A 72,089-nucleotide genomic window follows, 5' to 3' on the forward strand; every position below is an offset into this window, starting at 1 on the left:
AGAACACTTTCTGCCTGGGAAATACTCACGTAACTGTGGCTATCTGGAGCTGACTCCGCCTCCAGTCCATTGCTAAGCAACCCAGCTCCTCCTTCTTCATTCCAATCTTCAACGCAGTCGACAGCATCATCATCATCACATTGGCTGGGATGCAAGGGTTCCGCTGTCAGTCCGTTGCTAGGCAACCAATCCCCGTCCCCTTTGTTGTGTTCTTCATTGCGGTCTACATCCTCTGATTGGCTGGGACTCATGAGTGCACTGCTACCCTCCTCCTGTGTCCTCCTGATGTCCTCTTTCAGTTGGACTAACCAAGACATTCCCTGCTCCTCTGATTTCATTGACTCCGTATTGTCCCACATTTCCTCCATGACTTTACGCCTTAATAAGCGATGATTCATAACTTTAATTTCAGAGCCATCTAATCCACAACGTTCACACAGGTAACGTAAATTGTCCTCAGTTAAATTCCATAAACTCTTTTCGATTTCATCCATCAATGTTTCCTTCTCTGAACTGAGTGGATTCATATTGTTCTGCTCGTGTGGCAACAACGACAATGCAGTCAATGGCAGGACTTTAGAGTACCTGTAAAAAATATTTATACATCAAAACACTCATCTGTAATTTCATGTCATATTTAACTGATATTTAAAACATATAACCAGCCGTTTTGAGATCAGCCTGGAACGTGGCCATTGCTCTGTTAGCATGAGTTAGCTGGCTAGCTAGTTACTTAGCTATTCTATTCATCTTGTGTAGGGGACCCAAATCAATCCCAACATTGGAGCAAATCAGTCGGGACGTAACTAGCAAGCATAATAAATCCAATAGCTGTTATAATGTGGACTGTAATATTGGGTTTGTCTTACAGTCCACGCTACAACAACTACAGCTAGATAGCTAGCGGTGTACAAGGCAGCTAACGTTAGCGGAGCTAGCTAGATCAGCGTGGGCTAACTTTGCAGGCTATCCATGTGGACCTAGCTAGTTTACGACTACATGGTTATGGCTATACCTATCGACAAAGTGAATATAATTTCGCTATATGCGCATACGAAATACCTGATTACTCTAAATATATTTTATTATATAGTCTGTGACTTTCCTTCCGATGTGTCCTGATGTATACCTTTTTGACCTCCGGGAGCATGTCGATGGCGTCATTTCCGGTATGGTAATAAGAAATCCTTCTAAATAAAAGCCCTTATTTCAAGACTTGACAATTCTTCAAACCTTCCCACCCACTCCATCCCTTCTCTCTCTTCCGGTGAATGATAGGATAAGTTGTACCAGACAGTAGAAGCCAGCTCCTCATTAAATGACCGAACCATGTTATCAACAATCACCTGTTTATTAGGTGGACATGATAAAGACAACACAAGACATCATGTACCTAGGACCAGGGGTGAAATTCAATTCGTTACCGGTATGAGACCTACCATGTTTTTTTTTACTTGTCTATTCATAAAATGACATATAGATGCATAGATTACACATAGTGAAAACATGTTTTTAGGAAATGTGTTCAAATTTATTGAAAATTAAAATACTGAAATATTTTGTTTACATAAGTATTCATACCCCCGTGTCAATACTTTGTAGTCGCACCTTTCTGGGTAAGTCTCTAAGAGCGTTCCACACCTGGATTGTGCAACATTTGCCCATTATTCTTTTCAAAATTCTTCAAAATCTGTCAAATTGGTTGTTGATCATTGCAAGACAACCGTTTTCCGGTCTTGCCATAGATTTTCATATATGTTTAAGTCAAAACTGTAACTCAGCCACTCAGGAACATTCACTGTCTTCTTTGGTAAGCAACTACCGTGTAGATTTGGCCTTGTGTTTTAGGTTATTGTCCTGCTGAAAGGTGTATTCATCTCTCAGTGTCTGGTGAAAAGCAGACTGAACCAGGTTTTCCTCTAGGATTTTGCCTGTGCTTGGCTCCATTCTAAAACTCCAGTCCTTATCGATGACAAGCATACCCATAACATGATGCAGCCACCACGGTGCTTGAACATATGGAGAGTGGTACTCATTAATGTGTTGTATTGGATTTCCCCCAAACATAACAGCTTGTATTCAGGACCAAAGGTTCATACTGAGCCCTCCACTAATATTGACACCCTTGGTAAATATGAGCAAAACGGGCTGTGAAAAACATTTATTTGCTGTTTGTCCTCTTGGTCTTTCATTCAAACATTCACAAAAATCGAACCTTTAATTAAAGTAAAATTATTGAGAAAAAAAAAACGTGAAATAAATTAATTATATATTTTTCTCTAAAATATGTGTGCCACAATTATTGGCACCCCTAGAAATTCTTATGAGTAAAATCTAACTGAACTATGTTCCCATTCATATTTTACATTTTTAAGTTCACCTGAGTGATTAGGACCACTTAAGAGGTAAGCTTCCTGTTGACTTCCTGTTTCACTGGGGAATAAATATGAGGTGACACAGAGGCCAAGTTCCCATAGTCAACCATCACCATGGGAAAGACCTGAGAATACAGTAATGATGTGCAACAAAAGGTTGTCGAGCTGCACAAATCAGGAAATGGCTATAAGAAAATAGCTCAACGGTTGAAAATGCCATTTCCACTATCAAGGGCGATATAATTAAGAAGTTTAAAGCAACTGTAAATGTTAACAAATCGGGACAAATTGTTAGGATACATGGTATCATGGACTCCATCATGTACCAGCAGATATTAAATCAAAACCTGACTGCCTCTGCTAGGAAGCTTAAACTGGGCCTTGGTTGGATCTTCCAGCATGGTTCACTGACCACATAATCAAGGGTTTGCCATAGCCATCCAAGTCCCCTGACTTAAACCCCATAGAAACCCAGTGGGATGAGTTAAAGAGGAGAGTCCACGAGCGTGGACCTGGGAATCTGAAGGATCTGGAGAGATTCTGTATGGAGGAATGGTCTCAGATCCCTTGCCATGTGTTCTCTAACCTCCTTACCCATTATAGGAGAAGACTCAGAGCTGTTGCGCAAAGTATTGAATGAAGGGGTGCCAATAATTGTGTCACACATATTTGAGAAAATATTTGTTTTATGATTAGAATTTATTTTTTCTTTCAATTATTTTTTCTTTAATTAAAGGTTCGATTTTTGTGGATATTTTGAATGAAAGACCAAGAGGATAAACAATAAACTTTTTTCTCATGTCTACCAAGGGTGCCAATATTAGTGGAGGGCACTGGAGCTTTTCCAAATTATTCCATCCTCAGTTTTCTCCTATCACAAAGCTGTCGTCAAGGCAAAGGGTGGCTTCTTTGAAGAATCCAAAATCTAAAATATGTTTAGATTTGTTTTAACACTTGTTTTGGTTACTACATGATTCCATATGTGTTATTTCATAGTTTTGATGTCTTCACTATTTTTCTACATTGTAGAAAATAGTAAAAATAAAGAAACACCCCTTGAATGAGTAGGTGTTCTAAACCCTTGAATGAGGAGGTGTTCTAAACCCTTGAATGAGTAGGTGTTCTAAACCCTTGAATGAGTAGGTGTTCTAAACCCTTGAATGAGGAGGTGTTCTAAACCCTTGAATGAGGAGGTGTTCTAAACCCTTGAATGAGTAGGTGTTCTAAACCCTTGAATGAGGAGGTGTTCTAAACCCTTGAATGAGTAGGTGTTCTAAACCCTTGAGTGAGTAGGTGTTCTAAACCCTTGAATGAGTAGGTGTTCTAAACCCTTGAGTGAGTAGGTGTTCTAAACCCTTGAATGAGTAGGTGTTCTAAACCCTTGAATGAGTAGGTGTTCTAAACCTTTTGACTGGTACTGTATGTACACCATATTCACACTACACACTGCTGTTCTTTAATTTGGCAACATTTTAGTGTTCTCGCGGAATTACAATGCAACTTTGAGGGTTTACTGCCAGTTTTCAAGTCAAATCATTTTCATGCAGCTGACATGCGGTATTGTCAAATAATGGTGTAATTTTCTTGGTATTTCTTAGAAATGATTGTGATTGGTTCACATTTTACCGGTACGGTGTACCCCCACTATTTCTTTTCCGGGTCGCGGTACCAGAGCACACCGGCTAACTTTGACCCCTGCCTAGGACCCTTATTTATTCATAAAACGAATTACTCAAAGAATTAGAAAAAGAATTACCCCGACAACATATCGTTGTCACCATTTTATTTCCACCAGTTGAGGTTCGGCCATGAATTTTAAACACTTTTTAAAATGAACAACATATCAAATATCAACTGCGAATACAAAACTCTGGAGATAAAATATGAACTTTGAGCAAAATAATTATTTTGAGACAGATGGACAAAATACCATTCTATTCCAAGCTCTATATACAGCAAATCAACCCTCAATGACTGCAAACCTGCCTCAATAAAATCATAACAAATGAAAATAAAAGAAAATGGATCCTTCAATTCATTTCCATCTAGTTATCTACAAGGGACTGGACAGGTTTAATAAGCAAGCTTACCATTCACAGAGTGCATGGCAGGTTGGGTTTTTGGGACAGACTGAGTCTAGGTTCCTGTCCCAATACGTTAGAAATGCATCCTTCCTATCTGGGACAGGTAACAGATAGGTTACCAGGTAACAGATAGGTTACCAGGTAACAGATAGGTTACCAGGTAACAGATAGGTTACCAGGTAACAGAGTAACAGATAGGTTACCAGGTAACAGAGTAACAGATAGGTTACCAGGTAACAGATAGGTTACCAGGTAACAGATAGGTTACCAGGTAACAGATAGGTTACCAGGTAACAGGACACCGGACAACTTGGTAAGGTGTAAACAAGGTTACCATTGAATCTGTGATGGGTAGGGATAAGGGACATGCTGATTGTGTGGTGGGTAGGGATTAGGGAGTCTTGGGACAGAGACAGGCTGAGTTTGCCTGTGTGTCTCCTGATGTTTCTTCAGACTGCTCAACTGAGCAAAGGCTTTATCACACAAGCGGCACTGGAACGGTTTCTCTCCTGTGTGGGTCCTCCGGTGGTTTTTCAGGACATTCCCGTCAGCGAAACACCTCCCGCAGTCAGGGCATTGGTACGGCTTCTCTCCAGTGTGGATTCGCAGATGAAGATTGCAGTGACTCTTACTTGTGAATCTCTTGTCACAGTAAGTACAGCAGTAAGGTTTCTCACCCGCATGAATCCGGAGATGAAGTTTTAAACTCCCTGCCAGAGAAAAACTCTTTCCACACTGAGGGCAAAGGTAAGGCCTCTCTCCAGTGTGTATCCGCTGATGAACCAGTAAGTTACTTTTAGTGGAGAAGGTCTTGTCGCATCGGGAGCAGTGAACCCGGCTAGAGTGGGTCCGTAGATGATCCTTCAGAAGAGCCTTGGTAGAGAACTCCTCCCCGCAGTGGGGGCATGGAAGAGGGTCTTGGTGCCTGTGGATGGGACCCAGTGTCTCCCCCTTGTGGTTCTCCTGGTGATGCCGTTGTAACGTTTTTGTATGACGGAACTTCATCCCACACACCGAGCAGTGGTAAGGTTTTTCTTCTGTGTGAGTTCCTATGTGTTTCTTTAAATTTCCACGATCATTGTAACTGTTTCCACACTGAGGGCAGGAGTACGGTTTTTCCCCAGTATGGATTCTCAGGTGTCTTTTAAGACTGGCGGCCACAGGGAATCCCCTTCCACATTCAGAGCACACATGTGGGTTCTTCAGAGGATCACTTGGCGGGTGCCTTGTTTTTATGTGCGATTCCAATCTTGCTGCAGTTATGAAGCTCTTCTTACATTGACCACAGCGGTGAGGGTGATCTGTGTGAAAAACCTCCCGGTGATGTCCAAGGCTTTGTTTTCCAATGAATTGCTTCCCACAATCAGAGCAGAGGTAAGGTTTCACTGTGTGTTGTTTACCCATGTGACTTTTGATGTGTTTCTGTAAGTTTCCAGAATCACTGCAAGCCTTCCCACAATGATGGCAGACGTACGGTTTCTCCCCAGTATGAGTTCTCAGGTGTCTCTTAAGACTTCCAGCCTGATGGAAGCCCTTTCCACATTCAGAGCACACATGAGCTTTCTCTGCAGTCAAGTTCTCTCTCCTTCTCTGCAGGGACTGTATGTGTAGTTTTAGACTTCTTGCTGTGGTAAAATTCTTACCACAGTGATCACAGATATGAGAGCCATCTCCGGAGTGGGCTTGTTTGTATTCTTTAGCATTACGAACGCTCTTCTGATAGGCAAGTCTCTTCACAATGACCTCCTCTCCTGGGTGAGTTTTTCTGATGTGTCTCTTTAAGTTTCCAGAATCAGTACAAGCCTTCCCACAATGAGGACAGACGTACGGTTTCTCCCCCGTATGAGTTCTCAGGTGTCTCTTAAGACAGCCGGCCTGTGTGAAACTCTTTCCGCATTCAGAGCAGACGTGTGGTTTCTCTCCAGACAGACACGGTAAATGCGTTTTCAGATTGGTAGCAGTGGTAAAATTCTTCCCACAGTGATCACAGATATGGGAGCCAGGCCTGTCTCCTGAGAGGGTTTTGTGTTGTTCAGCATTAGACCAGCTGTGGGGTTTCTCTCCCGTCTGTGTTGTCTTGTGTATTATATGGCCACTCTGCCCCGGTGTCTTCCTGCAGTCGACAAGCCGCACGGACACCCTCTTCAGACCGCACATTAAGGCGCTACCGGGAGAGGCACCGGGGACCGCTACCGGGGACTCTGGGAGGGCAAAGGGGGGCGGGGGAGGTTTGTCCTAGAAAATCATAAGAAAATAGAGATGTAATGAATCAGGGCTGGAACTTTCCAGCCAGTCGAGTCATTTTTGCAGAGAAAATCAAAAGTCTTTCCTTGATTCCTCTCATCTGTCGATTACTCGGCATCCTTCTTAAAATACATTGGAGGATAAAGAGAAATAACCTAGAACCTTCTGTAATCGGCATCCTTCTTAAAATACATTGGAGGGTAAAGGGAAATAACCTAGAACCTTCTCCAATGCATTTACAGGAGGAGGTCCAGGAATCAACGATGAGAGGACTCAAGGAAAGAGAAACACACTTCAAGCAGAGGTCGCATTAACGCCGTTCTTTACACATAAAAGGAAAGATAAAAAATATGTTGCGTTTCTTTGTAAAACTTCAGTAGGTTTCACTCCAAATCATGAATTTAAAAAACGGACACATTTTTTTGTGCTTCAAGTTGCACTTCCGCAATCGGATGAAATATCTTCGCTCTCGTCTTGACCAATTACATTCCACCACTCTGACTGCTGTGTGCTTCAGTTCAGTTACAATGCTTAAAGATTAACTTCAAAGCAAAACATCAGGACATGTATCTGGCTCCATTCTTTCTATGATAAACATTATAAATATGTTGGCCGTGCATCGTTTTGGTAAAATATACCCTGTTTTTTAGTGTAAAAGCTCATTTACTTGTGTGGCTGCTAGCCAAATAGCTTCAGTTGGCATCTGATGAAATGCATGTGAATTAAAACTGTAGTTGCATGTCTATTGATCACTCTATTGAAGTAAAAAAAACACTTCACTTTCAATATAAAAATGCAGGGGAAATGGTTTAAAAAACGGTTGACTTTCAATATAAAAAGCAGGGGAAATGGTTTAAAACACTTTATGGTCTGTGTTTTAAAAGAATGCTGATTTCTAAAAGCTAATGTTTAACAGGAATTTAAGTACCTACTTCTCTCACTCTCTGCTCTGGTGTGTGTCTCTCTGGAGACAACTCCACCTCCAGCCCATCGCTAGCCATCCAATCCCTGTCCTCCTCGTCCCAGTCTACAGCGTCATCGGATTGGCTGGGACTCATGGGCTCCGCCTTCAGTCCGTTGCTTGGCAACCAATCCCTGTCCTTAACGTTGCAGTCTGCAGCATCGTCATCATCGTCATCATCGTCGTCATCAGCACCATCGTCATCGGATTGGCCGGGACTCATGGGTACAGCGCTACCATTCTCCTGTATCCCTTTGAGGTCCTCTTTCAGTTGGAGTGACCAAGATGTTCCCTGCTCCTCCGATTTAATTGAATCCGTATTGTCCTGCATTTCCTCCACATTCCCTGTAGGGATGCTCCTCTGAGTGGCGAAACGCTCCACAACCATCTCTTCTACTGGGTGAGTTCTTCTCATGTGTTTCCTCAAGTTTCCACAGTCACTGTAGTCCTTTCCACACTGGGGGCAGACGTACGGTTTCTCCCCAGTATGAGTTCTCAGGTGTCTCTTAAGACTGGCAGCCACAGCGAATGCCCTACCGCATTTAGAGCACACATGTGGGTTCTTCAGAGGATCACTTGGCGGGTGTCGTGTTTTTGTGTGTGATTCCAGCCTTCCTGCAGTTATGAAGCTCTTCTTACATTGACCACAGCGGTGAGGGTGGTCTGTGTGAAAAACTAGCCGGTGATGTTTAAGGCTTGATTTTACAATGAACTGTTTCCCACAATCCGAGCAGTGGTGAGGTTTCACTGAGGGATTCACTGTGTGTTGTTTAACAGTGTGCGATCTGATGTGCCTCTTTAATTTACTCTGGTCTGGTGTGTTGCTAAGCAACCCAGCTCCTCCCTCTTCATTCCATTCTTCATCACAGTCGACAGCATCATCATCATCACATTGGCTGGGATGCGAGGGCTCTGCTGTCAGTCCGTTGCTCGGCAACCAATCCCTGTCCCCCTTGTTGTGTTCTTCATCGCGGTCTACATCCTCTGATTGGCTGGGACTCATAAGTGCACTGCTACCCTCCTCCTGTGTCCTCCTGATGTCCTCTTTCAGTTGGACTAACCAAGACATTCCCTGCTCCTCTGATTTCATTGACTCCGTATTGTCCCACATTTCCTCCATGACTTTACGCCTTAATAAGCGATGATTCATCCCTTTAATTTCAGAGCCATCTAATCCACAACGTTCACACAGGTAGCGTAAATTGTCCTCAGTTAAATTCCATAAACTCTTTTCGATTTCATCCATCAACGCTTCCTTCTCAGAACTCATTTTGTCTCAGCAGAGTTAGAATGTTTTTTTTTTTTGTAAAAATAAAAATAACAACTTGCTATTGAATGGAGCTGTCACTAGTGTGAGGTGTGTCTATCTCCTGTGTATTCACAGGTCTCCTATATCTCCTGCCACACTGGGAGCCTCGGGAAGTGCTGCATTATGAGTCTCTGTCAAAGACAAGTTATTTCAGGGTCCGATCTTCTTCCTGTCACCAGAACAGTGGAATCCCTTGTGAGGTCACCTGTGGAATCCCTTGTGAGGTCATCTGTGGAATCCCTTGTGAGGTCACCTGTGGAATCCCTTGTGAGGTCACCTGTGGAATCCCTTGTGAGGTCACCTGTGGAATCCCTTGTGAGGTCATCTGTGGAATCCCTTGTGAGGTCACCTGTGGAATCCCTTGTGAGGTCACCTGTGGAATCTCTTGTGAGGTCATCTGTGGAATCCCTTGTGAGGTCACCTGTGGAAGCCCTTGTGAGGTCACCTGTGGAATCCCTTGTGAGGTCACCTGTGGAATCCCTTGTGAGGTCACCTGTGGAAGCCCTTGTGAGGTCACCTGTGTAAATAGGACATATGGTGTAAAACAAAAACATTTTATACAGGCGTGCATTATGTATAGTGACATTCTATATTTGTCAAGTCCGTGAAACATTGACTTTTAATTTACTGTCACTATTTAATTTTTACTTAATAGAACAATATAATAAAACAAATATTAATGGCAATAAAAATATTTTTGTAAGATATACATGAAATGTCAAGGTTCCCACGATGAGGGCTTGTATTTTGAAGCTAACTAACGTTAACTAGTGTAACACGAACATTAGGTACAACAGTAACTCATTGATTATATGTACAGTCACTCTGCCTTTATTTACAAAATAGAAATAGAAAACTATCGTCGTTTTACTCCTCCGTCGACTCTGTTTGAGCAGAGCTTCAAATTAGTTCGCAGGAGCTATTAGCTAGCCAACAGTACCACGCTAAAAATGTATCTGTCTGATGACGAAACGTTACTTAGCTAACAGTTATGTAACCGTAACGACTAGCTAACTACACCGTTTGGACAAAACCAATACCTAATGTTTTAGTAACCTGATTTATTTAAACATTTTCCCATTCTCCCCTCACCGTTAATGCGATCAAAGAATGGCCATATCCAAACTATGTGGAATGGCGTCCAGTGATGGCATCAACTTCCGGGTTAGCTGCTGCCCCGGAAGTAGTTCTAGGCGGTTCTGTCAACATTAGCTAGCCTACTTAGATAAACCTTACTCAAAAGCATTGTAGCTATAGTTATTTACAAATATATCTTCACTATAATTGGCGTAGATTATTTCCATCCTGTGATAACGTAGATATGGAACTATTAAACCAGCCAGACGTGAAGTTTCAAACGACAAGTTAAGCTAACATTATTAGCTAGCTAAGTACCGTTAGCTAGCTCAGTATGCTATGCTAACTTAGCCTGCTATCTATTTTTGCAAAACAGCTGTGATTTCTCTTAGCAAAGCAACATTTGATCTCATTTTTTGCTACAGCCAGAGAACCACATTTTCTCGGCTATTTTTTTGTTGTCGCTTCGGCTCACACAATGTATGAGGTGAGAAGTGAGCTTAAGCTAGCTAGTTGCCCTGAAACTAAAGCATGTTTTGCTTGAGCCCAAAGCCATATATACAGCAGGTAGATATATAGATATAGCTGGTTAGCTAGTTATGTAAATACATAGCTCTGCTTTAGTAAACTCCATTGTCAATGTCTTGTTCAAGGTTAGCTTGTCATTTGTAGAAGTTGATATACATTTGTCAAGTAGTAAGGACTATTTTATCAAGTCAGTTTGTTATTAAGACCAAAACCAATGACATGACATTATCTTCTAGGCCTATCTCTGACTGTACTTTTTAAAATTAGGATTTTGATGAACCCCAGGCAAACCTACTGGTTCCTGACTGTGTCCATGGTGACCAGAGAACCAGCGGTCCAGAGATGGTTCCTAGGAACCTTGACTACTTCAGTGACTTTCTAAGATTGAGAGGTAAGTCGGGTTGAGAGATTTCCGTTAACTTTAGTAGGTGGAGGATGAGGCAGACTGAATGTTTAAACGATCTGACTGTTGTTTAGGTACAGCGTTAACAAAACAGTGCAACACTTACACAAGCTGGGATGTCCGAAACAGGGAAAGGGACTATAAGAAACACTTATTTTTGTCTGCTTCAGTGTACACTAATGAATACACCCCTTTGGTTTCCACTCAAGCAATCCTGATCAGACTCTTCCTATATCCCCACAGGAGAGACAGGAGAGAGTTCCAGCCGTCACTCTGACAGTGAGGGGACAAGTTCTACCTCAGGAGAACCTGAACAACAGGAGGACAATCACACAGCCAAGAACACACACAGCTGCAGAGAGTGTGGAGAGGAGTTCCCTACCCAGCATTATCTAAGAAAACATCGTAACACAACACACACAGGAGAGAAGAAGACCAGTCCCAAACCCAGGAAGAGCTACAGCTGCCTGGACTGTGGGAAGGAGTTCCCATGTCCGTCTAAACTACAACGACACCTTCTGACTCACACAGGAGAGAAGCCCTGCTTCTGTTCTGACTGTGGGAAGAGTTTCACTCGGGAGGAACATCTGAAGACACACCAGCGGTTCCACTGTTCTAATGGGGAGGGCAGTCCCTCTATATCGGGAGATCCTGAACAGGCAAAGAACTGCTGCCTGGAGTGTGGAAGAGAGTTCTCTAGCGCTTACAAACTACGCAGACACCTGCTGACACACACGGGAGAAAAACCTCACTCTTGCTCCGTGTGTGGGAAGAGTTATACTTATCTACACACCTTGAAATCACATGAGCTGAAACACACCGGGGAGAAGTCTTACAAATGTTCCGTGTGTGAGAAGAGCTTCAACCAAAAGGGAAATTTGAACCAACACATGCTAGTGCACACTGGTGAGAAACCTTTCTCCTGCTCTGTTTGTGGCAAGTGCTTCACCCAGAAAGCCAACCTGACTGCCCACCAGCTCTCCCACACAGGAGAGAAGCCTTTCTCCTGTTCCGTCTGTAGGAAGGGCTTCACTCAGAAAGCATATCTTAAACAACACCAGAAACTGCACACTGGAGAGAAGCCGTACGCCTGCTCCGAGTGTGACAAGAGGTTCACCTTCTGTACATCCTTGAAAAGACACCAGCTGCAACACACAGGAGAGAAACCGGACTCGCTAAGTTTGAAAGAAATACACCAGCAATCGCACGGCAAAAAAGTCGAGGAGAGTCTCTCTGCATCAGCAGCAGAACCTGAACAACACCAGGATAATCACAAAACTAAGACGTTGTCTCACTGCTGCTCAGAATGTGGGAAACATTTAAAAAATGCATCGTCTCTACAGATCCACATGAGAATGCACACGGGAAAGAAGCCATACCCCTGCCCCGACTGTGGGAAGAATTTTGCTACAAAAGGAAGTTTGAACTTGCACCAGAGGTCACACACAACAGAAGCAGAGAAACCCATCCACTGTGAGAAGGAGAACACATCACAGGGGCAGGAGATGGTATCTGATAACCTACAGGACCTCTGTCAAACACTGGGGCTGAAGGCTAAAGTCGAAGAGGAGAAGGAAGAGGAGAAGGAAGAGGTGGAGGAAGAGGTGGAGGAGGATGGAGAAGGGGAGACGGATAATGCAGAGGAAGTTGGAGGGCTGATTAATTCTGATGGAGAAGAAGTTGACTGGGGTTCTGTTCAACATAGTAAGTGGAGGCAGAACACGGTTCTTTAGTTGACTGGGGTTCTGTTCAACATAGTAAGTGGAGGCAGAACTCTGTTCTTTAGTTGACTGGGGTTCTGTTCAACAAAGTAAGTGGAGGCAGAACACTGACTGTTCTTTAGTTGACTGGGATTCTGTTCAACATAGTAAGTGGAGGCAGAACACTTGACTGTCCTTCAGTTACACAGTAATAGTCTGACTCATTATCTAACCCGGTGGTTTTAAGGAACTCAGTCCGGCTACAAACGTACTCTTGAAAGTTGTAATAGTAGAATGCACAAGGTGCAATGTAGACATTGGGTAGTTCATCGTCAGTTCCTCTTATCATGTTAGTCATTACAGACCATAGAGAGATATTTATAACTGGTCTGAAATGTCCTGGTCAACTAGTCCATGTCAGCTAATGATTTTTAGTTCATAGATTTTGATGCATTGTTTGAGTCACTCAGATATCACATGAATAGACATTAGACATTACTTCAATACTGCAAAATGTTCCCTGCTCCCCAATGTTCCCTGCTCCCCAATGGGGGTCTGTGTTAGACTCAGGCCCCCTGGGGGGGGGGGGGGGGCATCTGTGTTAGACTCAAGCCCTCAGGGGGGGGGGGTCCCCTGAGTCTAACACAGACCCCTGGTCTAACCCATATTACCAACCTATCTCTACATGAGAGAGTTCTGTCCATGACTCTAGTAGTCTCATTATAACCCATAATACCAACCTATCTCTACAGGAGAGAGTCCTGGTAGTCTCATTATAACCCATAATACCAACCTATCTCTACAGGAGTCCTGGTAGTCTCATTATAACCCATAATACCAACCTCTCTCTACAGGAGTCCTGGTAGTCTCAATATAACCCATAATACCAACCTCTCTCTACAGGAGTCCTGGTAGTCTCATTATAACCCATAATACCAACCTCTCTCTACAGGTGAGAGTCCTGTCCGTGGCTCTGGTAGTGAAGGAAGAAGTCCCCCTACATCAAACATCAACAAGGTGGGAGACAATAATAACAAACATTTTAATAGGAGATATTGTTACCATTATAAACATTATTATCATATATTTCACTGTTCTATTGAACCCATTTTTGTTCCAACATGGTTTCCATGGTAACTTTACTAGAAACAGTCCCGTCTTTCTTCTAGGATCCTGGGGCTCAATCGGGGTCGACAGAGTCTCTGGGCCCTGACCAAAGACATGAAGAGGACATCACTCAAACAACTGGGATGAACATTCATATTGAACAAGAGGAGGAGGAGGATGGGGAAGAAGAAGAGGAGGAGGAAGAAGAAGAAGAGGAGGACGAGGAAGAGTGGGAGGTGGAAGAGGAAGAAGAGGGTGAAGATGAAGAAGAGGAGGAGGAAGGGGAGGAAGAGGAAGTTGGTGATCTGTTGAATTCTGTAGTAGAACAAGCTTCCTGGGATACTCCTCATCTTGGTAAATCAAAGTCAAATCACATGTTATTGGTCACATACACATGGTTAGCAGATGTTATTGGTCACATACACATGGTTAGCAGATGTTATTGGTCACATGCACATGGTTAGTAGATGTTATTGGTCACATACACATGGTTAGCAGATGTTATTGGTCACATACACATGGTTAACAGATGTTATTGGTCACATACACACAGTTAGCAGATGTTATTGGTCACATACACATGGTTAGCAGATGTTATTGGTCACATACACATGGTTAGCAGATGTTATTGGTCACATACACACGGTTAGCATATGTTATTGGTCACATGGTTAGCAGATGTTATTGGTCATATACACATGGTTAGCAGATGTTATTGGTCACATACACACGGTTAGCAGATGTTATTGGTCACATACACATGGTTAGCAGATGTTATTGGTCACATACACATGGTTAACAGATGTTATTGGTCACATACACACAGTTAGCAGATGTTATTGGTCACATACACATGGTTAGCAGATGTTATTGGTCACATACACATGGTTAGCAGATGTTATTGGTCACATACACACGGTTAGCATATGTTATTGGTCACATGGTTAGCAGATGTTATTGGTCATATACACATGGTTAGCAGATGTTATTGGTCACATACACACGGTTAGCAGATGTTATTGGTCACATACACATGGTTAGCAGATGTTATTGGTCACATACACACGGTTAGCAGATGTTACTGGTCACATACACACGGTTAGCAGATGTTATTGGTCACATACACGTGGTTAGTAGATGTTATTGGTCACATACACATGGTTAGTAGATGTTATTGGTCACATACACAGGGTTAGCAGATGTTATTGGTCACATACACATGGTTAGCAGATGTTATTGGTCACATACACGTTGTTAGTAGATGTTATTGGTCACATACACATGGTTAGCAGATGTTATTGGTCACATACACATGGTTAGCAGATGTTATTGGTCACATACACGTTGTTAGTAGATGTTATTGGTCACATACACATGGTTAGCAGATGTTATTGGTCACATACACATGGTTAGCAGATGTTATTGGTCACATACACGTTGTTAGTAGATGTTATTGGTCACATACACATGGTTAGCAGATGTTATTGCAGGTGTAGTGAAATGCTTGTGTTTCTAGCTCCAACAGTGCAGTAGTATATAACAAGTCATATCTAGCAATACACACAATCTAAAGGAATGGAATTAAGAATATATATTTGGACGAGCAATGTCAGAGCGGCATAGACTAAGATACAGTAGAATAGAATACAGTATATACATATGAGATGAGTAATGCATAGACTAAGATACAGTAGAATAGAATACAGTATATACATATGAGATGAGTAATGCATAGACTAAGATACAGTAGAATAGGATACAGTATATACATATGAGATGAGTAATGCATAGACTAAGATACAGTAGAATAGAATACAGTATATACATATGAGATGAGTAATGCATAGACTAAGATACAGTAGTATAGAATACAGTAGAATAGAATACAGTAGAATAGAATAGAATACAGTAGAATAGAATAGAATACAGTAGAATAGAATAGAATACAGTAGAATATAATAGAATACAGTTTATACATATGAGATGAGTAATGCATAGACTAAGATACAGTAGAATAGAATAGAATACAGTATATACATATGAGATGAGTAATACATAGACTAAGATACAGTAGAATAGAATACAGTTTATACATATGAGATGAGTAATGCATAGACTAATATACAGTAGAATAGAATACAGTATATACATATGAGATGAGTAATGCATAGACTAAGATACAGTAGAATAGAATACAGTATATACATATGAGATGAGTAATGCATAGACTAAGATACAGTAGAATAGAATACAGTATATACATATGAGATGAGTAATGCATAGACTAAGATACAGTAGAATAGAATACAGTATATACATATGAGATGAGTAATGCATAGACTAATATACAGTAGAATAGAATACAGTATATACATATGAGATGAGTAATGCATAGACTAAGATACAGTAGAATAGGATACAGTATATACATATGAGATGAGTAATGCATAGACTAAGATACAGTAGAATAGAATACAGTATATACATATGAGATGAGTAATGCATAGACTAAGATACAGTAGAATAGAATACAGTATATACATATGAGATGAGTAATGCATAGACTAAGATACAGTAGAATAGAATACAGTATATACAAATGAGATGAGTAATGCATAGACTAAGATACAGTAGTATAGAATACAGTAGAATAGAATACAGTAGAATAGAATAGAATACAGTAGAATAGAATAGAATACAGTATATACATATGAGATGAGTAATACATAGACTAAGATACAGTAGAATAGAATAGAATACAGTATATACATATGAGATGAGTAATGCATAGACTAAGATACAGTAGAATAGAATAGAATACAGTATATACATATGAGATGAGTAATGCATAGACTAAGATACAGTAGAATAGAATACAGTATATACATATGAGATGAGTAATGCATAGACTCAAATACAGTAGAATAGAATACAGTATATACATATGAGATGAGTAATGCATAGACTAAGATACAGTAGAATAGAATACAGTATATACATATGAGATGAGTAATGCATAGACTCAAATACAGTAGAATAGAATACAGTATATACATATGAGATGAGTAATGCATAGACTAAGATACAGTAGAATAGAATACAGTATATACATATGAGATGATTAATGCATAGACTAAGATACAGTAGAATAGAATACAGTATATACATATGAGATGAGTATTACATAGACTAATATACAGTAGAATAGAATACAGTATATACATATGAGATGAGTAATGCATAGACTAAGATACAGTAGAATAGAATACAGTATATACGTATGAGATGAGTAATGCATAGACCAAGATACAGTAGAATAGAATACAGTATATACATATGAGATGAGTAATGCATAGACTAAGATACAGTAGAATAGAATACAGTATATACATATGAGATGAGTAATGTAAGATATGTAAACATATCCTGTTTACAAGTGGTGACAGAAAGGGGAGTTAAAGAACGTGTTCGTCCCAAATGGCACCTTATTTCTTTTATAGGGAATGCGTGGCCACTGTTTTCACACAATAGCACGTACGCTACATGCCACGGTAGTTAGGGAACTCTACCCAGACTGATGAGTCCTGCCTCCTGCCACGGTAGTAAGGGAACTCTACCCATACTGATGAGTCCTACCTCCTGCCACAGTAGTTAGGGAACTCTATTCATACTGATTAGTCCTACCTCCTGCCACGGTAGTGAGGGAACTCTACTCATACTGATAAGTCCTACCTCCTGCCACGGTAGTGAGGGAACTCTACTCATACTGATTAGTCCTACCTCCTGCCACGGTAGTGAGGGAACTCTACTCATACTGATTAGTCCTACCTCCTGCCACGGTAGTGAGGGAACTCTACCCATACTGATGAGTACTACCTCCTGCCACGGTAGTGAGGGAACTCTACCCATACTGATGAGTCCTACCTCCTGCCACGGAGGTGAGGGAACTCTACCCATACTGATGAGTCTTACCTCCTGCCACGGTAGTGAGGGAACTCTACTCATACTGATGAGTCCTACCTCCTGCCATGGTAGTGAGGGAACTCTACCCATACTGATGAGTCCTACCTCCTGCCACGGTAGTTAGGGAACTCTACCCATACTGATGAGTCCTACCTCCTGCCACGGTAGTGAGGGAACTCTACCTGTACTGATGAGTCCTACCTCCTGCCACGGTAGTGAGGGAACTCTACCCATACTGATGAGTCCTACCTCCTGCCACGGTAGTGAGGGAACTCTACCTGTACTGATGAGTCCTACCTCCTGCCACGGTAGTGAGGGAACTCTACCTGTACTGATGAGTCCTACCTCCTGCCACGGTAGTGAGGGAACTCTACTCATACTGATGAGTCCTACCTCCTGCCACGGTAGTGAGGGAACTCTACCCATACTGATGAGTCCTACCTCCTGCCACGGTAGTGAGGGAACTCTACTCATACTGATGAGTCCTACCTCCTGCCACGGTAGTGAGGGAACTCTACCTGTACTGATGAGTCCTACCTCCTGCCACGGTAGTGAGGGAACTCTACCCATACTGATGAGTCCTACCTCCTGCCACGGTAGTGAGGGAACTCTACCTGTACTGATGAGTCCTACCTCCTGCCACGGTAGTGAGGGAACTCTACCTGTACTGATGAGTCCTACCTCCTGCCACGGTAGTGAGGGAACTCTACCCATACTGACCCACTGAACTCTCCTCTCTCCACAGGAATGAGTCCTAATTCCTGCCACGGTAGTGAGGGAACTCTACCCATACTGACCCACTGAACTCTCTTCTCTCCACAGGAATGAGTCCTAATTCCTGCCACGGTAGTGAGGGAACTCTACCCATACTGACCCACTGAACTCTCTTCTCTCCACAGGAATGAGTCCTAATTCCTGCCACGGTAGTGAGGGAACTCTACCCATACTGACCCACTGAACTCTCCTCTCTCCACAGGAATGAGTCCTAATTCCTGCCACGGTAGTGAGGGAACCACCTCAACACCAGGAGCTGTGGAACGACAACACCGGGAGAAAGAGAAGACACGGGCGACCAAACGGAAGAAGAGTCCAGGACAAAAGCAACCGAAGAAAAAAGAGACACCGAAGAAGGAAAAGAATCCGAAGCAGAAGAAAGCCAAGATGACCCACCGCTGCTTTAAATGTGGAGAGGGATTCTCCCGCGTCTACGACATGCTCTTACACCAGACCATTCATATAGATGGCACGACCATGTTCAAAACCAAGAAGGTTCACCGCTGTTTAACGTGTGGATACGAAGCATCCGATGCACATAAACTGATGATGCACGAGCGGATACACACGGGAGAGAAGCCTTTCCAGTGCTCTGTGTGCGGGAAGAGATTCGCTCAGAAAGGAAATCTGAAAATACACCAGAGTGTGCACAAAGGTGAGAAGTCGTACATCTGACCAGTTGACCCAACTCTGGAAATATCTTTGTCCTCTTTAAAAGGTGAGAAGTCGTACATCTGACCAGTTGACCCAACTCTGGAAATATCTTTGTCCTCTTTAAAGGTGGGAACTCGTACATCCGCCCAGTTGACCCAACTCTGGAAATATCTTTGTCCTCTTTAAAGGGATACTTTGGGATTTGGTATTGAGGCCCTTTATCTACATCCCCATGTTTATGTTTCTGCTTGCAGTTTGAAGGAAGTTGCTGACTAGCGGCAGCACAACTGACTTGCCTAGTGGAATAAAGGTTCAGTAAAACATTTAAAAATAATAATAATTGCTAACTAGCGTAGCGCTAACGTTAGTTGGCATTGGCTCACAAAACAACCTCTAACTTCCTTCATACTGGACACGGAGACAGAAAAATGGGATCCACAAGTTAATCTGACTGGTGAAGTAGATGAAAGACCTCGTTTCCAAAATCCCGAAGTATCCCTTTAAGCTTTTGTAAAAAACAAAACTTTAGGTATTTTATCCGGATAATGTCACTGTTGTAAAAACAAAATGTCAGATATTACACATCAATAAATGGTTTTAGTTCAGTTTAGTTAGGTGTGACTAAAGAGGTGTCAGGCAGAAGGTGTGACTAAAGAGGTGTCAGGCAGAAGGTGTGACTAAAGAGGTGTCAGGCAGAAGGTGTGACTAAAGAGGTGTCAGGCAGAAGGTGTGACTAAAGAGAAGAGGTGTCAGGCAGAAGGTGTGACTAAAGAGAAGAGGTGTCAGGCAGAAGGTGTGACTAAAGAGAAGAGGTGTCAGGCAGAAGGTGTGACTAAAGAGAAGAGGTGTCAGGCAGAAGGTGTGACTAAAGAGAAGTGTTAATTAATATTGTCCTGACCCCCAGTCATTATCTGAGTAGGGTGATACTGGTATTGTCCTGACCCCAGTCATTATCTGAGTAGGGTGATACTGTTATTGTCCTGACCCCAGTCATTATCTGAGTAGGGTGATACTGGTATTGTCCTGACCCCAGTCATTATCTGAGTAGGGTGATACTGGTATTGTCCTGACCCCAGTCATTATCTGAGTAGGGTGATACTGGTATCGTCCTGACCCCAGTCATTATCTGTTTAGACTTAACATGAACTAACACTATCTTCCCCCATGCAGGAGAAGTCAGAAATCCCAGTTTCTGGCCTGACATTGTGGAGAGGCTTCCTACCATAGGTGTCCCAGACCAATACCATGACAACCACACAGCTAAGCCAATAGGAGTTCTGGACCAATACCATGACAACCACACAGCTAAGCCAATAGGAGTTCTGGACCAATACCATGACAACCACACAGCTAAGCCAATAGGTGTCCCGGACCAATACCATGACAACCACACAGCTAAACCAATAGGCGTTCTGGACCAATACCATGACAACCACACAGCTAAGCCAATAGGAGTTCTGGACCAATACCATGAAAACCACACCGCTAAGCCAATAGGAGTCCTGGACCAATACCATGACAACCGCACAGCTAAACCAATAGGAGTCCCTGACCAATACCATGACAACCACACAGCTAAGCCAATAGGAGAGGAATGCCAAACTCCATCAACTCTACAGATACACATGAGAACTCACACTGTAGAGAACCAGTCTAATCTGCAGTGCCCTCTCTGCGGGGCAGAGTTCTCTCAGAAAGGCCTTCTGGATGATCACCTGATGATCGCCCACTCCCATGAGAAACCAGAGAAGCCTTACCCCTGTCCAGACTGTGGGAAGAGATTCTCCAGCAAGAGTTACATCAAGATCCACCGGAAGATCCACAGTGGGAAAATCTCTTACCGCTGCGCCCAGTGTGATAAGACTTTCCTGTCAGCGGAGGGGCTCAAGAAGCACGAGAGCGCTCACCGAGGAGAGAGACCGTACCGATGCCCTGCGTGTGGCAAGTGTTTCAAACAACAATCCCAGCTGACCTGTCACTTCAAGATCCACACCGGAGAGAGGAGCCATCTCTGCTTCCTGTGTGGGAAGAGTTTCGCCAGAGAGTTTGACCTCCGGGTGCATCTCAGAGTCCACTCTGGAGAGAAGCCCTACCAGTGTCACGAGTGTGGCAAGAGCTACAGGTACAGAGCAGGCATCCGGTCACACATGCAGCAGATGCACCCTGGGAAGCCTATAGTGGAACCAACCCCACCCATCCCCACAGGCCCACGCTACGGTAGTGGAGGAAATGGTCTTCCTACATCCCTCATCAGAAAGGTATGTGCTTTGGTTTGCTGTGAGCTGATGCTGTCGCTTTCAGGTTTTGTTTTGGGGGGGGGGGGGTTCACTTTAAAATCTAGAAGTGTATGGAATTGGTTTGGGTTAATGGTGAGAATGGGTGGGGTTTAGGTTAAAGTTAGGCATAGATTTCTAGGGAGTTTTAGGGAGTCCTTTCTAGGGAGTTTTTCCTAGCCACCGTGCTTCTACACCTGCATTGCTTGCTGTTTGGGGTTTTAGGCTGGGTTTCTGTACAGCACTTTGTGACATCAGCTGATGTACGAAGGGCTATGTAAATACATTTGATTCGATTTAGCCAACCGCCACTCAAAATCTCCACTTCCTGTTTGACAAGGAACAGAAAGGCAGCCGAGGTTGGACGTTGCCCTGGGAAACCCTACAACAAACATAATATTACTACTACTGACTGTTAGCCAAGAATGACTTGTGTTTTCATTGTAGGATCCTGGTGACCAATCCTGCCCCAAAGCTATAGAGGCCCAGGGTCCTGATCCAAGACATGGCAGCAAGGCGTCCAGTCAAACACCTCGGTTGAAGGCCAGAGCTGAAGAAGAAGAAGAGGAGGAAGAGGAGGAGCAAGAAGAAGAGGTGAACGTTGATGGTTCGGGTAATTCTGAAGAAGACGACGCCAGTTGGAAACCTGCTCTTCGTCTTGGTAAGTGGAGGTAGAATGTCAACAGAACATCATTCAACTATATAGCCTGTTAATCTGGCTGTGTTTTAAAATGGCTCCCAGTCAACAGAACATCAACTATAGCCTGTTAATTTGGCTGTGTTTAAAATGGCTCCCAGTCAACAGAACATCAACTATAGCCTGTTAATTTGGCTGTGTTTAAAATGGCTCCCTGTCAACAGAACATCAACTATAGCCTGTTAATTTGGCTGTGTTTAAAATGGCTCCCAGTCAACAGAACATCAACTATAGCCTGTTAATTTGGCTGTGTTTAAAATGGCTCCCTGTCAACAGAACATCAACTATTGCCTGTTAATTTGGCTGTGTTTAAAATGGCTCCCTGTCAACAGAACATCAACTATAGCCTGTTAATTTGGCTGCGTTATAAATTGAATCCTATAGGGCTCTGTTCAAAAGGTAGTGCCCTAAATAGGGAATATAGCGTGCCATTTGGGCGACGGACAATGTATTTGACCAATCCTGTAAACCCATTCTCTTTGGTCACACAGCCAAGACCGGTGGCGGTGGTCCCTCTGCATCGGGACCACAGAGAAAACACCGGAAGAAACAACCGGTCAAACGGAAAACCAGCGTCGAAGAAGGCAAACGGAAGCAACCGAAAGCCAAGAGGTTTAACAACCGTCGCTGTTTTAAATGTGGAGAGGGATTCCCCCGGGAATATGAGTTGTTGCTACACCTGCAGACACATCTAGATTACAACTGCTACGTGTGTGGAACGCCGTTCGACAACCAAGAGCTGCTGCGGAGACATCAGGAGGAGCACGCCGGTAAGAGAGCCTGTGATGGAGACGCACAACGGCTTACGTCATGACTGTAAGCACTATTATATAGCCTTTCTGACGGGTTACTAGTGAATTCACTGTGAGTAGGTTGTGCCTCAAATGGCACCCAATTCCCTACGTAGTGCACACTAGGGGCCCATAGGCTCTTGTCAAAGGTAGTGCACCCTGGGGCGGCAGGGTAGCCTAGTGGTTAGAGAGTTGGACTAGTAACCGAAATCCCCGAGCTGACAAGGTACAAATCTGTCGTTCTGCCCCTGAACAGGCAGTTAACCCACTGTTCCTAGGCCAGTTAACCCACTGTTCCTAGGCCAGTTAACCCACTGTTCCTAGGCCAGTTAACCCACTGTTCCTAGGCCAGTTAACCCACTGTTCCTAGGCCAGTTAACCCACTGTTCCTAGGCCAGTTAACCCACTGTTCCTAGGCCAGTTAACCCACTGTTCCTAGGCCAGTTAACCCACTGTTCCTAGGCCAGTTAACCCACTGTTCCTAGGCCGTCATTGAAAATAAGAATTTGTTCTTAACTGACTTGCCTAGTAGAATAAAGGTTATAAATAAATAGGGAATAGGATACCGTTTGAGATGGACTAACTGTGTGTTTGTTCCAGAGGAGAGTCCGGGTGTGTTCTCTGGTGAGGCAGCAGGAGGTCCAGCTACAGGACAGTGGCGGGGGAGAGGGAAGAGGACTCACCGATGTCCGACCTGTGGCAAAGAACTATCCGACGCGTCCAAGCTGAAGTTGCACGTGAGAATCCACACCGGGGAGAAACCGTACTGTTGCTCCCTGTGCGGCAAGGGTTTCACTCAGCCAGGGAACCTGAAAACACACATGAAAACACACAGAGGTGAGAGAGACTTTGGAAAGACGTTCAGCAACGTATCCTGATGTTGTGGTCCACGTACTCTAACGTATAATTAACATTATAGCCAAACAGGTTTGTAACCTAATACAGTGTCTCCAGAAAGGATTCACTTGACCCTTGACCTTTTTCCACATTTTGTTGTGTTACAAGGTGGGATTGAAATGGGTTTAATTGTTATTTTTTTTAATGGTTAATGATAAACACAAAATACTGGTCAAAGTGGGAGACAAATTCAAAGTGTAATTACTAACTTTACCCTGCTCAAAGGGATATTCAGTGTCTGCTTTTTGATGTTTACCCATCAACCAATAGGGGCCCTTCTTTGCGAGGCACTGGAAAGCCTCCCTGGTCTTTGTGGTTGAATCTGTGGTTGAAATTCACAGCTCGACTGAGGGACCTTACAGATAATTGTATGTGTGGGGTACAGCGATGAGGTAGTCATTCAAAAATCATGTTAAACACTAGTATTACAAACAGAGTGAGTCCATGCAACTTTATTATGGGACTTGTTAAAGCACATGTTTACTCCTGAACTTATTTAGTCTTGCCCTAACAAAGGGGTTGAACACTTAACTGACTCAAGACATTTCAGCTTTTCATTTCTAATTAATTTATAAGAACTTCTAAAAACATGGCGTCATTACTCTGACATCATGGGGTATTGTGTGTAGGCCAGTCACACAACATCTCACATGTCTCCATTTTAAATTCAGGCAGTAACACAACAACATGTGGGAACAGTCGAGGTGGTGTGAATACTTCCTGAAGGCACTGTACTGAAGGCACTGTACTGTATGGTGATGTTGGGGTGGTGTGAATACTTCCCGAAGGCACTGTACTGAAGGCACTGTACTGAAGGTACTGTACTGAAGGTACAACTCCAACTCTGTTCCTGGAGAGACACCCTCCTGTAGGTTTTCACTCCAACCCTGTTCCTGGAGAGCTACCTTCCTGTAGGTTTTAACTCCAACCCTGTTCCTGGAGAGAAACCCTCCTGTAGGTTTTAACTCCAACCCTGTTCCCGGAGAGCTACCCTCCTGCAGGTTTTAACTCCAACCCTGGAGCAAAAACCTACAGGAGGGTATCTCTCCAGGAACAGGGTTGGATTTAAAAACTACAGGAGGGTATCTCTCCGGGAACAGGGTTGGAGAGCCCTGATATAGGGAATAGGGGTCCGTTTTGGTGCCACAACCTAAATGTCAACCTTTTATCGTCCCTGCAGACGGTAACCCCAGTTTGTTGTCTGCTGGTGGGTTAGGTCCCTCTACATCAAGAGGTCCTGAACACTACCAGGAGAATCACACCGTCGCCGCATCAGCAGCTCAGGAGAACTTCAACTGTCCAGATCTACCACCAGCGCAGAAACACATGACGTCTCAGGACAGCGGAGAGAAGGCCTCTTTCTTCTGCTCGCTGTGTGGGGAGCAGTTCTCTGAGAAGGCACCGTTGGAAGAACACCGATTGGCTCACAACAACAAGAAGCCTTTCCCCTGCCCTGACTGTGGCAAGAGGTTCCGCAGTAATTACTACGTTAAGATCCACATGCGAATGCACACCGGGGAGAGGCCTTACCAATGCACCGAGTGTGGGAAGGGCTTCATCACAGAAGAAGGGCTGAAGAAGCACGAGAGCGCTCACCGGGGAGAGAGACCCCACCTCTGCCCCGAGTGCGGAAAGCGATTCAAGCAACAGTCCCAACTTACATGTCACTTCCGTATGCACACCGGACAGAAGAGCCACCTCTGCTCCGTCTGCGGGAAGAGTTACTTCAGAGAGTTTGACCTCAAGGTTCACCTCAGAGTCCACACGGGAGAGAAGCCCCATCAGTGTGAGGAGTGCGGGAAGAGTTTCTACTATCTACAGGGGCTCCGGCAGCACCAGAGGACCCACGCTCCCAAGCCCATCGGACCGACCCGCCAGCTAGGCAGGCCTAAGCAGTCGTCCAGCGCGGACATACCGAACCAATCACCCAGGACGGGAAGGCCCACGCCAGCTCCTAGAGTAGAGAGACCCACGCCTCTACCCAGAGGGGAGAGACCCACGCCTCTAGGCCTACCTAGAGTTGAGAGTGATCTGGAGAGACCCATGCCTCTAGGCCTACCTAGAGTTGAGAGTGATCTGGAGAGACCCATGCCTCTAGGCCTACCTAGAGTTGAGAGTGATCTGGAGAGACCTCACTGGCAGTACTGGCACCTTTAAATGGGAAATCTTCCATTTTCAACGCTGATAGAATTATTGGAGGACCAAAACAAGCCGATACCGATTAATCGGCCAATTTTTATATATATATGAGTGTGGTAATATTTGTAATAATGACAATTACAACAATGCTGATTGAACACTTATTTTAACTTAATATAATACATAAATAAAATCTATTTAGTCTCAAATAAATGTTCAATTTGGTTGAAATAATACAAAAACACAGTGTTGGAGAAGAAAGTAAAAGTGCAATATGTGCCATGTAAAAAAAGCTAATGTTTAAGTTCCTTGCTCAGAACATGAGAACATATGAAAGCTGGTTGGTTCAATATTCCCAGTTAAGAAGTTTTAGGTTGTAGTTATTCTAGGAATATGACGCGTCAACTATTTCTCTCTCTACCATTTGTATTTCATGTACCTTTGACTATTGGATGTTCTTATAGGCACTTTAGTATTGCCAGACTAATCTCAGGAGTTGATAGGCTTGAAGTCATAAACAGAGCTGTGCTTCAAGCATTGCTAAGAGCTGCTGGCAAACGCAGGAAAGCTTGAATGAATGCTTTACGAGCCTGCTGCTGCCTACCACCGCTCAGTCAGACTGCTCTATCAAATATCAAATCATAGACTTAATTATAATATATTAAACACAGAAATACGAGCCTTAGGTCATTAATATGGTCAAAACCGGAAACTATCATTTCGAAAAACAAAATGTTTATTCTTTCAGTGAAATACGAAACCGTTTCGTATTTTATCTAACGGGTGGCATCCATTAGTCTAAATATTGCTGTTACATGGCACCACCTTCAATGTTATGTCATAATTACGTAAAATTCTGACAAATTAGTTTGCAACGAGCCAGGCGGCTCAAACTGTTGCATATACCCTGACTCTGCGTGCAATGAACGCAAGAGAAGTGACACAACATCCCTAGTTAATATAGCCTGCTAACATTAATTTATTTTAACTAAATATGCAGGTTTAAAAATATATACTTCTGTGTATTGATTTTAAGAAAGGCATTGATGTTTATGGTGAGGTGCATTCGTGCAACGATTGTGCTTTTGTTAAATCATCACCCGTTTGGTAGGCTGTGATTCGATGATAAATTAACAGGCAACGCAGGACAAGCTAGTTAACCTAGTAATATCATCAACCGTGTGTAGTTAACTAGTGATTATGTGAAGATTGATTGATTTTAATATGATACGTTTAATGCTAGCTAGCACCTTACCTTGGCTCCTTGCTGCCCTCGCGTACCAGGTGGTCGGCCTGCCACTCAGGCTCCTTGCTGCCCTCGCGTACCAGGTGGTCGGCCTGCCACTCAGGCTCCTTGCTGCCCTCGCGTACCAGGTGGTCGGCCTGCCACTCAGGCTCCTTGCTGCCCTCGCGTACCAGGTGGTCGGCCTGCCACTCAGGCTCCTTGCTGCCCTCGCGTACCAGGTGGTCGGCCTGCCACTCAGGCTCCTCGTGTAATTTAATGCAATCATGGCCATAACCAGAATGCTGATTATCGATTTGTTATGAAAACTTGAAATGGGCCCTAATTAACCGGCCGACCTCTAGTTTGAACTGCAGACGGCGCCTTTAACCCCCGCTACGTTGCTGACAACATTTAAGGCCAGTTTGAACTGCAGATGGCGCCTTTAACCCCCGCTACGTTGCTGACAACATTTAAGGCCAGTTTGAACTGCAGATGGCGCCTTTAACCCCCGCTACGTTGCTGACAACATGTAAGGCCAGTTTGAACTGCAGACTGCTCCTTTAACCCCCGCTACGTTGCTGACAACATGTAAGGCCAGTTTGAACTGCAGACGGCGCCTTTAACCCCCGCTACGTTGCTGACAACATGTAAGGCCAGTTTCCCGGACACCGATTTAAGACTAGTTCTGCATTTAAATAGCATGTTCAATAGAGAAACCGATTGTTGCTCCATGGGGCCGTTATGTATCATGTGTTTCAGAGTAGGAGAGCTGATCTAGGATCAGGTCCCCCTGTCCATGTAGCCTTATTTATTGGGATCTAAAAAGGGGGAAGCTGACCATCAATCAGCACTCCTACTTTAAGATGCTTCATCCAGACAGCCTTTAGACTAGGCTTAATCTATATCATCTTCATATAGACGACCTTTTTAGACCAGGCTTAATCTATATCATCTTCATATAGACGACCTTTTTAGACCAGGCTTAATCTATATCATCTTCATATAGACGACCTTTAGACCAGGCTTAATCTATATCATCTTCATATAGACGACCTTTGGACCAGGCTTAATCTATATCATCTTCATATAGACAGCCTTTAGACCATACAGACAGCCTTTGGACCAGGCTTAATCTATATCATCTTCATATAGACGACCTTTTTAGACCAGGCTTAATCTATATCATCTTCATATAGACGACCTTTAGACCAGGCTTAATCTATATCATCTTCATATAGACGACCTTTGGACCAGGCTTAATCTATATCATCTTCATATAGACAGCCTTTAGACCATACAGACAGCCTTTGGACCAGGCTTAATCTATATCATTTTAATATAGACAGCCTTTGGACCAGGCTTAATCTATATCCGGGAAACCAGACAGATATATTATCTCTGTGGTTAATCTCACTACTTTTGTCTCGACTGTTAAAAGTAGTGGGAATTCATGTGCTTGCTAGCATCAAATCAAATTGTATTGGGCACACGCTCCGAATACAACAGGATCTTACAGTGAAATGCTGAATACAACAGGATCTTACAGTGAAATGCTGAATACAACAGGATCTTACAGTGAAATGCTGAATACAACAGGATCTTACAGTGAAATGCTGAATACAACAGGATCTTACAGTGAAATGCTGACTGACAAGCCCTTAATCAACAATGAAGTTAAGAAAATACCTAAAAAAAAAATTAAAAAGTAAAAATAACAAATAATTAAAGAGCAGCAGCAGTAAAATAACAATAGCGGGGCTATATACAGGGGGGTACCGTTACAGAGTCAATAGCGGGGCTATATACAGGGAGGTACCGGTACAGAGTCAATGTGGAGGCTATATACAAGGGGGTACCGTTACAGAGTCAATAGCGGGGCTATATACAGGGGGGTACCGGTACAGAGTCAATGTGGAGGCTATATACAGGGAGGTACCGGTACAGAGTCAATGTGGAGACTATATACAGGGAGGTACCGTTATTTCTGTGTGTTCCTCTTCTCCGATCCCCACCACAGTTACGACAGATGGATGCTAACTAGGCGCTGTTTGCCTTGAGAGTTTCATTTGTAGAGGGTCCGCACAACAAAACCAAAAACATGATCGAAATGATTTGTATGCTAATTCTGACTGAGGAGGGCCAAACACCGAGGTTCAGGCTGTGATGTCATCATCAGTGGGAGGCCACATAGAGGCGCACTGGTCCTTTTACGTTCAGGTTCTGGGAGCGGGTGATAAGCCAAGCAAGTGTTATTTTACTATGAAGATTTGTGATCAACGCCTTTTTTTTTTATGACCATCCGTTGAGTCGGGACGCTTGTCTGGTTTACACTAAATATACTATTTGAATAACTTTCATTGTTATTATTGTCATATTACTCTGTTGAATTGTCTTTCATTCATGAGCACTTAAATGTTTTCTTCTGAAGTTCTCGCAGGCGGGTCTCGGTGTCTGTGTGGAATATCACCACCTGATTACAACAGTACCTGCGCACAGTAGTCGTGTAATGATTAAATAAATCATTGCAATGATTTTTTTTAAAAACAATCTCCATTTTATTTTATATAATCTATGAAGCTGCTGAGCTCAAGAAGTGAAGAGTGTCTGTTTTAATCAGTAATGACTAATTAACGTGTTACTCTATTAAGGAAGTAGGCGTCTTCATGTCAGCCAGAGCACCTGGCTTATGCCGGGGAGGCAGCCCGCTTCCACGACTAATGCAATCACTTCCCACCTGGTTCATGCCGGGGAGGCAGCCCGCTTCCACGACTAATGCAATCACTTCCCACCTGGTTCATGCCGGGGAGGCAGCCCGCTTCCACGACTAATGCAATCACTTCCCACCTGGTTCATGCCGGGGAGGCAGCCCGCTTCCACGACTAATGCAATCACTTCCCATCTGGTTCATGCCGGGGAGGCAGCCCGCTTCCACGACTAATGCAATCACTTCCCACCTGGTTCATGCCGGGGAGGCAGCCCGCTTCCACGACTAATGCAATCACTTCCCACCTGGTTCATGCCGGGGAGGCAGCCCGCTTCCACGACTAATGCAATCACTTCCCACCTGGTTCATGCCGGGGAGGCAGCCCGCTTCCACGACTAATGCAATCACTTCCCACCTGGTTCATGCCGGGGAGGCAGCCCGCTTCCACGACTAATGCAATCACTTACAACCTGGTACCAACTCCTCCCACCGGTGTAACCCGGGCGAGATAAACAAACCCCCTCGGTGACAAGAGGTTGCCATGGGGACCTCCCGTGTGGTGCAGCGGTCTAAGGCACTGCATCGCAATGCTAGAGGTGTCACTAAATGAATAAAATCAGTTTCCATGTGGGGAATCGTAGGTAGTGCTCATTGTATTGATGTCTTGTTTTGACGGATGTCATGTTTATGCTAATATGGCAAAAAATTCACTAGCAAGCTAACCAACAACCATAACGATGTATGTGAGACAAGTGCTTATTGTGCAAATGTATTTGTTTTCAATAAACATTTGGAGATTAAATATAGTATACATGTTGTCAACAGTCTAATGCTAAGTGCAAGTGCTAGTCGAAACTATGAAATGTTCGACTTGCTAACTTGTACACCTGCTGTATTCAACGAATCAGCAAGTCGGAAATGTCCTCCTTGTTTCTGACTAGCATGTGAACGCAGCATCAGCCAACTCTGTTTCCCCATAGTTGCGCATGCGTTGGTTTTGTTGCTAAACAACCAACCCATCTATGCCTCTTAAGGGGAAGTAATCAGATAACATTACTGAGTTCGGGTAATCCTACTGAGTACCATTTTGGACCGGTAACAGATTGTAACAGATTACATTTAGAAAGTAATTTACCCAACCCTGTTTATATCATACTGTGCTGTATGTACACTACTGTACTGGAGACAAAGTCCCATTCATATTTTTGCTGTTTGGACTCCAGAACAGGTGGTGGCGCTAACGCCGAGGAATCTAACCCGGAAGAAGAAACATACTAACGTCGATAGTTAGCTAGCGGGGTTATTTTGCAAGTGTGTGAAATGTGTCATTTGATACGGTTTAACGTAGGTTTTGATATTGCCAAACAAGGACTATAAACGTGGAACCAACGATGTTTACCAACCACAATTCCATATCGTTTTGTTATCGGGTCTAGTAAAGTAAGTTAGCTGGTTAGCTAAAGCCTAGCTTACTGATTTAGCTAGTTTTCAAATAGTTCTGGATAGAAAGCAATCAGCTATCTAGCTAATGTGAACTCGTGGTGAACGGTCAGTGGAATGAAAACGGTGATGTCAGAATAATCTGCTATAATTCAGTGCTCTAACTACATAATTCCTAGGAAGCTATAGAAGAATTCATGATGGATGAGGTGAGAAAGACTCATAGAGACAGATGGAGGACTAGTACCATTGAGGACGTTCACCATTTTGAAGTAATCAACTGGGTGGGACTTCCGGTGGGTTAAGGAAGGATCTCAAAATTCCATCCAGGTCATCAGGAGGGATCAGCCAATTAATTATATTTGTGAGAAAACGTTCCAAAACTGCAGGTGACAGTCAATTGCCAGCCTTGGCTTTATATCTGTTTAAATAACACCCTCCAGGTGGCCGTACGCACCCTTTCAGTTTGTTTACCAACTCATAGAAGGAGTAGAAGAAGAAAATTGACTACTTCAAAATGGAGATTGCCTCAATGGCGCTGCCCATGCTCTCAGAGATTCCATAATAGAACATATACAATGTTGTGTCCTCTATCTCTATGGAATGACTGTAGCTAATGTTAGGTGGGTAATGCTAAACCAGTCTGGATGGCGTTGCCTAAAGCCTGTCGCATGCTTTCCGTCGAAACAGTGCGCACATGTATTATGACGAACATTTGTGACGTTCGAGCACACGTTTTATTTTCTTGAGGCAAGTTGAAATTTGGTAGCTGAAGTCTACGCCCCTTCGTCGGTGATTGGTCAACAGTATTACCAAATATATATTTTTTAACTAACCCAAGATCGACCAGAGCCTGTCGTTTCCGATGGGAAAAAGTGTATCAAGCAAGGAAGTGGGCAGAGCCAAACAGGAGCTAGTGAGAGCCTAGCATTTATTTGCATATTTGCATTAGGGAATGTCTACTCTTAAGTGTGTGTGTTCTCAATACGCCCTTCTAAACAACACGATTTTTTTTTTTACTTTGCAAAGGGTAAAGTCTACTAAACGCAGTCCACTCTGTTACAGATTCTAGTTTTGGAAACAGAATACTGAATGGAGATCAAATGCTTAATCGATGAGAAAATTTGCAGAATTTCAGCCAAAATCCATCTCACTCCATCTTCTCCCCCAGCCGGCCACTGGGTTTCCTCTCATCACCATATTTGGTAGTGTGGAAACGCCAACCGGATGCTTCACACTTACAGTGTTGCAAAAAAGTAACCAATTGTCATAGTTGAGTAAAAGTAAAGATACCTTAATAGAAAATGACTCAAGTAAAAGTGAAAGTCACCCAGCAAGTATTTGGTTTTAAATATACTTAAAGTATCAAAACTAAGTGTAATTTCTAAAATATACTTAAGTATCAAAAGTGAAAGTAAAAATAATTTCACATTGTTTATATTAAGCAAACCAAATGGCATGATTTTTCTTGATTTTTATTTTATTTTTACGGATAGCCAGGGGCACACTCCAACACTCAGACATCATTTACAAATTAAGCATTTGTGTTTAGTGACTCCACCAGATCAAAGGCAGTAGGGATGACCAGGGATGTTCTCTGTTTAGTGACTCCACCAGATCAAAGGCATTAGGGATGACCAGGGATGTTCTCTGTTTAGTGACTCCACCAGATCAAAGGCATTAGGGATGACCAGGGATGTTCTCTGTTTAGTGACTCCACCAGATCAAAGGCAGTAGAGTTGACCAGGGATGAATTGGAAAGTGCATGAATTGAACCATTTTCCCTGTCCTGCTAAGCATTCGAAATGTAACAAGTACTTTTGGGTGTCAGGGAAAATGTATGGAGTAAAAAGTACATGATTTTCTTTCGGGAATGTAGTGGAGTAAAAGTTTATAAAAATATAAATAGTAAAGTACAGATACAAAAAAAACTTATGTAGTACTTTAAAGTATTTTAACTTAAGTACTTTACCCCTGCACATTTATGCATCCTGGCTCATTGTCCTTTCTCCTTGTCGGAGTGGGAACGGTATTCTTCAATTAAGTGTTTGTTGTCATTCAACGACGACTATAGTTTTCATGCTCATTTTTCCACTTTAGAAATACTGCACCTCCTCGGTAAAGACGTCTAAATTAATTACAGATTTCTTGATTTATCTTAGATTAATTCTGGCTATTTTGATGAAGTGTTTCTGGCTGTGTAGTTGCTACAGTAGCTCAAGAGGGACAAAGTAATTTTGCCTTTCTCTAGTTTTTCAATTAAAGGTCTTTATGGAGTTTGTGAACAGAGACATTCTCTTCGCTGATTTCTGCTTGGAGCAAAACGAACCTATGTAGGCAGACGCCTTTAAGCTTAAATCGTATTCCACAGACGCTGCGGCGCGACATCCCATTGTGACACAGCTACGCGGCTCTGACGCACAGCGGGGCGGGGGGAGGAGGGGACACAGCCCGAACGCACACCTTCCCACAATTTCAACACAATGGTACGCAATTCAAAAAGTATTAAAGCCAAAGTTCTAGAACACTGCGGTGCGTACACGTTTTGGAACTCTGATACACGCAAGTGGTAGCTGATGAGGAATGTCGCCATTTTATAACAAGTCATTCTTTATTTTAGGATTCTGCCGACCCATCCAACCCCCCTCTCTCCTGCTCCACTGAACCCAACCCTCCAGAGTCACTGGTTCCTGACTCTAACCATAGAGACATCGACAACTGCAGTGAAATACCCAGATTTAACATTGTAGTCAAGGAGGAGGAGGAAGACTGGGATGTGGATAATACTGGTAAGTATTACTATAGATACTGAATTAATAATATCAATGGGATTATATAGTTCTGCTCCATACAGTGTTTCCCCCAGGATTCTTTTCAGCAGCGGCGGTGGGGGGGGGGGTTGTTTTGTAGAACGACTGTGAGGAGAAGGTCATTTCTGGGGACTCTTTTTAAAAGGGCATTCTATTCCAAAATGCATGATAAATGTAATAATGTTGACACCATCTGTAATAGAACAGTTGCTGCTCCACTGCGCTGTAGGGAGATGAAGAGGAGCAGGCAGTGGCTGTGCCCTCGTGGCTCTCATTCCTACCACTGTTCAAATATACATTGTAACGTTTCACTCTGATCTTAAAGGGAAAGTGCAAGATTTTGGGCTTTTTCTACTTCCCCAGAGTCAGATGAACTCATGGACACCATTTGTATGTTTCTGCAGTTTGAGGGAAGTTTCATTGCACGCAGAGACATAAAAATGCTATCCACGACTTCATCTGACCCCGGGGAAGAAGAAAATGGCGTAATTGGCAAAAATATTTGTAAAACATTTTAATTATAATAATTATCATATATTTTGGAGTGGCGGAAACAATTCTGCAGCATACGAATATTTCTGCCGAGACACTTTTAAATGAATATAGTGGAAACACTGCCATATATAGCAGTTTCATTCACTCGTTTGCAGAATAAAAACCGAGGACAATTACAAATAATAGAATAGAATCATGTATTTGTCGTAGTGATGCACCGATATGACATTTTTGGCCGATACCTATATCTAATATTTTCCTTGCCAAAAAAAACGAAACCGATATTACATTTTTTTGCGTTCTTTTAATCATTCTAGTACAATTAAATAGTTAACACACACACAAGGACACAGAGGTATAAGGCACTGCATCTCAGTACAAGAGGCGTCACTACGGTCCCTGATTCGAATCTAGGCTGTATCACATCCGGCCGTGATTGGGAGTCTCATAGGGCGGCGCACAATTGGCCCAGTGTCATCCAGGCTTGGCCGGGGTAGACTGTCATTGTAAATAAGAATTTGTTCTTAACCGACCTTGCCTAGTTAAATAAAGGTTACACACACACACACACACACACACACACACACACACCAAAAAGTTATTTAGTTGGCATTGACGCGTGTCCGCATTACCAGTGAAACATAATCAAAACCTATTTCTTTCACTTACTTGCTGTGCTGTTTCATCGTTTCATTCTCAACCAGGATTTCTCATGCTATGGAACGCCGTTTGGGTCTTTGTGTGTCATATAACACTATTAGACGTGTCAAATAAGCTTGTTGACCAATCAGGACCTGAATATGACTGCACGCCACATAATAATTTAATGCATTCATAATTTTTTTTTTACATAGTTATTACACATTGATTACACAATCACTCGTACTTCATATGTCACAACGGTTCATCGATACGTATGCTATGATGCTGGTAAAGTTGTCTCACGCACCTACAGTGCTGGTCATAAAAAAAGCTAGCTAGCTCATGGATGCAAATAATGTTCTTCCCCAAAAACATAGCAAAACGACAATCTGTTTCAGTAGCTATAGTTAGCTAGCTAACTAAATAGCGAGGTGTCATCATCTAAAATAACCCTAATTTATAAGACAGTTCTTATTTGATTAATGGTCGGACCCATCTATGTGAAGCTAGCTACAATTTAGGATTAGCTACAATAGTGGACTTTGCAGTTAGCCTGTTTATAACGTTAGCTTTGGGCAACAAAGTTAAGTAGCTGGCTAGCTATTTATTTTCATGAACTTAAGTTCAATTTCAATAGGTGAAAAACAAGTGGCCTCCTAGCTAATACTTACTCACAAGAATAATGCTAAGAATAATGAAAATGACTGCAGTTTCAACTGGTCATTGTTTTCAAGATGGTTGTATTGGTGCTAGCTAGATACCAAGCTAAACGCTAGATACCAAACTAAAGCTAAAGCTAGCTACCCCAGAAGTTGCGGTCGAACAAATAATGCTTTATTACCAATGCAGTATTGTAAACACATCGCTCGTGGCCGGTGTTTGCTTGTTTGCAGACTTTTTTTGTACAGTTTTGACAGTGCTACTGATAGTATTGGTGGCCCTTGGCTTGCACGTGCAAATTCAGACCACATAACATTCTATAATAGAACTGTGTTATTTGACATGTGTCTTTTTTGGCACACAAAGACCCAAACGGCCATAGTATGTCGTGAAGCTAATAGCAGTGACGCTACTACTGTGTAACTCCGGTAGGGCAACATGTGTACCGGTGCTCGACCAGTCGGCGAAAGCCAACATCATCCACGACAGAGAACGGTTGATTGTCAAGGGCAATGAATCCCATTATCTTGGCGTGAATGGATTTCGCCTTTTGAGTTGTCTCGCTGAAATTGTCTTACTCTTTCAAATGACTGCTGGACTTGTTGACTGCTCGATCCACACAGCAGACATTGTGGGCCAGGTTAGGAAAGCTGTGTTGCACGTGTTGCGCAAAATTTTACATTATATAGGTATGCATGCCAGCACGTTGGCGTTAAACTAGTTGGCGTTTTTAGCTAATGTCGGCCGATTCCGATATGTTCACCGATTAAATCGTGCATCCATAATTTGTCATTGAACTTTTCTTGTCCTATTGTAACAGGAGAGAATCCTAACTCCAGCTCTAGTGAAGAGGCATCAGCAGAACAACACCAGGAGAATCCTAACTCCAGCTCTAGTGAAGAGGCATCAGCAGAACAACACCAGGAGAATCCTACGGCTAAGAAGCCATGGCGATGCCCCCAATGTGAAATAGAAATCGCTCACCCTTCCAATATCAACAGACACCTAAGAACACACACAAAACCTGCTAAGGAGTCTTCCGTCTGTCCAGTATGTGGAAAAGACTTTGTTCACCCCTCCAAACTGAAGAGACACTGCCGAACACATACAGGAGAGAAGCCTTACCAGTGCTCTGTGTGCGGGAAGCGATTCACACTGAAGCCCCACCTGGAAAGACATCAGATGACCCACCCTGGAGAGAAACAGCCAGACGTGACAAAGAAGCACCCGTGCTCCGATTGTGGAAAGGAATGTTTCTCTGCATATGAACTGAAGATGCACATGAGAAAGCACACAGGGGAGAGACCTCACCAGTGCTCCTACTGCGAGATGAGCTTTGGCTGTAAGGGAACTCTATCGAGACACGTACGACGCCATACAGGAGCACCCACACCAAAACCTTACCAATGCTCACAGTGTGGGAAGAGATACGAGTCACCGTCGAGGCTCAGGCAGCATCAGACTGTGCACACTGGAGAGAAACCTTACGAGTGCTCTGATTGCGGGAGGGGTTTCGCTTCGACCGAAGGTCTTCGCAAACATCAATGCAGTCATGCCAGTAACCATAGCAACCAGTGTACACTGGGAATTCGAGATACGGCATCATCGGGCAGTCAAACTATGAATATCAAGATCGAAGACGAGGAACAGGAGCTGGCAATTAATGTCAAAGAGGAGGAGGAGGAAATTGTTGTTTTTGTCAATGGTGATAAAGAAACCTTACCAGTGTACCACCTGTAATCAGAGCTTTGTTCACCCTAGCTCTCTAGCAAGACACAAACAATCCCACACTAGTGTCACGCAGTACAGCTGTTCAGAATGTGGGAAGGAATTCAGCCAATCGTGGACTTTCAAGATACACATGCAACAGCACACCGCAGAGAAACCACACCACAGCTCTCCGTGTAATAAGAGTTTCTCAGCTTTTGCACTTCTCAGAAGACACCAGATAGTTCACACTAGGGTGAAACCTTACCCCTGCTCTCTCTGTAGGAATACGTAGCCCTATGCTAACACGACCAGCTGACAGCATGAGAAAACGTAGCCCTATGCTAACACGACCAGCTGACAGCATGAGAAAACGTAGACCTATGCTAACACAACCAGCTGATAGCATGAGAAAACATAGTCCTATGCTAACACAACCAGCTGACAGCATGAGAAAACGTAGCCCTATGCTAACACGACCAGCTGATAGCATGAGAAAACGTAGCTCTATGCTAACACGACCAGCTGATAGCATGAGAAAACGTAGCCCTATGCTAACACAACCAGCTGATAGCATGAGAAAATGTAGCCCTATGCTAACACGACCAGCTGACAGCATGAGAAAACATAGCCCTATGCTAACACGACCAGCTGACAGCATGAGAAAACGTAGCCCTATGCTAACACACTGGATAGAAACCTTATGCCTGCCCCGACTGTGACAAGAGCTTTGCTTTCGCTTCAGCCTTGAAAAGACACCATAAGTTACACACAGGAGAGAAACCCCACTCCTGCTCTGTGTGTGGGAAGAGTTTTACTCAATCATCCACCTTGAAGGATCACTTCAGGACGCATTCAGGAGAGAAACCCTGCTCTGTCTGCGGTAAGTGTTTTAGTTATCCAAGATCCTTTAAGCTCCAATGCCTGAAACACTCCAATGCCTGAAACTCGAGACGCCGGGTGAGGGGCCTACAGTACCTCGTGGACTGGGAGGGGTACGGTCCGGAGGAGAGGTGCTGGTTACCGGTGGGGGACATTTTGGACCCTTCACTTTTGAGGGACTTCCACCTCCTCCACCCGGATCGACCGGCACCTCGCCCCCCCGGGTTGCCCACGGGGCCGGTGGCGGCACGCTGCGGGAGCCGTGCGTCAGGGGGGGAGGGGGTACTGTCACGACTCCCGCCGAAGTTGGCTCCCCTGCCTGTTCGGGCGGGGCTCGGCGGTCGTCGTCACCGGCCTACTAGCCGCCACCGATCCCTTTTTCCTGTTCTGTTAGTTTAGTCTTATTAGTTGCACCTGTTCCTATTTGTGTTTTCTTGATTTTCTAGCCTATTTTTAGCTTGTTAGGATCTAGTTTGTGCAGGATTATTTTGTGTTCACGTTTAGTGTTGGCTGTGGTTTTGTGCTCCGGACCGTGTTTTGGGTTGGTCAGTGTTTTCAGCCCTGTGTTTTGGGTTGGTCAGTGTTTTCAGCCCTGTGTTTTGGGTTGGTCAGTGTTTTCCCCCCTGTGTTTGGGCATGACCGTTTGTGCCGGAATAAAGTGCCTATTTTTCTTGAACTCTCTGCTCTCTGCACCTGACTTCTACCTTCCACTCCTATTCATCCGTGACAAAGCATTTTTCTACGGCTGGCCATGCTTTCCACCTGGCTACCCCTACCCCGGTCAACAGCACTGCACCCCCCACAGCAACTCGCCCAAGCCTTCCCCATTTCTCCTTCTCCCAAATCCAGTCAGCTGATGTTCTGAAAGAGCTGCAAAATCTGGACCCCTACAAATCAGCCGGGCTAGACAATCTGGACCCTTTCTCTCTAAAATGATCTGCCAAAATTGTTGCCACCCCTATTACTAGCCTGTTCAACCTCTCTTTCGTGTCGTCTGAGATTCCCAAAGATTGGAAAGCAGCTGCGGTCATCCCCCTTTTCAAAGGGGGAGAAACTCTTGACCCAAACTGCTACAGACTAATATCTATCCTACCCTGCCTTTCTAAGGTCTTCGAAAGCCAAGTCAACAAACAGATTACCGACCATTTCAAATCCCACCATACCTTCTCCGCTAAGCAATCTGGTTTCAGAGCTGGTCATGGGTGCACCTCAGCCAACGTCAAGGTCCTAAACGATATCTTAACTGCCATCGATAAGAAACAATACTGTGCAGCCGTATTCATCAACCTGGCCAAGGCTTTCGACTCTGTCACCACATCCTCATCGGCAGACTCGACAGCCTTGGTTTCTCAAATGATTGCCTCTGGTTCACCAACTACTTCTCTGATAGAGTTCAGTGTGTCAAATCGGAGGGTCTGTTGTCCGGGCCTCTGGCAGTCTCTATGGGGGTGCCACAGGGTTCAATTCTTGGACCGACTCTCTTCTCTGTATACATCAATGATGTCGCTCTTGCTGCTGGTGAGTCTCTGATCCACCTCTACGCAGACGACACCATTCTGTATACTTCTGGCCCTTCTTTGGACACTGTGTTAACGACCCTCCAGGTGAGCTTCAATGCCATTCAACTCTCCTTCTGTGGCCTCCAATTGCTCTTAAATACAAGTAAAACTAAATGCATGCTCTTCAACTGATCGCTGCCTGCACCTGCCCGCCTGTCCAACATCACTACTCTGGACGGCTCTGACTTAGAATATGTGGACAACTACAAATACCTAGGTGTCTGGTTAGACTGTAACTCTCCTTCCAGACTCACATCAAACATATCCAATCCAAAGTTAAATCTAGAATTGGCTTCCTATTTCACAACAAAGCATCCTTCACTCATGCTGCCAAACATACCCTCGTAAAACTGACCATCCTACCAATACTCGACTTCGGCGATGTCATTTACAAAATAGCCTCCAACACTCTACTCATTAAATTGGATGCAGTCCATCACAGTGCCATCTATTTTGTCACCAAAGCCCCATATACTACCCACCACTGCGACCTGTACGCTCTCGTTGGCTGGCCCACGCTTCATACTGGCTCCTGGTCATCTACAAGACCCTGCTAGGTAAAGTCCCCCCTTATCTCAGCTCGCTGGTCACCATAGCATCACCCACCTGTAGCACGCGCTCCAGCAGGTATATCTCTCTGGTCACCCCCAAAACCAATTCTTCCTTTGGCCGCCTCTCCTTCCAGTTCCCTACTGCAAATCAACCATTCCAGTGTTTTACTTGCTATATTCTATTTACTTTGCCACCATGGCCTTTTTTTGCCTTTACCTCCCTTATCTCACCTCACTTGCTCAAATTGTATATAGACATATTTTTCCACTGTATTATTGACTGTATTGTTTGTTTTACTCCATGTGTAACTCTGTGTTGTTTGTGTCCAACTGCTTTGCTTTATCTTGGCCTGGTCGCAGTTGTGAGAACTTGTTCTCAACTAGCCTACCTGGTTAAATAAAGGTGTTCTCAACTAGCCTACCTGGTTAAATAAAGGTGTTCTCCACTAGCCTACCTGGTTAAATAAAGGTGTTCTCAACTAGCCTACCTGGTTAAATAAAGGTGTTCTCAACTTGCCTACCTGGTTAAATAAAGGTGTTCTCCACTAGCCTACCTGGTTAAATAAAGGTGTTATCAACTAGCCTACCTGGTTAAATAAAGGTGTTCTCCACTAGCCTACCTGGTTAAATAAAGGTGTTCTCAACTAGTCTACCTGGTTAAATAAAGGTGTTCTCCACTAGCCTACCTGGTTAAATAAAGATGTTCTCCACTAGCCTACCTGGTTAAATAAAGGTGTTTTCAACTAGCCTACCTGGTTAAATAAAGGTGTTCTCAACTAGCCTACCTGGTTAAATAAAGGTGAAATAAAATAAAATAGTTAATTCAGTATAAACATAGTTCACTGTTTTATCTTTTGTTTTATATGTAATGTGGATGCTTTGGTGTGTTTGGACCCCAGGAAGAGTTTATTCCTGCTTACAAGCTAAAACTAAAGCAGGAAGTACCCGTGACTCGCTCAATACGTAAGGGGTCAGAGGACATAGATGCTACGCTACAGAACTGTTTTGCTAGCACAGACTGTACACAGTGACTGTACATACATGTCCCAACCAGAAGCCATGGATTGCAGGTAACATCCGCACCGAGCTAAAGGCTAGCGCTGCCACTTTCAAGGAGCGGGACAACACTGAAGCATGCGTGAGAGCACCAGCTGTTCCTGACTAGTGTGTGATCACACTTTCCGTAGCCGATGTGAGCAAGACCTATGAACAGGTCCTCACTGTGTCCTCACTGACATTTGACAGGTTGAATACGTTGCCGTAACTGGTACTGTTTATACTAGGCTGTGTCAGAGGAAGGCCCCAAAAAATTGTCAAAGACTCCTGTCACCCAAGTCATAGACTGTTCTCTCTGCTACCGCACGGAAAGTGGTACCGGTGCGCCAAGTCTATGTCCATAAGGCTCCTGATCAGCTTCTACCACCAAGCCATAAGACTGCTGAACAATTAATCAAATGACCTCCCGAACTATTTACATTGACCTCCCAAACTATTTACATTGACCCCCCCCTCCATTATTTTTACACTGCTGCTACTCGCTGCTTATTATCTATGCATAGTCACTTTGCCCCTACCTACATGTACAAATGACCTTGACTAACCTGTAACCCCGCACATTGATTCGGTACCGGTATCCCCTGTAAAATAGTCTCGTTTATTGTTATGTCATTTTCTTGTATTACTTTTGGATTGTTTTTTTTAAACTGTAGTTTATTTAGTCAATATTTTTCTTGAACTACATTGTTGGTTAGGGGCTTGTCCGTAAGCATTTCACGGTAAGGTCAACTACACCTGTTGTATTCGGGAGCATGTGACAAATAGAGTGCAGCATTTGGTAGATGCCGGGTAGAGAGAGGCTAGAGAGGCTCAGAGATGATAGAATGAGTCATGGTGTATAGTATGCAAAGGCCGTTAAGACAGATTGGTGGAACTGCAGTGAGGACTGATAGAACAACTGTACTTAAGGTTGGTTGTGTTTCCGCTGGTTTGGAAGGCCTGTTCGGAAATCTTGCTCTCATGAATGTCTGGTGTCAAAGGGCACTTTGAATAATGAATAAAGTTGACTTCGTAGCTTTTATTGGTACGGTTATCAATACGACTCGGGTTGTGGAAAGAAGAAATGCCAGATTGGAGGTTATTGTGGAGACGGAAAAAGAGATATTTGGGGGGGTAACAGATGTTACATTTGAAATGGTTGTTGATCTGCTGAACAATACTAAGGGGGGGGGGGGGTTCAGCATGATATAGATACAGTAATGGGGTAGGAGGGTTGGGGAGTGTTTCTGGGGGGTGGGGGTGGTAGAAGTTAGTATTTGGTTATGTTTTTTTCATGGTTGTGCAGAATTGGTCAGATCATGATTGATCGTACATTCCAGCCCAGTAGGTGGCGGCATGCAAATAAACGTTTGTTTGCGGACCGCCATGATACCATAGAAAAAGATGAACTGGTGGTGGCGGTAACGCAGAATGAGTCGGCAGCAGAGTCTCGTATGGACCGGAAGTTAGGCCGGAAGGAGGAAAACACTAATGTAGCTAGCTGATAGCTAACCATGCATATATTATTTAGTGTACAGGTAAATATTGTCAATAATTCCTCAGGTTTCTATCAAACTGTAACGATAGTAACAAGCTAGTGTCCCGTAGAGCCTTCTGCTGTTTTGCGGTAATGCGGATTGACAGAATAATCTAACCCGGAAGCTGGGCTGGAAGAAAGAATATGCTTATGTTGATAGCTAGCTAGCTAGCTTAGTTTGGTAGTGTCTGAAATGTGTCTGATATCCATTGATGTCGTTTAAATTAGACTTGGATTTTGCCCAACTCGGACTATATACGTGGAGTTAGCGATATTTTCAACGACCATTTCATACAGTTTTGCTATCTGGTCTAGGAAAGTAAATGATCTAGCTACCGTTGGCCTAGCTAGTTAGCTATCTGAGTTGTATGTAAAGTAATCCGCTAGATAATGTGACCTCGTGGTGAACTGTCGGGGATTTGAGAAGAATCTGCTTTAGTTTAATTCAGTGACCCAGCTCTTTCACAGGAAACTATTTCTGAAGAATTCACGATGAATGAGGTGAGAAAGACTATAACTAATGCTAAACCAGTCGGGATGGCTATGCCTAAAGCATTAGCTAGTTAGATCATTCATTTAGCTAAGTATTAAAGCTTCAATTAGTAGTTGAAACGATCACAAAGGGTCTTGCCTCCCCTCTTAGAAGCTAATAAAAAAGCTGAGAGATGGCCTGAAGAAATGTAACCACTCTCAAATTCATTAACAGCTATTGATGCAAGGACTGACCATCCATGATATGAAAATGATAGTTTTAACCATGTTTTGAGGTTAAATAGTGTTTGTTTACATTTACTTTCTTTACAAACATCATAGCAAAACAAGTTTATATTTTGGGTTCTAATTCAATCTTATTCTTTGTTTTAGGATTCTGCTGACCCATCCAACCCCCCTCTCTCCTGCTCCACTGAACCCAACCCTCCGGAGTCACTGGTTCCTGACTCTAACCATAGAGACATCGACAACTGCAGTGAAATACCCAGATTTAACATTGTAGTCAAGGAGGAGGAAGACTGGGACGTGGATGATACTGGTAAATAAACATTAATTAATTACATCTCAGCGATTATACAGTTCCATTTTATATATAGAAGTTTAATTGGTAACACTTTATTTGGATAGTCCACCTGTAGATTTTCTAAAGACATCAGTAGCATGTCAACTAATACATTCACATTGTAGTCATGTAGTAGACTCTCTGATCCAGAGCCACGACAGTAGTGAGTCATGTAGTAGACTCTCTGATCCAGAGTTACTACGGTAGTGAGTCATGTAGTAGACTCTCTGATCCAGAGTTACTACGGTAGTGAGTCATTTAACAGACTCTCTGATCCAGAGCCACTACAGTAGTGAGTCATTTAGCAGACTCTCTGATCCAGAGACACTACAGTAGTGACTCATTTAGCAGACTCTCTGATCCAGAGCCACGACAGTAGTGAGTCATGTAGTAGACTCTCTGATCCAGAGTTACTACGGTAGTGAGTCATTTAGCAGACTCTCTGATCCAGAGTTACTACAGTAGTGAGTCATTTAACAGACTCTCTGATCCAGAGCCACTACAGTAGTGAGTCATTTAGCAGACTCTCTGATCCAGAGACACTACAGTAGTGACTCATTTAGCAGACTCTCTGATCCAGAGCCACGACAGTAGTGAGTCATGTAGTAGACTCTCTGATCCAGAGTTACTACGGTAGTGAGTCATTTAGCAGACTCTCTGATCCAGAGTTACTACAGTAGTGAGTCATTTAACAGACTCTCTGATCCAGAGCCACTACAGTAGTGAGTCATTTAGCAGACTCTCTGATCCAGAGACACTACAGTAGTGACTCATTTAGCAGACTCTCTGATCCAGAGCCACGACAGTAGTGAGTCATGTAGTAGACTCTCTGATCCAGAGTTACTACGGTAGTGAGTCATTTAGCAGACTCTCTGATCCAGAGTTACTACAGTAGTGAGTCATTTAACAGACTCTCTGATCCAGAGCCACTACAGTAGTGAGTCATTTAGCAGACTCTCTGATCCAGAGACACTACAGTAGTGACTCATTTAGCAGACTCTCTGATCCAGAGCCACGACAGTAGTGAGTCATGTAGTAGAGTCTCTGATCCAGAGTTACTACGGTAGTGAGTCATTTAGCAGACTGTCTGATCCAGAGTTACTACAGTAGTGAGTCATTTAACAGACTCTCTGATCCAGAGCCACTACAGTAGTGAGTCATTTAGCAGACTCTCTGATCCAGAGACACTACAGTAGTGACTCATTTAGCAGACTCTCTGATCCAGAGCCACGACAGTAGTGAGTCATGTAGTAGACTCTCTGATCCAGAGTTACTACGGTAGTGAGTCATTTAGCAGACTCTCTGATCCAGAGTTACTACAGTAGTGAGTCATTTAACAGACTCTCTGATCCAGAGCCACTACAATAGTGAGTCATTTAGCAGACTCTCTGATCCAGAGACACTACAGTAGTGACTCATTTAGCAGACTCTCTGATCCAGAGCCACTACAGTAGTGAGTCATTTAGCAGACTCTCTGATCCAGAGCGACTTACAGTTAGTTAGTGAGTGCATACATTTTCAAACTTTGTTGTTGTTGTTGTACTCCGTGGGAATCGAACCCACAACCCTGGCGTTAGAAGTGCCATGACCTACCACCTGAGCAAACTATCTACTAGCCCTAACCTTACCCTTATTCTAAACATAACCCCAACCGTACCCTTATTCTAAACATAACCCCAACCTTACCCTTATTCTAAACATAACCTTACCCTTACCCTTATTCTAAACATAACCCCAACCTTACCCTTATTCTAAACATAACCTTACCCTTACCCTTATTCTAAACATAACCCCAACCTTACCCTTATTCTAAACATAACCCCAACCTTACCCTTATTCTAAACATAACCTTACCCTTATTCTAAACATAACCCCAACCTTACCCTTATTCTAAACATAACCCCAACCTTACCCTTATTCTAAACATAACCCCAACCTTACCCTTATTCTAAACATAACCTTACCCTTACCCTTATTCTAAACATAACCCCAACCTTACCCTTATTCTAAACATAACCTTACCCTTACCCTTATTCTAAACATAACCCCAACCTTACCCTTATTCTAAACATAACCTTACCCTTACCCTTATTCTAAACATAACCCCAACCTTACCCTTATTCTAAACATAACCCCAACCTTACCCTTATTCTAAACATAACCCCAACCTTACCCTTATTCTAAACATAACCCCAACCTTACCCTTATTCTAAACATAAACATAAGGTTGGGGTTATGTTTAGAATAAGGGTAAGGTTGGGGTTATGTTTAGAATAAGGGTAAGGTTGGGGTTATGTTTAGAATAAGGGTAAGGTTGGGGTTATGTTTAGAATAAGGGTAAGGTTGGGGTTATGTTTAGAATAAGGGTAAGGTTGGGGTTATGTTTAGAATAAGGGTAAGGTTGTACCCTTATTCTAAACATAACCCCAACCTTACCCTTATTCTAAACATAACCCCAACCTTACCCTTATTCTAAACATAACCCCAACCTTACCCTTATTCTAAACATAACCCCAACCTTACCCTTATTCTAAACATAACCCCAACCTTACCCTTATTCTAAACATAACCCCAACCTTACCCTTATTCTAAACATAACCCCAACCTTACCCTTATTCTAAACATAACCCCAACCTTACCCTTATTGTAAACATAACCCCAACCTTACCCTTATTCTAAACATAACCCCAACCTTACCCTTATTCTAAACATAACCTTACCCTTACCCTTATTCTAAACATAACCCCAACCTTACCCTTATTCTAAACATAACCCCAACCTTACCCTTATTCTAAACATAACCCCAACCTTACCCTTATTCTAAACATAACCCCAACCTTACCCTTATTCTAAACATAACCCCAACCTTACCCTTATTCTAAACATAACCCCAACCTTACCCTTATTCTAAACATAACCCCAACCTTACCCTTATTCTAAACATAACCCCCACCGTGGTAAGCAGTTGCTAAGCAACAGATAGTCCATTTGTAGCTGCTGTACAGATGGACCCACTATTCGTTTAGATGGTCACACTATCTGTAGATGGACTATCTGTTTAATTCAATAAAAGGTTCATTGTTTATGGAATAAAAACACAGGACAGTGACCGATAATAGCTATAAAATAGTCATACGTTTTGTTTACCCCTTGAATCATTCCATGTCATTTCAGGTAGCCATGACAACCACCATCACAATGATTCTTATGAAATTGCGTCTGTAGTTAGTAACAGATAAGATTCGCTTTCCTGCAACATTATTTTGTTGTTGAAACTACATTTAATCTCTGAGAAATGAAGCTAATTGATTGCATCCAAATGGGCCCTTTTGATTTATAGGATTCACATAATAGTCAATAAATACCCACATCTGATCTGGATCAAACTTAGTGTATCTTACTCAATGGAAGGACTATGTGGACAAAAGTATGTGGACATACGTCATATTAGTGGATTTGGCTATTTCAGCCACACCCGTTGCTGACAGGTGTATAAAATCAAGCACACAGCCATGCAATCGCCATAAACAAACATTGGTAATAGAATGGCCCGTACTGAAGAGCTCAACTGCCCCGATCAACTGTAAGTGCTGTTATTGTGAAGTGCAAACATCTAGGAGCAACAACGGCTCAGCCGCGAAGTGGTAGACCACACAAGCTCACGGGAACGGGAGTGCTGTAGCACGTAAAAATCGTCTTGTCCTCGGTTGCAACACACACTACCGAGTTCCAAATTGCCTCTGGTAGTAACTTCAGCACAAGAACTGTTTGTCGGGAGCTTCATGAAATGGGTTTCCATGAGCCTAAGATCGCAATGTCAAGCGTCGGTTGGAGTGGTGTAAGGCTCACTGCCATTGGACTCTGGATCATGCCCGAATACATAGTGCCAACTGTAAAGTTTGGTGGAGGAGGAATAATGGTCTGGGGCTGTTTTTCATGGTTCGGGCTAGGCTCCTTAGTTCCAGTGAAGGGAAATCTTAGAGATACAGCATACAATAACATTCTAGACGATTCTGTGCTTCTAACTTTGTGGCAACAGTTTGGTGAAGGCCCTTTCCTGTTTCAGCATGACATTTCCTCCGTTCGCTGTTCCTCACCCCCAGAGCCAATTCCTCCTTTGGCCGCCTATCCTTCCAGTTCTCTGCTGCCAATGACTGGAACGAATTGCAGAAATCACTGGAGCTGGAGACTCATATCTCCCTCACTAACTTTAAGCATCAGCTGTCAGAGCATCTTACAGATCATTGCACCTGTACATAGCCCATCTGTAAATAGCCCATCCAACTACCTCATCCCCATATATATATATTTTTTTGCTCCTTTGCACCCCAGTATCTCTACTTGCACATTCATCTTCTGCACATCTCACTCCAGTGTTTTAATTGCTAAATTGTAATTACTTCGAAACTACGGCCTATTTATTGCCTTACCTCCCTAATCTTAGCTCATTTGCACATGCTGTATATATACTTTTCTATTGTGTTATTGACTGTATGTTTGTTTATTCCATGTGTAACTCTGTGTTGTTGTTTGTGTCGCACTGCTTTGCTTTATTTTGGCCAGGTAGCAGTTGTAAATGAGAACTTGTTCTCAACTGGCCTACCTGGTTAAATAAAGGTGTTATCAACTGGCCTACCTGGTTAAATAAAGGTGTTATCAACTGGCCTACCTGGTTAAATAAAGGTGTTATCAACTGGCCTACCTGGTTAAATAAAGGTGTTATCAACTGGCCTACCTGGTTAAATAAAGGTGTTATCAACTGGCCTACCTGGTTAAATAAAGGTGTTATCAACTGGCCTACCTGGTTAAATAAAGGTGTTATCAACTGGCCTACCTGGTTAAATAAAGGTGTTATCAACTGGCCTACCTGGTTAAATAAAGGTGTTCTCAACTAGCCTACCTGGTTAAATAAAGGTGTTATCAACTGGCCTACCTGGTTAAATAAAGGTGAAATAAAATAATAATAATTTAAAAAGTGAGGTAGGCCATAGAGGCGAAATAATTACAACTTAGCATTAATACTGGAGTGATGTGCAGATGATGTGCAATTATGTTTATATACTGTTTTACCGACTTCATATGTATATACCTATTTAACTACTGCTGTACACACCTTTTCTATTCATATACTGACCTTACTGTCTATACACACCATTTTATATATATATATATATATATTCCGGACTGTTCTGATACATACAAATCCCACCAAAATGTATTGTTAGGTAACACTGCACTGTTGGAGCTAGAAACATAAGCATTTCGCTCCACCTGCTATAACAACGGCAGAACACTGTGTGTACACGACCAGTAACATTTTATTTGATTTTAAGTGGAGCAACCTTGATTTGGAGGTTCAAAATATCCTTCTGGTGGTTAGCTTAGGGCTAACTGTGCCAGGTTATCTCATGGGAAAAGCTAACATGTAGCATTTTCGAGAAAAGTATGGACCGGACCCTATACATTTACAATATTTATTTTCTGTTTCGTCAGGAACAAACATTTTGACTTAGTCAGGGTCTTGACTAATTTGAGTTAATCCATATTGATGTCTTTACCACAGAAGAGAGACCTGACCACTGCTCTGAGAGTGAAGGGAGTCCCTCTACATCAGGACTACCTGAACAACACCAGGGGAATCACACAGCTAAGAAGATTCACTTTTGTTCAGTGTGTGGAAAGAACTGTCACAAGTTATCAAAACTACAAATACACATGAGAACTCACACAGGAGAAAAACCTTACTCCTGCTCTGTCTGCGGGAAACAATTCAGTGAGAAAGGAAACCTGAAAAAACACCAGACGTTGCACACAGGAGAGAAGCTGTACAGTTGCTCCGTGTGCGGGGAGAGTTTCTCTTCATCGTCAAATCTTACCAAACACCAGAGAACGCACACAGGAGAGAGTCAAGTGTCTGTAGCTGTAGAAGAGTGTGGTTTTACACCACCACTGGTTATCAAAGTGAAAGAGGAGGACGAGGATCCTGCTTTTGGTAAGTTAAAGGTACTCAATCTGTAAGGGCTTGAACTGCAAAACATTTGTTTTTATCAAACTTTGTATTACTTTGTTATTCGAAGGGAAAAATATATAGTTCGTTCCATATTTTCGCATAGTTTATCCATCCCATCTTATCCCACAGCAGAGAGACATGACCACTGCTCTGACAGCGAAGGGAGTCCCTCTACAGCAGGACTACCTGAACAACACCAGGGGAATCACACAGCTAAGAAGATTCACTACTGTTCAGTGTGTGGAAAAAACTGTCACAAGTTATCAAAACTACAAATACACATGAGAACTCACACAGGAGAAAAACCTTACTCCTGCTCTGTCTGCGGGAAGCAATTCAGTGACAAAGGAAACCTGAAAAAACACCAGACGTTGCACACAGGAGAGAAGCTGTACAGTTGCTCCGTGTGCGGTGAGAGTTTCTCTTCATCATCAATTCTTACCAATCACCAGAGAACACACACAGGAGAGAGTCATGGTTTTACACCAGCACTGGTTATCATAGTGAAAGAGGAGGAAGAGGATCCTGCTTTTGGTAAGTTAAAGGGACTTATTCTGTAAGGGCATGAATTGACAAACTTTTTTTTTTTTTTTAAACCAATCATTGCGTTACTTTCAGTTATTCAATGGGGGAAAAAATATATAATTCCACATTACACATTGTTTATCCATCTTATCCCACAACAGAGAGACCTGACCACTGCTCTGAGAGTGATGGAAGTCCCTCTACATCAGGATTACCTGAACAACACCAGGGGAATCACACCGTCAAGAAGATTCACTGCTGTTTAGTGTGTGGAAAAAACTGTCAGAAGTTATCAAAACTACAAATACACATGAGAACTCACACAGGAGAAAAACCTTACTCCTGCTCTGTCTGCGGGAAGCAATTCAGTGACAAAGGAAACCTGAAAAAACACCAGACGGTGCACACAGGAGAGAAGCTGTACAGTTGCTCCGTGTGCGGTGAGAGTTTCTCTTCATCGTCAAATCTTACCAAACACCAGAGAACACACACAGGAGAGAGTCAAGTGTCTGTAGCTGTAGAAGAGTGTGGTTTTACACCACCACTGGTTATCAAAGTGAAAGAGGAGGACGAGGATCCTGCTTTTGGTAAGTTAAAGGTACTTATTATGTAAGGGCTTGAATTGCAAAACATTTTTTATTAATCATTATTTATATTACTTTCAGTTATTCAAAGGGGAAAAAAAGAACTATGGTGACAATTCCACATTTTCACATAGTTTATCCATCCCATCTTATTCCACAGCAGAGAGACATAACCACTGCACTGACAGTGAAGTGAGTCACTCTACATCAGGAGATCCTAAAAAAAAACAGGAGAATCACACAGCAAAGAGCTCTCACTGCTGTTCAGTGTGCGGAAGAGATTGCCAAAAGCTATCATCACTGTTAATACATATGAGAATACACACAGGAGAAAAGCCATACCCTTGCTCTGTGTGTGGAAAGGAGTTCCGTGTCAAAAGACATCTTCAAGACCACCAGATAGTGCACACTGGAGAGAAACCTTACGTCTGCTCCAAATGTGACAAGAGGTTTGGTTTCGCCTCAGCCTTGAAAAGGCACCAGTGGTTACACGCAGAAGAGAAACCTTACTCCTGCTCTGTGTGTGGAAAGGGTTTCGGCCGTCCAGATCAGCTAAAGGACCACTCTCTGCAACACGCAGGGAAACCCCACTGCTGTTCTGTGTGTGGGAAGGGTTTCAGCCGTCCAGATCAGCTAAAGGACCACTCTCTGCAACACGCAGGGAAACCTCACTACTGTTCTGTGTGTGGGAAGTGTTTCAGTGAGAAGGGGTATCTTGAAGACCACCAGTCAGTGCACACTGGAGAGAAACGACACCCTTGCCCTGTCTGCAATAAGAGTTTTGTAAGATTAGCAGGCCTTAAAGTCCACCACAGATATCATACAGGAGAGAAACCTTACAGCTGCACTAAATGCGGCCAGAGCTTCATTAGTTCTCAAAAACTTCAGAGACATCAGAAAACTCATGTTGGTTTACCACCTGTTGAGTTTCAAAACCCTGTTACAATTGAAGGAGAGCGGGGGGGAGAAGATGAGGAAGTTGGTGGTCTGATTAATTCAGATGGAGAAGAGGTTGGTTGGGATCTTCATCGTCTCGGTAAGTGGAAGCAGAACAGCCATGAATTACATGAATACAATATTGACTTTGAATGAACATCGCTCTTTTATTTAAAAATCCAATGCAGCCATTTTTTGTGAAATCATTTCTGGGTAAAAATGAAGTACCTTGCTGTGATTGTTTTCAATTAAAATGGTCAACGATAAACAAGCAACATCTCAAGCAAGAATTTTGCTAGGACTGTCTGGGAGTTGTCTGAGTAGAGAGGGAAAAACTGAAAATTAGCTGTTATTAGCAGAGAGGTTTGGAACCATCTTTCTTATTGGTCTGTTAACTACTTTACCGCCTGGTGATGTCACCAGACAGGCCAAAACTCCATCCCACCAGATTGAAATGTCTAAATTCACACAGCACTTACGCTAAAAGGGTATTATCATAATTTATAATTAACAGTATTTTTTTTCCAACCTCCTAGTGTGGAAATGTGTATAAAAGACAGGAAATCACATGTTTGACGTTACTGGACCTTCTAACCTATGTTTTCTCATTCACACAGACGAAAGTTCGAAGGGGAGAACCTCTACATCAGGAGAATGAACCTAATGAAACCTAGGGGAATCTCAAAGCTCAGAGATACAGTTGCTCTGTGTGTGGGACAGACTGGCAACGGTTATTTCATCTGAAAAAGACAAAATGACAGTGCACACAGGAGAGAAATCGTACAGCTGTCCTGTGTGTGGGAAGAATTTTAGACGAGCAGACCTCGTGAAACAACACCTGTGGACACACAAAGGAGACACATGGGGAGAAACCTTACCCATGTTCTGTCTGTGGGAAGACTTTAAGCAAGATCATCAGACCTTTAAAATGCACAAATCGAGTTCATACAGAAGAGAAACCTTACAGCTGTGCTGAACGTGGCCAGAGCTTTTTGCCATAGTTTGTACATCTGCATTGTTATATTGCTTATATAGGTCATATCTCATTAGTAGCGTATTAATAATTTTAGGTAATGTAAGAATGATGCATTTAATTGTTTTTCTTTACTTTTCTGTGTTATAATTGTATCTTGTGATTTTCTCCATGATGGTGGTGAGATAGAGACCCAACAACATATTATATTATAGTATCCCTTCCTCGTAACCATGTTTGCCAGTCTCTTCCCATTCAAATATTTTTGTTCGTCAGAAAGTTCCGTTAATAGACCCATGTACTTCCAGCTCGTATTGCGAGGGTTGTTTTCCCAATGCTTTTTCAGTGCGTCTGTCTGTCTATAAAAGTGAATCCTCGTGATTGTATCGTCCTGTTCTCTTTTCGTAACCCATAGTGAAGATGATTCATTCTGTTCTCTTTTTGTAACCCAGAGTGAAGATGATTCATTCTGTTCTCTTTTCATAACCCAGAGTGAAGATGATTCATTCTGTTCTCTTTTCGTAACCTATAGTGAAGATGATTCATTCTGTTCTCTTTTCATAACCCATAGTGAAGATGATTTTTTCTGTTCTCTTTTCGTAACCCATACTGAAGATGATTCATTCTGTTCTCTTTTCATAACCCAGAGTGAAGATGATTCATTCTGTTCTCTTTTCGTAACCTATAGTGAAGATGATTCATTCTGTTCTCTTTTCATAACCCATAGTGAAGATGATTCATTCTGTTCTCTTTTCGTAACCCATAGTAAAGATGATTCATTCTGTTCTCTTTTCATACCCCACAGTGAAGATGATTCATTCTGTTCTCTTTTCATAACCCAGAGTGAAGATGATTCATTCTGTTCTTTTCATAACCCAGAGTGAAGATGATTCATTCTGTTCTCTTTTCATAACCCACAGTGAAGATGATTCATTCTGTTCTCTTTTTGTAACCCACAGTGAAGATGATTCATTCTGTTCTCTTTTCATAACCCAGAGTGAAGATGATTCATTCTGTTCTCTTTTCATAACCCAGAGTGAAGATGATTCATTCTGTTCTCTTTTCATAACCCACAGTGAAGATGATTCATTCTGTTCTCTTTTCGTAACCCAGAGTGAAGATGATTCATTCTGTTCTCTTTTCGTAACCCACAGTGAAGATGATTCATTCTGTTCTCTTCGTAACCCAGAGTGAAGATGATTCATTCTGTTCTCTTTTCGTAACCCAGAGTGAAGATGATTCATTCTGTTCTCTTTTCGTAACCCATAGTGAAGATGATTCATTCTGTTCTCTTCGTAACCCATAGTGAAGATGATTCATTCTGTTCTCTTTTCATAACCCATAGTGAAGATGATTCATTCTGTTCTCTTCGTAACCCAGAGTGAAGATGATTCATTCTGTTCTCTTCGTAACCCAGAGTGAAGATGATTCATTCTGTTCTCTTTTCGTAACCCATAGTGAAGATGATTCATTCTGTTCTCTTCGTAACCCATAGTGAAGATGATTCATTCTGTTCTCTTTTCATAACCCATAGTGAAGATGATTCATTCTGTTCTCTTCGTAACCCAGAGTGAAGATGATTCATTCTGTTCTCTTTTCGTAACCCACAGTGAAGATGATTCATTCTGTTCTCTTCGTAACCCAGAGTGAAGATGATTCATTCTGTTCTCTTTTCGTAACCCAGAGTGAAGATGATTCATTCTGTTCTCTTTTCGTAACCCATAGTGAAGATGATTCATTCTGTTCTCTTCGTAACCCATAGTGAAGATGATTCATTCTGTTCTCTTTTCATAACCCATAGTGAAGATGATTCATTCTGTTCTCTTCGTAACCCAGAGTGAAGATGATTCATTCTGTTCTCTTCGTAACCCAGAGTGAAGATGATTCATTCTGTTCTCTTTTCGTAACCCATAGTGAAGATGATTCATTCTGTTCTCTTCGTAACCCATAGTGAAGATGATTCATTCTGTTCTCTTTTCATAACCCATAGTGAAGATGATTCATTCTGTTCTCTTCGTAACCCATAGTGAAGATGATTCATTCTGTTCTCTTTTCATAACCCATAGTGAAGATGATTCCTTCTGTTCTCTTCGTAACCCAGAGTGAAGATGATTCATTCTGTTCTCTTTTCATAACCCATAGTGAAGATGATTCATTCTGTTCTCTTCGTAACCCAGAGTGAAGATGATTCATTCTGTTCTCTTTTCATAACCCAGAGTGAAGATGATTCATTCTGTTCTTTTCATAACCCAGAGTGAAGATGATTCATTCTGTTCTCTTTTCATAACCCACAGTGAAGATGATTCATTCTGTTCTCTTTTTGTAACCCACAGTGAAGATGATTCATTCTGTTCTCTTTTCATAACCCAGAGTGAAGATGATTCATTCTGTTCTCTTTTCATAACCCAGAGTGAAGATGATTCATTCTGTTCTCTTTTCATAACCCACAGTGAAGATGATTCATTCTGTTCTCTTTTCGTAACCCAGAGTGAAGATGATTCATTCTGTTCTCTTTTCGTAACCCACAGTGAAGATGATTCATTCTGTTCTCTTCGTAACCCAGAGTGAAGATGATTCATTCTGTTCTCTTTTCGTAACCCAGAGTGAAGATGATTCATTCTGTTCTCTTTTCGTAACCCATAGTGAAGATGATTCATTCTGTTCTCTTCGTAACCCATAGTGAAGATGATTCATTCTGTTCTCTTTTCATAACCCATAGTGAAGATGATTCATTCTGTTCTCTTCGTAACCCAGAGTGAAGATGATTCATTCTGTTCTCTTCGTAACCCAGAGTGAAGATGATTCATTCTGTTCTCTTTTCGTAACCCATAGTGAAGATGATTCATTCTGTTCTCTTCGTAACCCATAGTGAAGATGATTCATTCTGTTCTCTTTTCATAACCCATAGTGAAGATGATTCATTCTGTTCTCTTTTTGTAACCCAGAGTGAAGATGATTCATTCTGTTCTCTTTTCATAACCCACAGTGAAGATGATTCATTATGTTCTCTTTTCGTAACCCAGAGTGAAGATGATTCATTCTGTTCTATTTTCGTAACCCACAGTGAAGATGATTCATTCTGTTCTCTTTTCATAACCCACAGTGAAGATGATTCATTCTGTTCTCTTTTCATAACCCAGAGTGAAGATGATTCATTCTGTTCTCTTTTCATAACCCAGAGTGAAGATGATTCATTCTGTTCTCTTTTCATAACCCACAGTGAAGATGATTCATTCTGTTCTCTTTTCGTAACCCAGAGTGAAGATGATTCATTCTGTTCTCTTTTCGTAACCCACAGTGAAGATGATTCATTCTGTTCTCTTCGTAACCCAGAGTGAAGATGATTCATTCTGTTCTCTTTTCATAACCCAGAGTGAAGATGATTCATTCTGTTCTCTTTTCGTAACCCACAGTGAAGATGATTCATTCTGTTCTCTTTTCATAACCCATAGTGAAGATGATTCATTCTGTTCTCTTTTCATAACCCATAGTGAAGATGATTCATTCTGTTCTCTTCGTAACCCAGAGTGAAGATGATTCATTCTGTTCTCTTCGTAACCCAGAGTGAAGATGATTCATTCGGTTCTCTTTTCATAACCCATAGTGAAGATGATTCCTTCTGTTCTCTTCGTAACCCAGAGTGAAGATGATTCCTTCTGTTCTCTTTTCGTAACCCAGAGTGAAGATGATTCATTCTGTTCTCTTTTCATAACCCACAGTGAAGATGATTCATTCTGTTCTCTTTTCGTAACCCATAGTGAAGATGATTCATTCTGTTCTCTTTTTGTAACCCAGAGTGAAGATGATTCATTCTGTTCTCTTTTCGTAACCCACAGTGAAGATGATTCATTCTGTTCTATTTTCGTAACCCACAGTGAAGATGATTCATTCTGTTCTCTTTTCGTAAACCACAGTGAAGATGATTCATTCTGTTCTCTTCGTAACCCAGAGTGAAGATGATTCATTCTGTTCTCTTTTCATAACCCACAGTGAAGATGATTCATTCTGTTCTCTTTTCGTAACCCATAGTGAAGATGATTCATTCTGTTCTCTTTTTGTAACCCAGAGTGAAGATGATTCATTCTGTTCTCTTTTCGTAACCCACAGTGAAGATGATTCATTCTGTTCTATTTTCGTAACCCACAGTGAAGATGATTCATTCTGTTCTCTTTTCGTAAACCACAGTGAAGATGATTCATTCTGTTCTCTTCGTAACCCAGAGTGAAGATGATTCATTCTGTTCTCTTTTCATAACCCAGAGTGAAGATGATTCATTCTGTTCTCTTTTCGTAACCCACAGTGAAGATGATTCATTCTGTTCTCTTTTCATAACCCATAGTGAAGATGATTCATTCTGTTCTCTTTTTGTAACCCAGAGTGAAGATGATTCATTCTGTTCTCTTTTCATAACCCACAGTGAAGATGATTCATTATGTTCTCTTTTCGTAACCCACAGTGAAGATGATTCATTCTGTTCTCTTCGTAACCCAGAGTGAAGATGATTCATTCTGTTCTCTTTTCATAACCCATAGTGAAGATGATTCATTCTGTTCTCTTTTCGTAACCCAGAGTGAAGATGATTCATTCTGTTCTCTTTTCATAACCCACAGTGAAGATGATTCATTATGTTCTCTTTTCGTAACCCAGAGTGAAGATGATTCATTCTGTTCTCTTTTCGTAACCCACAGTGAAGATGATTCATTCTGTTCTATTTTCGTAACCCACAGTGAAGATGATTCATTCTGTTCTCTTTTCATAACCCACAGTGAAGATGATTCATTCTGTTCTCTTTTCATAACCCACAGTGAAGATGATTCATTCTGTTCTCTTTTCATAACCCAGAGTGAAGATGATTCATTCTGTTCTCTTTTCATAACCCAGAGTGAAGATGATTCATTCTGTTCTCTTTTCATAACCCAGAGTGAAGATGATTCATTCTGTTCTCTTTTCGTAACCCACAGTGAAGATGATTCATTCTGTTCTCTTTTCATAACCCATAGTGAAGATGATTCATTCTGTTCTCTTCGTAACCCATAGTGAAGATGATTCATTCTGTTCTCTTTTCATAACCCATAGTGAAGATGATTCCTTCTGTTCTCTTCGTAACCCAGAGTGAAGATGATTCATTCTGTTCTCTTTTCATAACCCATAGTGAAGATGATTCATTCTGTTCTCTTCGTAACCCAGAGTGAAGATGATTCATTCTGTTCTCTTTTCGTAACCCAGAGTGAAGATGATTCATTCTGTTCTCTTCGTAACCCATAGTGAAGATGATTCATTCTGTTCTCTTTTCATAACCCATAGTGAAGATGATTCATTCTGTTCTCTTCGTAACCCATAGTGAAGATGATTCATTCTGTTCTCTTCGTAACCCATAGTGAAGATGATTCATTCTGTTCTCTTTTCATAACCCATAGTGAAGATGATTCATTCTGTTCTCTTTTCGTAACCCACAGTGAAGATGATTCATTCTGTTCTCTTCGTAACCCAGAGTGAAGATGATTCATTCTGTTCTCTTTTCATAACCCATAGTGAAGATGATTCATTCTGTTCTCTTTTCGTAACCCACAGTGAAGATGATTCATTCTGTTCTCTTCGTAACCCAGAGTGAAGATGATTCATTCTGTTCTCTTTTCATAACCCAGAGTGAAGATGATTCATTCTGTTCTCTTTTCGTAACCCACAGTGAAGATGATTCATTCTGTTCTCTTTTCATAACCCATAGTGAAGATGATTAATTCTGTTCTCTTCGTAACCCATAGTGAAGATGATTCATTCTGTTCTCTTTTCATAACCCATAGTGAAGATGATTCCTTCTGTTCTCTTCGTAACCCAGAGTGAAGATGATTCATTCTGTTCTCTTTTCATAACCCACAGTGAAGATGATTCATTCTGTTCTCTTTTCGTAACCCATAGTGAAGATGATTCATTCTGTTCTCTTTTTGTAACCCAGAGTGAAGATGATTCATTCTGTTCTCTTTTCATAACCCACAGTGAAGATGATTCATTATGTTCTCTTTTCGTAACCCAGAGTGAAGATGATTCATTCTGTTCTCTTTTCATAACCCAGAGTGAAGATGATTCATTCTGTTCTCTTTTCATAACCCATAGTGAAGATGATTCATTCTGTTCTCTTTTCGTAACCCATAGTAAAGATGATTCATTCTGTTCTCTTTTCATACCCCACAGTGAAGATGATTCATTCTGTTCTCTTTTCATAACCCAGAGTGAAGATGATTCATTCTGTTCTTTTCATAACCCAGAGTGAAGATGATTCATTCTGTTCTCTTTTCATAACCCACAGTGAAGATGATTCATTCTGTTCTCTTTTTGTAACCCACAGTGAAGATGATTCATTCTGTTCTCTTTTCATAACCCAGAGTGAAGATGATTCATTCTGTTCTCTTTTCGTAACCCACAGTGAAGATGATTCATTCTGTTCTCTTTTCATAACCCATAGTGAAGATGATTCATTCTGTTCTCTTCGTAACCCATAGTGAAGATGATTCATTCTGTTCTCTTTTCATAACCCATAGTGAAGATGATTCCTTCTGTTCTCTTCGTAACCCAGAGTGAAGATGATTCATTCTGTTCTCTTTTCATAACCCACAGTGAAGATGATTCATTCTGTTCTCTTTTCGTAACCCATAGTGAAGATGATTCATTCTGTTCTCTTTTTGTAACCCAGAGTGAAGATGATTCATTCTGTTCTCTTTTCATAACCCACAGTGAAGATGATTCATTATGTTCTCTTTTCGTAACCCAGAGTGAAGATGATTCATTCTGTTCTCTTTTCGTAACCCACAGTGAAGATGATTCATTCTGTTCTATTTTCGTAACCCACAGTGAAGATGATTCATTCTGTTCTCTTTTCATAACCCACAGTGAAGATGATTCATTCTGTTCTCTTTTCATAACCCAGAGTGAAGATGATTCATTCTGTTCTCTTTTCATAACCCAGAGTGAAGATGATTCATTCTGTTCTTTTTTCATAACCCACAGTGAAGATGATTCATTCTGTTCTCTTTTCGTAACCCAGAGTGAAGATGATTCATTCTGTTCTCTTTTCGTAACCCACAGTGAAGATGATTCATTCTGTTCTCTTCATAACCCAGAGTGAAGATGATTCATTCTGTTCTCTTTTCATAACCCAGAGTGAAGATGATTCATTCTGTTCTCTTTTCGTAACCCACAGTGAAGATGATTCATTCTGTTCTCTTTTCATAACCCATAGTGAAGATGATTCATTCTGTTCTCTTCGTAACCCAGAGTGAAAATGATTCATTCTGTTCTCTTCGTAACCCAGAGTGAAGATGATTCATTCTGTTCTCTTTTCGTAACCCAGAGTGAAGATGATTCATTCTGTTCTCTTCGTAACCCATAGTGAAGATGATTCATTCTGTTCTCTTTTCATAACCCATAGTGAAGATGATTCATTCTGTTCTCTTCGTAACCCATAGTGAAGATGATTCATTCTGTTCTCTTCGTAACCCATAGTGAAGATGATTCATTCTGTTCTCTTTTCATAACCCATAGTGAAGATGATTCATTCTGTTCTCTTCGTAACCCAGAGTGAAGATGATTCATTCTGTTCTCTCTTCATAACCCAGAGTGAAGATGATTCATTCCTTTTTAGCCTAATAAAATACTTAAAATAGTAGGCTAACCGCTGAGTCTGGGTTTCTGTCTTTCTCTGTGAGGCCTAAACATCTGAATTTCTGTCGCTGTCCATTTCAGAATTGCTGAACGAATAGGCCTGCCTCATCGCAGCTCGTTTTCTTGTAGTTGCCTATACTTAAGAGCAAAGTGTTAATTATAAAATAACAATCATTTGTGAATTTACTGAACGTGAATGTAATAATGTGTGTGTGTTTTGGCTTCAAAAGTTAAAACTCATGTCGACATTCATTTTTATTGAAGGAGGATGCAGTTCTTATCCAGTTACACAAATCCACAAGGAGTCAGTAGAAACCTTATTGAAGCTCGTCGGCCATCAGCTCCACTCTCTGTGACAGATTCACCCTAAAAGTTTGTGGGCAACGTTTGTCACGGTTTATAGTTCATGTTTAATGTTTCGTTTACAGTTACAGTGTTGTGGCTTTGCTGGCATTCATCTAAACCATGGTGTTTCCCCCAACGAGGTTGACATGCTGAAATCACCACTGGACATCATTATCATTGAGACCTGTAGCTACACGTTGCATGTTGTCCATGATGAACATGTTTATACAGTGGGGAGAACAAGTATTTGATACACTGCCGATTTTGCAGGTTTCCCTACTTACAAAGCATGTAGAGGTCTGTAATTTTTATCATAGGTACACTTCAACTGTGAGAGACGAAATCTAAAACAAAAATCCAGAAAATCAAATTGTATGATTTTTAAGTAATTAATTAGCATTTTATTGCATGAAATAAGTATTTGATCACCTACCAACTAGTAATAATTGTGGCTCTCACAGACCTGTTAGTTTTTCTTTAAGAAGCCCTCCTGTTCTCCACTCATTACCTGTATTAACTGCACCTGTTTGAACTCGTTACCTGTATAAAAGACACCTGTCCACACACTCAATCAAACAGACGCCAACCTCTCCACAATGGCCAAGACCAGACAGCTGTGTAAGGACATCAGGGATAACATTGTAGACCTGCACAAGGCTGGGATGGGCTACAGGACAATAGGCAAGTAGCTTGGTGAGAAGGCAAATCCAATGAATCTTTCAAATCTCCACGGTAACAGAGAGCAGGAGGTGCCATTTGACAGAGAAGCCTTGAGCGAAATAATGGACTCTTTCTTGTGAATGTCCAAACCCCCTTAATATCTCAGCCAATCAGGGCTGCTTCTTCTTTGAGGTTTGACGGCGGTTGGCATCCAGTAAATGCTGGATTACCGCCACCTACTGGACTGGAGTATAACTCCCTAATACTTTGCTCTGTTCTTCAGAAATATAACGAATCAAAATAAGACCCCTCCTGGTCACTCTGACAGACTCCACTTTTCCCAGTGCGTACCTCACTATTTTCAACTCCTCAAACGGGTTTCCTACATATGCATCCTCACTCAACAAATGCACCCGAACAAGAAGTGAATCAACATCATTCATTTACCCCCACTCCAATTTTAGACAATTTCATCGTTGTTCCAGTTTTTTTTCCGACACTACTGTTGTCCATTCAGGACATTAATCTTCACCAACTTTGAACTTCGAACTCAGCATCCACTTCCCCCAATTTAATCCACCTGCTAGCTTTTCCCTTTTTGACAGATCGTACAGGTTGGGATGAAGTGCTACGACGAATATCACCACCAATCACGGCTTGGCAAGGTGCTGTATTTTCTCTGCGTCTAAACAGCTTTGTGATTTCACATTGTATTCATATTTACATATTATATACGAGTTTGTTATTAAGGCACATGAAAGTTCACATGTTATTTATATTTACATATTATATTCGATATGAAAGTTCACATGTTCACGAAGGCATTTCTGGAAGAAGAAAAAAACAAACAACATTTTAATGACGTTCAAACGCCTCTCCTGTGAAATAGTGACGTCATGCGCCCAGCTTTCTGTAACGAGGCACATTGATGAGCTCCTGATCTGGTGGTGAAGGTAGGAAGTAAGAGCAGTAATGTGTTGGAGTGAAAAGTGGTGACGAGAAGAAGATTAAAAAAAAAACATGTTCCTGGTGCTTCTGATTGGTTGAGGGGAGTGGTGTCACTGGTGTTCCAATATCTCTGTCTATAGATGATATTAATGAGCATGTGAGGGGGGGCAGAGTGATTGTGGCCGAAAGGTTGATCAGGAGGAAAGAGGGTTAAAGAAGGGAAAGCTTATCAGTGCTGCTCAGACAAGAACAGAGAGGATTCATCAGTTTCATTGTCAGAGAATTTGTCCCATCCCTATTGCAGTGTTTTAAATGGACATGTAGCTGTTCAATATAAAGGAAGGAAACGATGCGTGAAGGGGAACGGGATTACTGCAAATGTGGAAGCAATGTGAAGGTTGTGTTGTAATTGTGTGTGTTATTTTTTTTTTTTGGGGGGGGGGGCGTTTGGTGGATGCCAGGTGCAGAGAGAGGCTCAGAGATATTAAATGAGTCATGATATATCGAATGCAGAGGCTGTTAGACAGATTGGTGGAACTACAGTGGAATGATGGAACTTCCATGGCTGCTCCTGACTGAGTAGACCTAATGTCGGGGTGTTTCTGCTCGTCCTGGCATGGTTTCCATGAGTAGACCTAATGTCGGGGTGTTTCTGCTCGTCCTGGCATGGTTTCCATGAGTAGACCTAATGTCGGGGTGTTTCTGCCCGTCCTGGCATGGTTTCCATGAGTAGACCTAATGTCGGGGTGTTTCTGCCCGTCCTGGCATGGTTTCCATGAGTAGACCTAATGTCGGGGTGTTTCTGCCCGTCCTGGCATGGTTTCCATGAGTAGACCTAATGTTGGGGTGTTTCTGCCCGTCCTGGCATGGTTTCCATGAGTAGACCTAATGTCGGGGTGTTTCTGCCCGTCCTGGCATGGTTTCCATGAGTAGACCTAATGTCGGGGTGTTTCTGCCCGTCCTGGCATGGTTTCCATGAGTAGACCTAATTTCGGGGTGTTTCTGCTCGTCCTGGCATGGTTTCCAGGTCACATAAATAAAGTTGACTTCGTAGCTTTTATTGGTAAGGTTATCAATACGACTCGGGTTGTGGAAAGAAGAAATGCCAGATTGAAGGTTATTGTGGAGACGGAAAAAGAGATATTGGGGGGTAACAGATGTTACATTTGAAATGGTTCCCTGCTGAACAATACTAAAGGGGGGGGGGGGGGTCATGATATAGATACAGTTTAATGGGGTAGGAGGGTTGGGGAGTGTTTTTGGTTGTTGATCTGCTGAACAATACTAAGGAGTGTTTCAGTATGATATACAGTGCCTTCGGAAAGCATTCAGACCCCTTTACCTTTTCCACATTTTGTTAAGTTAGTCTTATCTAAAATGGATTGTCACGAGTCCGACCGAGGGTGGCTCCCCTTCCCGTTCGGGTGGCTCCCCTTCCAGTTCGGGTGGCTCCCCTTCCAGTTCGGGTGGCTCCCCTTCCAGTTCGGGTGGCTCCCCTTCCCGTTCGGGTGGCTCCCCTTCCCGTTCGGGTGGCTCCCCTTCCCGTTCGACACCCGGAGCGTTACATGGATTAAATAAAAAATGTTCCTCATCAATCTACACACACTACCCCATAATGACGAAGCAAAAACATGTTTTTAGACATTTTTGCAAATAAAAATAAAACAGAAATATCTTATTTAAATAAGTATTCAGACTCTTTGCTAAGAGACTCGCAATTGAGCTCAGATGCATCCTGTTTCCATTGCTCATCCTTGAGATGGTGATACAACTTGATTGGAGTCTACCTGTTGTAAAGTCAATTGATTGGACATGATTTGGAAAGGCACATGCCTGTCTATATAAGGTACACACAGTTGACAGTGCATGTCAGAGCAAAAACCAAGCCATGAGGTTGAAGGAATTGTCTGTAGAGCTCAGAGACAGGATTGTGTCGAGGCACAGATCTGGGGAAGGGTACCAAAAAAATCTGCAGCATTGAAGGTCCCCAAGACCAGTTGCTTCCATCATTCTTAAATAGAAGTTTGGAACCACCAAGACTCCTTCTAGTGCTGGTTGCCTGGCCAAACTGAGCAATCGGGGAGTTGACCAAGAACCCGATGGTCACTCTGATAGAGTACTAGAGTTCCTCTGTGGAGATGGGAGAACCTAACAGGCCTTTATGGTAGAGTGGCCAGACAGAAGGCACTCCTCAGTAAAATACACATGAAAGCCTGCTTGGAGTTTTCCATAAGGCTCCTAAAAACAAGATTCTCTGGTCTGATGAAACCAAGATTGAACTCTTTGGCCTGAATGCCAAGTGTCACATCTGGAGGAAACCTGGCACAATCCCTACAGTGAAGCATGGTGGTGGCAGCATCATGCTGTTGGGTTGTTTTTCAGCGGCAGGGACTGTGAGACTAGTCAGGATCAAGGGAAAGATGAACCGAGCATAATACAGAGAGATCCTTGATGAAAACCTGCTCCAGAACGCTCAGGACCTCAGACTGGGATGAAGGTTCACCTTCCAACAGGATAACAACCCTAAGCACACAGCCAAGACAACACAGGAATGGCTTCGGGACAAGTCAATGTCCTTGAGTGGCTCAGCCTGAGATAGGACTTGAACCCGATCAAACATCTCTGGAGAGACCTGAAAATAGCTGTGCAGCGATGCTCCCCATCCAACCTGACAGAGCTTGAGAGGATCTCCAGAGAGGAATGGGAGAAACTCCGTAAATACAGGTGTGCCAGGCTTGTTGCGTCATACCCAAGAAGACTCGAGGCTGTAATCGCTGCCAAAAGTGCTTCAACAAAGTACTGAGTAAAGGGTCTGAATACTTATGTAAATGTAATATTTCAGTTTTTTTTTTATATGCCAGTGCCCCTGTGACAACAATTTTGGACCCCCTTGTGGCCCCCCCTAAATGTGGAGTATGACAATTTTTTACATAACAAATTTTTGCTATCGTTTTTTTTTTATTTTTTTACCGTTATTAGACAGTGGCCACACCGAACATGGTATTTTGCCTGCTAATGCCTGCAATGCAGTGAAGAAAACGATATGACAACAATAACGTCTAATGTAACTGGCCCCTCTAACAGTTCAACTGGCCCCAGCTTGCCCCCCCCCCCCCCCCCCAGTTGAAATGGTCTACAACCGCCACTGGGTGGTAGAAGTTGGTATTTGGTTGTTATATTATTTTCATGGTAGCACAGAATTGGTCAGATCATGATTGATCGTACATTCCAGCACAGTAGATGGCGGCATGCAAATAAACGTTTGTTTGCAGACCGCCATGACACATAGAAGACGGTGAACTGGTGGTGGCGGTAACGCAGAATGAGTCGGCAGCAGAGTCTCGTATGGACCGGAAGTTAGGCCGGAAGCAGGAAGACACTAATGTAGCTAGCTGGTAGCTAACCATGCATATATTATTAATTGTACCGGTAAAACATTTCAATATTTTCAAACTGTAACGATAGTAACAAGCTAGTGTCCCGTAGAGCCTTCTGCTGTTTTGCGGTAATGCGGATTGACAGAAGAATCTAACCCGGAAGCTGGGCTGGAAGAAAGAAGATGCTTGTGTTGATAGCTAGCAAACAGATGAGTTAGTTTGCTAGTCTGAAATGTGTCTGATATCATTTGATGTCGTTTAAATTAGACTTGGATTTTGCCCAACTCGGACTATATACGTGGAGCTAGCGATATTTTCAACGACCATTTCATACAGTTTTGCTATCTGGTCTAGGAAAGTAAATGATCTAGCTACCGTTGGCCTAGCTAGTTAGCTATCTGAATTGTATGGAAAGTAATCCGCTAGATAATGTGACTTCGTGGTGAACTGTCGAGTGTTTTGAGAAGAATCTGCTTTAGTTTAATTCAGTGACCCAACTCTTTCATAGGAAACTATTTCTGAAGAATTCACGATGGATGAGGTGAGAATGACTAACTAATGCTAAACCAGTCGGGATGGCTATGCCTAAAGCATTAGCTAGTTAGCTAATTCATTTAGCTAAGTATTAAAGCTTCAATTAGTAGTTGAAACGATCACAAAGGGTCTTGCCTCCCCTCTTAGAAGCTAATAAAAAAGCTGAGAGATGGCCTGAAGAAATGTAACCACTCTCAAATTCATAAACAGGGCTATTGATGCAAGGACTGACCACCCATGATATGAAAATGATAGTTTTAACCATGTTTTGAGGTTATATAGTGTTTGTTTACATTTACTTTATTTACAAACATCGGAGTATAACAAGTTTATATTTTGGGTTCTGATGGGGAACCACAGAATGGGTCAATGGGTACATAGAAGTAATTAATATGTCATGAAATGAATGTAGAAACTACAGATTGCCCCTTTAACATCTTATTCTTTGGTTGGATGGGTCAGGATTCTGCTGACCCATCCATCCCCCCTCTCTCCTGCTCCACTGAACCCAACCCTCCGGAGTCACTGGTTCCTGACTCTAACCATAGAGACATCGACAACTGCAGTGAAATACCCAGATTTAACATTGTAGTCAAGGAGGAGGAAGACTGGGACAATACTGGTAAATAAACATGCTTCATTAATTACATCTCAGAGATTATACAGTTCCATTATATATATAGCAGTTTAATTGGTAACACTTTATTTGGATAATCCACCTGTAGATTCTCTAAAGACATCAGTAGCATGTCAACTATCTATCTACTAGCCCTAACCTTACCCTTATTCTAAACATAACCCTAACCTTACCCTTATTCTAAACATACCCCTGGCCCTAACCTTACCCTTATTCTAAACATACCCCTGGCCCTAACCTTACCCTTATTCTAAACATAACCCTAACCTTACCCTTATTCTAAACATAACCTTACCCCTATTCTAAACATAACCCTAAAATTACCCTTATTCTAAACATAACCTTACCCTTATTCTAAACATAACCTTACCATTATTCTAAACATAACTCTGGCCCTAACCTTACCCTTATTCTAAACATAACCCTGGCCCTAACCTTACCCTTATTCTAAACATAACCCTGGCCCTAACCTTACCCTTTTTCTAAACATAACCCTGGCCCTAACCTTACCCTTATTCTAAACATAACTCTGGCCCTAACCTTACCCTTATTCTAAACATAACCCTAACCTTACCCTTATTCTAAACATAACCCTAACCTTACCCTTATTCTAAACATAACCCTAACCTTACCCTTATTCTAAACATAACCCTAACCTTACCCTTATTCTAAACATAACCCTAACCTTACCCTTATTCTAAACATAACCCTAACCTTACCCTTATTCTAAACATAACCCTAACCTTACCCTTATTCTAAACATAACCCTGGCCCTAACCTTACCCTTATTCTAAACATAGCAATACTCCAAGCCGCAGTTCTCGTCAGACATACAGTGACTTGTGAAAGTGTTCACCCCCCTTGGCATTTTTACTATTTTGTTGCTTTTACAACCTGGAATTAAAATATTTTTTTGGGGGGGGGTTGTATCTTTTGATTGACACAACATGCCTACAACTTTGAAGATGCAAAATATTTTATATTGTGAAACAAACAAGAAATAAGGCAAAAAAAACTGAACTTGAGCGTGCATTACTATTCACCCCCCCCCCAAAGTCAATACTTTGTCGAGCCACCTTTTGCAGAAATTACAGCTGCATGTCTCTTGGGGTATGTCTCTATAAGCTTGGCACATCTAGCCACTGGGATTTTTGCCCAATCGTCAAGGCAAAAATGCTCCAGCTCCTTCAAGTTGGATGGGTTCCGCTGGTGTTCAGCAATCTTTAAGTCATACCACAGCTTCTCAATTGGATTGAGGTCTGGGCTTTGACTAGGCCTTTACAAGACATTTAAATGTTTCCCCTTAAACCACTTGAGTGTTGCTTTAGCCAAATGCTTAGGGTCATTGTCCTGCTGGAAGGTCCCAGTCTCAAATCTCTGGAAGACTGAAACAGGTTTCCCTCAAGAATTTCCCTGTATTTGGCACCAACCATCATTCCTTCCATTCTGACCAGTTTCCCAGTCCCTGCCGATGAGAAAAACATCCCCACAGCATGATGCTGTCACCACCATGCTTCACTGTGGGGATGGTGTTCTCGGTGTAATGAGAAGTGTTGGGTTTTCGCCAGACAGCGTTTTCCTTGATGGCCAAAAAGCTCAATTTTAGTCTTATCTGACCAGAGCACCGTCTCCCACATGTGTTTTGTTGAACACCAAACATGTTTGCTTATTTTTTTCTTTAAGCAATGGCTTTTTTATGGTCACTATTCCGTAAAGGGGCGGCAGGGTACCCTAGTGGTTGGAGCGTTGGACTAGTAACCGGAAGGTTGCAAGTTCAAATCCCCGAGCTGACCAGGTACAAATCTGTCGGTCTGCCCCTGAACAAGGCAGTTAACCCACTGTTCCTAGGCCGTCATTGAAAATAAGAATTTGTTCTTAACTGACTTGCCTAGTTAAAAAGGTTTTAAAAAAACACATCTCTGTGTAGTTAAGGCTTAAAGTGGTCCTATGGACAGACACTCTAATCTCCGCTGTGGAGCTTTGCAGCTCCTTCAGGGTTATCGTTGGTCTCTTTGTTGTCTCTGATTAATGCCCTCCTTGCCTGGTCTGTGAGTTTTGGTGGGCGGCCCTCTCTTAGCAGGTTTGTTGTGGTGACATATTCTATCCATTTTTTTAATAATGGATTTAATGGTGCTCTGTGGGATGTTCAAAGTTTCTGATATTTTTTTATAACCCAACCCTGATCTGTACTTCTCCACCACTTTGTCCCTGACCTGTTTTAGAGAGCTTTTCGGTCTTCATCGTGCCCCTTGCTTAGTGGTGTTGCAGACTCTGGGGCCTTTTCAGAACAGGTGTGTGTACATATATATATACTGAGATCATGTGACACTTAGATTGCACACAGGTGGACTTGATTTAACTAATTATGTGACTTCTGAAGGTAATTGTTTGCACCAGATATTATTTAGGGGCTTCATACCAAAGGGGGTGAATAGATATGTCCGGGGGTGAATAGATATGTCCACACCTCTTTTCAGTTTTCATTTCACTTCACCAATTTTGACTATTTTGTGTGTGTCCATTACATGACCCCCCCTCGCCAATAAAACATCTATTTAAATTACAGGTTGTAAAATGCAACAACATAGTTATGATGAATACTTTGGCGAGGCTGTACTTATTATATATTACTTATTATTATATTATATACAAGGCACTGTAAAGAACTGATACTGTAACACTGGTTGTCTGGGTGAGATGGGTGTCTGCGGGTGACTTTTGACCATTTTAATTGGATGTCTGGTACTTATTATATATTACTATATTTACTGAAGATCATATGAATCCCTTAAATTAGAATGGCCAATTTGGGTGCAATGAATTAGCTGTATTACTCAGAGATCAAATCACATCATTTGAACACAAATGTTTCAGGAACGCTTATGTTATCTAACTATAGAAACGATTTCAGAACGCGGGTGTTAAAAGCCTGTTAAATGACCCATCCCCCCCTCCTTATTTTCCAGTCGAACGAGGAGCGAGTTCTAACACCAGCTCTAGTGATGGGGCACCAGCAGAACCTGAACAGCACCAGGAGAATCCTAGACCTAAGAAGTTTTGGCGCTGCCCAGAATGTGGAATAGAGATCGCTCACCCATCTAATTTCAACAGACACCTGAGAACACACACAAACCTTGCTAAGGAGTCTTCCGTCTGTCCAATATGTGGGAAAGACTTTGTTCACCCCTCCAAACTGAAGAGACACTTCCGAACACATACAGGAGAGAAGCCTTACCAGTGCTCTGTGTGCGGGAAGCGATTCACACTAAAGCCCCACCTGGAAAGACATCAGATGACCCACCCTGGAGAGAAACAGCCAGACGCGACAAAGAAGCACCCGTGCTCCGATTGTAGAAAGGAATGTTTCTCTGCATATGAACTGAAGATGCACATGAGAAAGCACACAGGGGAGAGACCTCACCAGTGCTCCTACTGCGAGATGAGCTTTGGCTGTAAGGGAACTCTATCGAGACACGTACGACGCCATACAGGAGCACCCACACCAAAACCTTACCAATGCTCACAGTGTGGGAAGAGATACGAGTCACCGTCGAGGCTCAGGCAGCATCAGACTGTGCACACTGGAGAGAGAACTATGAATATCAAGGTCGAAGACGAGGAACAGGAGCTGGCAATTAATGTCAAAGAGGAGGAGGAGGAAATTGTTGTTTTTGTCAATGCTGATAGAGAGAAACCTTACAGGTGTACCTCCTGTAAAAATACCTTTGTTCACCGCAGCTCTCTAGCAAGACACAAACAATCCCACACTAGTGTCGCACAATACAGCTGCTCAGAATGTGGGAAGGAATTCAGCCAATCGTGGACTTTCAAGATTCACATGCAACAGCACACCGGAGAGCACCCGTACCACTGCTGTCAGTGTGATAAGAGTTTCTCAGCTTCACCACTCCTCAAAAGACACCAGCGAGTTCACACTAAGGTGAAACCTTACCCCTGCTCTCTCTGCAGAAATAAATTATCGTCGGCAAATCAGTCCTGTCTCCATGCTGGAGAAGGACCTGTGGCTAGCCTGAGCCAAGCTCCTGGACAGGGATCACAGCAGCAGGTGTCTGCAGCGGTAGAGGAGTCTGTTGTACTGGATGTGAAAGAGGAGGAGGAGGATCCTGCTTTTGGTGAGTAAAAGTGTTTGTGTTGTACTATAGCTTTGATATTTAATGGGTCCATACTTGCGACCTCTTGCTTAAGCTTTAACCATGAGAAAATGTAGCCCTGTGCTAACACAACCAGCTGACAACATGAGAAAAATAGCCCTTTGCTAACACGACCAGCTCATAGTTTGAGAAAACGTAGCCCTATGCTAACACAACCAGCTGACGGCATGAGAAAACACAGCCCTATGCTAACACAACCAGCTGACAGCATGAGAAAACGTAGCCCTATGCTAACACAACCAGCTGACAGCATGAGAAAACCTAGCCCTGTGCTAACACAACCAGCTGACAGCATGAGAAAACATAGCCCTTTGCTAACACAACCAGCTGACAGCATGAGAAAACGTAGCCCTATGCTAACACAACCAGCTGACAGCATGAGAAAACGTAGCCCTGTGCTAACACAACCAGCTGATAGCATGAGAAAACGTAGCCCTGTGCTAACACGACCAGCT

The 72,089-nt window shown here is 42.5% G+C and overlaps 5 protein-coding genes across 7 annotated transcripts in view; 4 read left to right on the top strand and 1 right to left on the bottom strand.

Annotated features, from left to right (window-relative positions):
* Positions 1-4,143: 4,143 nt before the first annotated feature.
* Positions 4,144-10,128, bottom strand: LOC139395690 (zinc finger protein 585B-like). The gene is made up of 3 exons (XM_071143025.1): positions 10,066-10,128; positions 7,636-9,274; positions 4,144-6,694 (listed from the first exon to the last, which is right to left on the bottom strand). Exons 2-3 carry the CDS (start codon positions 8,932-8,934, stop codon positions 4,790-4,792), a joined length of 3,204 nt encoding a protein of 1,067 aa, XP_070999126.1. The 5' UTR covers positions 8,935-9,274; positions 10,066-10,128; the 3' UTR covers positions 4,144-4,789.
* A 26-nt stretch (positions 10,129-10,154) lies between these two features.
* Positions 10,155-26,189, top strand: LOC139395691 (zinc finger protein 208-like). Its single transcript, XM_071143026.1, has 12 exons — positions 10,155-10,537; positions 10,846-10,969; positions 11,225-12,685; positions 13,634-13,698; positions 13,851-14,142; positions 18,728-19,180; positions 20,350-20,541; positions 20,587-21,437; positions 21,900-22,113; positions 22,641-22,919; positions 23,541-23,777; positions 25,018-26,189. Exons 1-12 carry the CDS (start codon positions 10,529-10,531, stop codon positions 25,992-25,994), a joined length of 5,154 nt encoding a protein of 1,717 aa, XP_070999127.1. The 5' UTR covers positions 10,155-10,528; the 3' UTR covers positions 25,995-26,189.
* A 4,257-nt stretch (positions 26,190-30,446) lies between these two features.
* Positions 30,447-37,692, top strand: LOC139395692 (zinc finger protein 664-like). Its single transcript, XM_071143027.1, has 2 exons — positions 30,447-30,501; positions 36,773-37,692. Exons 1-2 carry the CDS (start codon positions 30,447-30,449, stop codon positions 37,690-37,692), a joined length of 975 nt encoding a protein of 324 aa, XP_070999128.1.
* A 5,422-nt stretch (positions 37,693-43,114) lies between these two features.
* On the top strand, positions 43,115-53,686 carry LOC139395688 (zinc finger protein 271-like). Of its 3 annotated transcripts, none has more exons than XM_071143022.1 (7): positions 43,115-43,724; positions 44,088-44,253; positions 49,841-50,269; positions 50,417-50,821; positions 50,974-51,399; positions 51,557-52,432; positions 52,950-53,686. In XM_071143022.1, exons 1-7 carry the CDS (start codon positions 43,716-43,718, stop codon positions 52,988-52,990), a joined length of 2,352 nt encoding a protein of 783 aa, XP_070999123.1. In that variant the 5' UTR covers positions 43,115-43,715; the 3' UTR covers positions 52,991-53,686. The 3 variants fall into 3 exon arrangements, with proteins under 3 accessions (XP_070999123.1, XP_070999122.1, XP_070999124.1); XM_071143021.1 differs by having other exon boundaries at positions 43,139-43,224; XM_071143023.1 differs by having other exon boundaries at positions 43,141-43,724; positions 51,560-52,432.
* A 13,592-nt stretch (positions 53,687-67,278) lies between these two features.
* LOC139395689 (zinc finger protein 271-like) overlaps positions 67,279-72,089 on the top strand; it is an 11,627-nt gene continuing 6,816 nt past the window's right edge. The window contains exons 1-2 of the mRNA XM_071143024.1: positions 67,279-67,447; positions 70,429-71,595. Coding sequence (XP_070999125.1) covers positions 67,279-67,447; positions 70,429-71,595 — 1,336 coding nt within the window. The remainder of the gene's footprint in view (positions 67,448-70,428; positions 71,596-72,089) is intronic.

This window comes from Oncorhynchus clarkii, unplaced genomic scaffold (assembly GCF_045791955.1).
Source record: "Oncorhynchus clarkii lewisi isolate Uvic-CL-2024 unplaced genomic scaffold, UVic_Ocla_1.0 unplaced_contig_12496_pilon_pilon, whole genome shotgun sequence".
Lineage (NCBI taxonomy): Eukaryota > Metazoa > Chordata > Actinopteri > Salmoniformes > Salmonidae > Oncorhynchus > Oncorhynchus clarkii.

Coding starts and splice junctions, on each gene's coding strand:
- LOC139395688 (XM_071143021.1), top strand. CDS start 43,201: ATGCATATATTATTTAGTGTACAG. Junction 43,225..44,087: donor ATATATTATTTAGTGTACAG/GTAAATATTGTC, acceptor TCTTTGTTTTAG/GATTCTGCTGACCCATCCAA. Junction 52,433..52,949: donor TTGGGATCTTCATCGTCTCG/GTAAGTGGAAGC, acceptor TCATTCACACAG/ACGAAAGTTCGAAGGGGAGA.
- LOC139395692 (XM_071143027.1), top strand. CDS start 30,447: ATGGGGACCTCCCGTGTGGTGCAGCGGTCTAAGGCACTGCATCGCAAT. Junction 30,502..36,772: donor ACTGCATCGCAATGCTAGAG/GTGTCACTAAAT, acceptor CTATTGTAACAG/GAGAGAATCCTAACTCCAGC.
- LOC139395690 (XM_071143025.1), bottom strand. CDS start 8,934: ATGAGTTCTGAGAAGGAAGCGTTGATGGATGAAATCGAAAAGAGTTTA. Junction 6,695..7,635: donor CAGAGCAGAGAGTGAGAGAA/GTAGGTACTTAA, acceptor ATGATTTTCTAG/GACAAACCTCCCCCGCCCCC.
- LOC139395691 (XM_071143026.1), top strand. Junction 14,143..18,727: donor CTGGGATACTCCTCATCTTG/GTAAATCAAAGT, acceptor CTCTCTCCACAG/GAATGAGTCCTAATTCCTGC. Junction 20,542..20,586: donor CCACACAGCTAAGCCAATAG/GTGTCCCGGACC, acceptor CTAAACCAATAG/GCGTTCTGGACCAATACCAT.